Below are 72089 nucleotides of genomic sequence, written 5' to 3' on the forward strand. Positions count from 1 at the left end.
GTGGAAGGCCTGTTTCTGTCTCTGTGCCTGCAAATGTGAAAGACATCCATGACATGATCATGGAGGACTGCCGAGTATCAGCCAAAGGTATTGCTATATATCTGAGAATATCACGTGAGAGAGTTGGTGCCATTATCCACAATGATTTGGAAATGAGAAAGCCAGCAGCAAAGTGGATCCCCAAACTTTTGAGAACTGAACCAAAGAGGAAACATGTGGAGTCATCAGTGGCTGTTTTAGAACATTTTGCAAGAAGTGAGTCAGATTTCCTGGGCAAATTGGTAACTGGTGATGAGACATGGATCTGCTGTTATGATCCTGAGACAAAGGAACAGTCTAAGGAATGGAGGCACTGTGGTTACCCCCAGGCCAAAGAAGTGCTGAGTGCAAAGGTCAGTGCAGAAGGAAACAGCGACAGTTTTTTGGGATAAGAAGGGGGTTCTGCTGGTGGACTACCTCCAACTGTGCTTTATTGACAAAGTTGAGGCAAAACTTCAAGGAAAAATGTTAAGGAAAGCTCTCCAAAGGTGTCATCCTGTTGCATGACAACACCTCGTCACACACGGTAGGTGAAACAATGGCAAAACTGGCATCCTTAGGCTTTCAAGTGATGGCCCATCCACCCTATTCTCCCGACCTGGCTCCTTCTGACTATTATCTGTTCCCCAAACTCAAAAAACACCTAAAGCAACAATGATTTGGGAGTGTTCTGGAGGCAACTAATGCTGCAAATGAGTGGTTACACCAGCAGTCGGAAGCATTTTATTTGCAGGGACTTAAGAAACTGCAGGACAGATGTCGCAAGGGCATTGACTTCTTGGGGGAATATGTAGAATAGTGTCGCAGTTACAGCTTCCTAACTCAATTCTTTCTGGGAAAGGCTCAATACTTATCAGCACCCCCGCATAACATTATTTGAGAGCACCCAATGATACATGGAAAGGTGTTGTCTGATTTTTCAGTATTCCTGACAAAATCCCTATTCAGATGTTTACACAATATAAGTAGAAGAGACTGAGGGGGAAAGGGAACAGTCTTTAGGCCCTGCACATCCTTTGTGGCCTCACTTCCCCCAGTCACAGCTCACCATACATTGCAAGAGTAATGCCCTCACAGCATAGTTAGTCTAATCCAAACAGGAGCCTGACATGATAGAAACCTGACTTTCTCATGATTTTTTCACACAATGTTTTCATAGGATTTCTGGAATTTTCTGCTACAAGTCTGTTGTAGAGCCACTCAAAATTCTTCTAAAGAAATTTTTTTTTCTCCCTTGGTATCCTGGGTACTGTAGTTGGGTTGTTTGCTTTCACTGAAGAAGTAGGAGGAAGGCAATACAATGGAAGCACAAAAGGCTAGACCGAGCTAGATATAGCAAGGATTTCTTGTTAGGTTTCCTGCTTCTCTTCCCCTTCTGCCTTTTTAATGCTGGGAAAGAGGGAGATAAAGAGAATGTGACACAACAATCCAAATGTAATAATTAAACAAACTTTCTGAAATACTGTATGTAGCATTAAAACAAGATTAGTCTTCTTGCTAGTCTGAAGGACTAGGAGACCACCCTGTTGCCTGTCCTTCCTGTCAGTGTATTGCTTTCATTTCATTCTCACCTTAACAGAGAGAAAAAAAAGAAGATCTGATATCAATTCAAGACTCTCCTTCTTCAGAATAGCAATGCTGCTTGGAGATACACGTGTCATTGTGTCCATGCTATAGACATGAGATTAGAGTTCTGTACATCTTTTCCAGAACGCTGAGGAGTTCTTCTGCTTATCAGATTCCCATGTGTGAGGTGGATAAAATGAAGATCAGATCCAGCTTTTCCCTCTGTACTAGGTAAATTTATCATACAAGTATCAAATATACACTTTTTACAAACACAGAGAGAGAGGGGGGAGGGAGAGAGAAGATCCAGTTTTATTCTTTTTTTGAGCTCTCTGTGGGCAAATTGAAACAATAACAGGTGACTTCCCATCCATTCTGACTGGCATAACTGCTGGCTAAAGTGCAGCACATGTCTCACTCCTGTCAAAGGCAGACACTGGGGAACTGGACATGATGGCAGATGGAGAACCAGTCGTAGATTTTTGTTTTGTTTTGTTTTGTTGGCATCGTAATGGTTTTTGACTGTGAAGAGGTGCACTTTGCAAGAGGCAGCTGAACCTCTTTCTCTTTGCGAACTCTTTCTCATTGTTCATTTAATAGTATGAAAAGGGGGCTAGGCTGCCACCCTGTCACCACTTGCCAGGAAGAACTCTGTACTTAAATGAGGGGAGGTAAGTAGACATGTGCAGGCTTGCACTGTGATCTGATATGTTGCCTCATACATTGGATTAGCTGGAGTGGTGAACTTGAGGATGGGCTTCAGAGGAAAGGAGGAGGAGGAATGCAATGGTATGTGAAAGATTTGTACATCTGGTTAGGAAGCACGTAAGACAGAAGGGATTCCAGCTGCTTCCCAGAGGAGGGCAAGGAATGGGATAGAATAAGTGAATCCCTCCTGGAAGGGTTCTATGTCATCACATTCAGTTCTGTGCCATTCTAGTACATCAGGGGCACATTCAAAGAAAGGGTACAGTTTCTGGGCTGGTGCTGTAACAAATCCTGATTTCGGGTGGGGGTGTCTACTAGCAAAAAAGAGGAGGATCTGCCACTTTTTTGCTAGTGATTACTTCTCTATTCCACTAGGCTGGGGAGGGGGGGGGAGAGAGAGAACTGTTTTCCTCCAGAATGCTGTAGAAAATCCTCCATACATTTATTTATAACTTGAAACCCTGTTGTGTAGTGTAGTACGGGTGAATTATAGTAGACCCATTGAATTATTGGGAATTTGGTGAGTCAATCTTCTGTAAGTTCCATTGATACTACTGTAGCTATAGTTTACTACAGTAAATTACAACCAGAGTAGGTCCATTTGAATCAATGGAACATACAGAGGAAGTAACACATGATTCAATTGGCCCAGCCCAGAGAGTGTGGTTCTGACCTTGAGCCAAACATCCTGGAGAGTGAAGTCAAGTGGGCCTTAGAAAGCTTGGCTAACAACAAGTCCAGTGGAGGTGATGGCATTCCAGTCGAACTATTTAAAATCTTAAAAGATGATGCTGTTAAGGTGCTACATTCAATATACCAGCAAGTTTGGAAAACTCAACAGTGGCCAGAAGATTGGAAAAGATCAGTCTACATACATCCTAATTCCAAAGAAGGGCAGTGCCAAAGAATGCTCCAACTACCATACAATTACACTCATTTCACATGCTAGCAAGGTTATGCTCAAAATCCTACTAGGTAGGCTTCAGCAGTATGTGGACCAAGAACTGAATTTCGAAGGGGCAGAGGAACTCGAGACCAAACTGCTAACATGCACTGTATTATGGAGAAAGCCAGAGAGTTCCAGAAAAACATCTACTTCTGCTTCATGGACTACGCAAAAGCCTCTGACTGTATGTACCACAGCAAACTATGGCAAGTTCTTAAAGAAATTGGAGTGCCTGACCACCTTATCTATCTCCTGAGAAATCTATATGTGGGACAGGAAGCAATAGTTAGAACTGGATATGGAACAACTGATTGGTTCAGAATTGGGAAAGGAGTACAACAAAGCTGTATATTGTCTTCCTGCTTATTTAACTTATATGCAGAATACATCATGCGGAAGGCTGGACTGGAGGAATCCCAAGCTGGAATTAAGATTGCCAGAGGAAATATCAACAACCTCAGATATGCAGATGATATCACTGATGGCAGAAACTGAAGAGAAATGTAGCCTGTATAATTAAAATTGTAAACCGCCCGGAGAGTGCTTGTAGCGCTATGGGGCGGTATATAAGTCCAATAAATAAATAAATAATAAATGAAGGTGAAAGAGGAGAGCGCAAAAATGGTCTGAAGCTCAACATCAAAAAAACTAAGATCATGGCCACTGGTCCCATCACCTCCTGGGAAATAGAAGGGAAAGATATGGAGGCAGTGAGAGATTTTACTTTCTTGGGCTCCATGATCACTGCTGATGGTGACAGCACCTGCGAAATTAAAAGATTCTTGCTTCTTGGGAGGAAAGCGATCACTAACCTAGATAGCATCTTTAAAAGCAGAGATATCACCTTGCCGACAAAGGTCTGCATAGTCAAAGCTATTGTTTTTCCTATAGCAATGTATGGAAGTGAGAGCTGGACCATAAAGAAGGCTGACCGCCAAAGAATCCTTAAGGAAATCAATCCTGAGTGCTCACTGGAAGGACAGATCCTGAAGCTGAGGCTCCAATACTTTGACCATGTCATGAGAAGAGAAGACTCCCTGGAAAAGACCCCAATGTTGAGAAAGTGTGAAGGCAAGAGGAGAAGGGGACGAAAGAGGACGAGATGTTGGACAGTGTCATCAAAGCTATGAACATGAATTTGACCAAACTCCAGGAGGCAGTGGAAGACAGTAGGGCCTGGCGTGCTCTGGTCCATGGGGTCACGAAGAGTTGGATATGACTTAACAGCTAAACAACAACAACCAGTAATTTGTTCTGTGGAAACTTAAGAAGAAACAGATTTAGTGTAGCAAAAGCTTTCAAGGTCTAAAGCCTGCTTGATCAAAGTTTGCAATTTTATTCTCAGTTGGCAGATAGAGGTTTCCATGGCAGTAGATCAATGATGATATATTGGAGTGTTTACAATTATCTGAGCCTATGTATATCTAAATGTATCTGCATGTATCTAGTGAAAGAGCTGAAAGTTTAGGATATCAGTGATCTATACTCACATGCATTTATATCTGCCAACTGAAGACAGTACTCCATGCCCCTGATGAAGTGGCTTTTTGTCCATGCAAGATTGTGCCACAATAAATCTGTAAGACTTTAAGGCAACACACAGCTCCTTCTTGTTGTTTTCTCTTGCCCTAAGAGTTATACATTTATTAAAATATTTACACACTCTCTGCTTTTGGTGCAAGGTTTTAAATCACAATTTCATTTAAAAAGCATAAAACATCCACCTAAGAAATAAGAGTCAGTGGTTAAAACAAAACAGAAGCAAAATATAATAAAATCCTAAATCCAAATAAAAGCAATCGCTTTTAGATCAACTGTTAAATCACAAAATGTGGAAGTTTTTGCATTCACTGGGCTTCTTCAGGAAATTAGCCTGGAAAAAAAATTAGAGTTGCCAGAGGAATGAAAGTTGCAAAAACTGGTGAAGTGTTTTAAGCATGAACATCTGCAATCAAATTCCATTCCAGGAGTAATGGCTCAGTAAGGAAGGAAGACATGAAGGGCTTTCACAGGGTGAATTTGTTCCATAATCTGGCTATAGTTACTGAGAAAAGCCTCTCTGTGTCATCTCACTGAAAGGTGCTTCTATCCCAGATGGAACACAGAGAAGGGTCTCTCTAGGGAGCAGACAGGATTATCTGAATGCAAGCAGGTCTTAAGGGATTAAGCCATTTAGGGCTTTCAGAGTAATCACCAAGACTTTCAGTTGTGGTTGGAAGCAGATTATTAACAGCATAATATTTGACAGATCAACATAATGTGATTTCCTGAGGAAGTGCCCACCCATATCCTTGTAGGCGTATTCCAGACCAAGTAAAGCTTCCTCAAAGACAATCCCACAAAGAGCACAGTACAATCAACCATAATTAAGGCATGCGTTACTGTGGCCATTTCTGACTTCCTAAGAATTGACACATCTAGCACACCTGCCTCAAGGAACACCCTCAGACTGTGGACATAATTTTTCATTCACTGCCCATCCCTCAGAATCCCTCTTTTTCCAAAACACATAAAACCCTACCCCCATTCCATAATCTGGAGATGCTGCAGCACATGTTGCAAATTCATGCTTAAGTCCTTTGTATTATTGGGTATAGGTACCAGTACTAACAATTGCTCAATGTAAATAGCAAATGGTGATTCACTGAGTTGTACACCTGGTGGCTGGTGGCAATATGTACTATACCTACACATTCTCACAAGACAACCATATATATATATATATATATTACACACACACACCTCAAGGAAGCAGAGCTAGAGAATGAAGCCTGATTTTTCTGTGTGGTGGAGTTTTAAAGCCTGAAAGGCCCTTTCCATTCACTCCAAGCTAATACCAGGACTTCTGGCTCAGAGAAAAGCTACATTGTATAGCGATTTCGTTGTTTAACGAGGCAATCGTTAGGCGAGGCACCACTGTATATGTATTATGTTAGCACCTGTAGAAATACCAAAGAGCCAGGAACTAATCCTCTCTCTGTCACCCTGAAATCTCAGGATATGGAAGGTTGTTGACCTCCCAACCCTTGTGGGTGCAATTACAGTGTGGCATTACCACCTTCTCATAAACCTGCTTGGAATGCCTCACAAACCTGCCACCCACCCAGCACAACCGGATTTACACAAAGTGGAGTTCTATCCTAAGCATAGCCTTGGCCGAAACCCCAGATTCTGGCAGGGTGGAAGCATTTCTAAACTGCTCCTTTGTAAAAGTTTTACACATATTTTTAAAAAGCATGAAAGATGAGTCCGGCACTGCTTAGGGCAGTGGTTTTTGTCCTCCATAGCATCCCAAACAGTCTCTCAAAAGACAGTCTCTCACCATGGAAACTCACTGATGGTGTGGAATTGCTAAGACCACTCCTTAAATATCTCACTTACCTTGAGAGCCCTATTAGATCATTATAAGCCAGTTTTAACTTGATGGCACATGACATAACATAAATTGTTATTAATTGCAATGAAAATCTTGGGTTCATTCTTTTGTGGCAAACCATTATTTCTCATTTATTTTTCTCCCTTCGGGTTCCTAGCATTGATAGGTGACATCCACTGTGTGTTTGTTAACAGAAATATGTTTTCCACATTACTGCAGACTATTTTCTGGCTCTCAGATATAGATGGTGTGTATGTTATTCTTCATGTAAGATAAAGGGATATTTCTAAACGTAATACAAAGATAAGAAAAACAAAAACATAACACGTAGTTAAATGCTAGAAGGGATTTTACTGAAAATCACTATGATCAACAGATAATTACCTTCCAAAGTGTATCAAGTCTAGAAAAAGGGATCACAGGGAATACGGCAACCCCAAAGCAATGTCATATAGAAGTCAGAAAATAAATGAAAAGCTGCCATTTGCTCCCAAATCTGAGATTGTTTTTGCCTTTCTCATTTTGCCTGCTGCTTCTGTTTCTTATTTTCTTTTTACCTGGAGCATTGGGATCAACATAGAAATGACATACAAAGTGCAAGCTGCAGTCCTATGCTCCTTACCTAGAAGAAAACTTCTGTGAATAGAATTACACCTTTTTTCTGAGTATACATGGTTAGAATTACATTGAGAGAAGACATATTGTTGTGTTATCTACCTCATCCCAAGAACCTGAAGTTGTCTGTCATGGGCACGAACCACGCGTTCAGGAGTTCATGCTGGTTCATTTAGTGGCCATACAGGTGTTCGGGGCTTCAGAGCCCCTGCCTCCTCTGGGCACTGCTACAGAGTGGGTGCCTGGTGGAGGTTGTGGGGCTTTGAAGCACCAAACACCTGTATGGCTGCTAAATGAACCAGCAGAAACCTTTGAACTACCATTCATGCCTCCCTCTAGCCATAATATCATCTCTGAAATATGATTGCTAAGTGGGAATCATCATATGGATTACATAATTGCTGCTACAGCAGCTCCACTGGGTGCCGATCAATTTCTAGGCATTATTCAGAGTGCTGCTTCTAACCTACAAAGCCCTAAACAGCTTGGGTCCAAGTTATTTTAAGGACCACATCCCCCTGCATGGTTATTAACATCATCAGGAGAGGCCTTTCTCTCAGTCCCACCACCTTCACACAGGAAAGGGCCTTTTCTGTTGCTATTCCCAGGCTTTGGAACTCTCTTCCACAAGATGCCAAGCTGGCCCATCTTTACCATCCTTTCGCAAGCAAGCTTTCCCTTAATAACTGGCAGCCTGTTCGGGGTTTAAAATAGATTGTTGTACTTCACCCTTTGGAAGTATTTCTGATGTTGCTACTGTTTATCATCTTTTAGTGTGGTATTTGTTTGATCCTTTTAAGTATTTGTACAGTGGACCCTCGACTTACAGACTTTTTGAGTTACAGACGTCTCTGGCCGCAAAATTTAGGTTCGATTTGCAGCTGGAGAATTGACCTACAGACCAGAAAGAAACCAAAATGGAACAAAAATGGAATAAAAATGGCTGGTTACGGCATTAATTGGCTTTCAGTGCATGGTAGCTCAATGGAGACTCGACTTACAGACTTTTCGATCTGCAGCCACCGTTCCAATACGGATTAATTCCATAAGTAGAGGGTCCACTGTATACGTATTGTATAACGTACTGTCTTTTACTGAAGTAAGCCATTTTGGGTCTTTCATAAGAAGAAAGGTGGCTAAAAATATTTTAAATAAATAAATGAATGAATTACCTGATCTGAAAGTTCATATAGCTGGAAAAAACTAAAAAAATTATCATCACCTGCTTTTTCAGCAGTATAGTTTTATCTGAGCCACAGATGTCACTAAAATATGGAAGAAAACTCTAAAGGGTTCACCAAATGCTTAGGATTCCTACACTGGGTGTGTACCTTCCTTTGAGATGTCTCAGCAGAAATATATAATCCAAGATTTAAAACACACACAAGAAGGGAAAAGCTTGCCACACCTTAGACCATATTTTTAAAGACAAATGTGGACTTCATAAAGTACATTAATCAGTACTGAATAATAGAAAGTTCACACCTAAGTAAGATTCACAACTCACACAGCTTATAGAAAGTTAAACAAACCATATAAATATGATTGAAAGCTGATGCAAATGAAAGAACATCTCAAAACTGTAAAAAATAATTCTTGGGTAGGTTCATACTGAAGTTTTTAAGGTAGCTTAGTCTGAGGGCTGCATTAAATGAAATGCTGATCCTGTCGTTCCTGATTTTGAAGTCTTTTTTGTTGTTTAGTCCTTAAGTCGTGGCCGACTCTTTGTGACCCCATTGACCAGAGCACACCAGGCCTTCCTGTCCTCCACTACCTCTGATAATTGGGTCAAATTCATTTTGGTTGCTTCGATGACACTGTCCAACTATCTCATGCTCTGTCATCTCCTTCTCCTCTTGCCCTCACACTTTCCGAACATCAGGATCTTTTCCAGGGAGATTTCTCTTCCCATGAGATGGCCAAAGTATTGGAGCCTCAGCTTCAGGGTCTGTCCTTCCAGTGAGCAGTCAGGGTTGATTTCCTTCAGAATTGAAGTCTTTACTCAAATGCAATATGATCACCTTCATTAGACAAGTATCCACAGTTAGATGTGCAAAGGGAGTCTTTCTTTTCATTCCAATGGCCATTCCAATCACAGTAGACCTGCTGCTTTTAACATTTTTTTCACAATAACACCACTTCACCATTTGAGGGTGCAGTGCTTCCAAAAACATGTCCAGCAACTCATCTAGTGAGGTCCTTACTTTGCCAAATATGATTTAACAGTAACTTGAACTGAATCACAAATCAATCTGATGACCAGTGAAGGTAGAAAAAATCAGGAAAAAAAAACCACCACAGAAGTGGCTGTAGCTTTTTATTTTGAGGCTACAGAATTACTACACATTTTTCCCCTGAGGTACAAAAAAACTGTGAGTATGATGAACGTAGCAGAGTTACTACTGATTTTTTCCCTGAGGTACAAAAAATAGTGAGCATGATGAACGTAGTAGTGGTAATAATCATCCTCAAGAGTGTTGAAATTTGAACTATCTTCCCTCTTTTCCTTTTAGCTCTTGTGTCACTTGGGAAAGGACCTCTTCCTGTTCTTAGCATTCATTCAGCAGATTGCTCACAAGTTATGTCTCATAATCAACTGAATTTGTCCGATTCATTGGGGTTGCTTTTCTGTCTATTCTAGTGTCACCTAGCTCTTAACAGCGATCAAAGTATCACCCATAGCTAGCTTTTTCTTCTGATAGTAATAATGAAGTTTTAAAAGTCCTTCAGAACTTGCCTTCACACTCAATTCCTCACAATACCTTAAAAAGAAAAACTTTCAACACTGCTATCATTTTGAACCACACAATTTACAACACTGCTAGTTTTCTTAATGGCATTTTTATGCAGCAAATTATATTTTAGAAGCTAGCAAATGCAGGTGCTTGAGATTTTTTTTGTCTTATCTGTTAAAAAGAACTATCAAGTGGTGGCAACAGAAAAAAACATTTAAAATTTGCTTACAGCTGTGAAAAAAAATATTTGAATGTGTATCTACAATTCACATGTATATGTTGTTCACATCATGGCCACTTGCAATCTAAAAGAAGAGCAATGTTTCCAAACACTGTAAGAACTGATAACCATACCCAGCATTTGTAAACTTTTCCTTCTCCTCATAATTACATCATTGATGGTAAATTTCATGGATAATACTGTGTTTAACTGGCCCACCCCAATGGCAGTTTTTGCTAAGCTGATTCCATGGTATACAACAGAAATGTCCAATGGAGCAGCCCATGAAACAGATTTTTAATGGATCTATCTATCTATCTATCTATCTATCTATCTATCTATCTATCTATCTATCTATCTATCTATCTATCTATCTATCTATCTATCTATCTATCTATCTATCTATCTATCTATCTATCTATCTATCTATCTATCTATCTATCTATCTATCTATCCATCCATCCATCCATCCATCCATCCATCCATCCATCCATCCATCCATCCATCCATCCATCCATCCATCCATCCATCCATCCATCCATCCATCCTAAAGCAGATACTGCCTAACAAGTGACAGGAATGGGCCTTGTTTAGACCCTAGCATTGGTACCAGTTTTCTTCTTTATAAAAAGACTTTTTTGATATCGCTGCAAAAGTTTTTGTTACTACTATTTGACAATGACTATGACCTGAGAGAGAGAGAGAGAGAGAGAGAGAGAGAGAGAGAGCAATCTCAATTCTTCAGACAATCTTAGTAAAGGTCTTAGTAAATAACTCTAATTCTGTAAGAATGCTTTTTTCATTATTGGAAATCCATGCGGTAACAAATGAGTGTGAGTGAGAAACAGTAAAGATCTGGATTGGGTTGCTATGAATAAATAACTTGATTATCTACTTTACTGAAAACTGAGTTTCATTAAGAACATTTTAAATATGCTTACAGCATCTAATGGATGTTTCAGAAGTTATTCAACAGACATGCCTGGTTCATTCTTGTTTCCCAAGCCAAAGAACTCCCAGCTGTTGCATACTGTCTACTGAGCAGAACTTGCTAACCCTTTGTTATTTTCGAAGCTGTAGCTGTGTTGAGCTCTTTGATATTTGTTTGCTATGGATTTTGTCAGGACTTCCACACCCAGCCCATCAGCCAAGCTAACATCATTCTGGTCAGGAGTTAAAAACAAACCTCTGGCAGACAACCAACATTATTGCCAAACACAAAGACCAGAAAGTTTGGAGCTTTTGTAATCATTCCCAATCAGAAGAGAACACTGTACTTTCTGTGTAACGCAGCAGGACTGTCTATTATCTAGGCCCTGAAATAGCTTCACAAAAGCTTAGAGAGCACAGAATGAAGGGCACAGGAAGTAAGGTCATAATAAAAACCCTAGGAGAATGAAACATCTGTGTCATTTTTAACCAAGGATTTTAGAGGGTTGATTTCTGTTCCAAAATATGGTGTTCTGTTTAAGAGAAAAAAATATTATATTCGAAAAGCAAGCTCCCAACAGACAGTAAAATAATTCATTGAAGTCTTTTTCCCACAAAACACTTTCCATGGAGAAAATTTGCTTTGATGGGCTTCAGTTTTATGAGTACAAAATGTATGCTCTTATTTGGTGAACATATGAAGGCCAAAAGGGAAGATTCCGATCAGGTTTATTCAAGTATTATCAAGTAAATTTATCAAGTAAATTAAGACCGATCACAGATGGAAGTATTCACTATGCCAGAAATTTCTATTTATCTGCACATATTTACTTATAATAATGTGGGCATTTAATATAATCTGGATACACATTCTCTTCAAACAAATACATGATAAGCAAATGTTGCATTTGGAGAGGTAACCACTCCAGATGTCGAACACTGAAGAAAGAATGTTGTTTATATTGACATTCATTTAGATGACTGAACTGGTGCAATGTGGTGGATGGCATGTTAGACTTAGCCCAGAGAAATTGGAATAAACAAGTGGAATAAAAAACAATTAAAATATAACAACAATTTACAACAATAAACAACCATTCAAGATGGGGGGAAAAGAAAAAAAATAGATCAAGTGATCTATAACACCATAAATGGCATAGGCTCATAAGTGAAACAAAGAGGTGCTTTTTTATACTGAGGTACCTCATGATGATGCTGTCTGGAACATTATGTCCAATACAAAATGGCCTCCAGACCACTAACACAAAAGCTGTGCTGCTGCTGTCCTAGCTTGAAGAGGCAAAAATGACCTGTGCACATACACACACACACACACACACACACACACAGAGAGAGAGAGAGAGAGAGAGAGAGAGAGAGAGAGAGAGAGAGAGAGAGAGACTTACTAACATGTTGTTAATGATAGCCCACCCTTGTAGAACAGAACACTGGAGAAAAAAATTACAGGTATTTAGGAGAATATTTAATAACAAAGCAGTCCAACAAATATAACCAACTGCAAACAGGCTGGAGAATCTGGGGAGGTTATTTTAGTGAATTCTTCAGCAGAGGGACAGAATAGTCTCCTAATGTTCCCAAATGACCAGTATTATCTTGGGCTATGTAAAAGACGAAGCCAAAGTAAATGCCCCCTTTTGGAGACCTTTATCTATAAAGGTACATGGATCTATCATTTTGCACAAATTCAAAGAGAAGAGCACAAAGTGGATCGATATAACCATACCCACAATGCCAAAGAAATCCTTTGTTTAAGCCAGTTATCTAAAAACTGTCAAGTGAATCCCAAGGGATGATTTTAACTCTCCTGCCCTTCTTCAATAGTAAGAATAAGTCTATTTAAAAGCCATTTTACTTTTGAGACGCGGTCCATTTTCTAAAGGAAATGCGCACCCAGGGAGCATTTGAGTTAAAGAAAGGGAGCAGATAGATACCTAATAAATCAAACGTGTTCCTTTAATTATGAAATGTTTATTTTTTCTCCTCAGAGGCCTTAAATACAGGGCTGTTTTCAGAACGAAGAGGAGTTCCATGTCCTTCACTCTGACATCTTTTAGGAATGACAGGCAATTATATACCAAGGTTGCAGGATAAATGAGTGAGTGAATGATAAAAGAATTCCTGCAATGTTCATACAAACACTTATTTTGTTGTATTTGTCTCCAACCAAAGTACTTCAATATATTTTCCAGTGTTCTATGAGGAGTCATGGAATGATGCATTTTCCTAGCCCTTTAATGATTATTAAACATCTAAGGAATATTAAGCATGAATGTATTTCTGTCCCAATTAAAATCACAGTTTATGAAAGTGATATAGTTTCTTAATAAGGGAAAAACTCATTTATTTTTCCCCTCACAAATGGTACTGATTAGGCAGCAAAACCTGATAAATAGCTTCATGTTTCTCTCTCCTTTTTTGCTAGCATGTCTATTAGAAGAAATGGTTTCCATTGTTCCTCTTTAACTACAAAGGATTTATAATTTGATGATATGTGATAGAACCAAGCATCAGGAAAGCAAGGTTATTACAGATCAGGTTATCAGTACTGTATACAATGGAAAATAATATAAATTTCTTTGGTGGAAACCCACATTCACATAGCTTCCCTCACATATCAAGTGAAAGTTGGATGTTCTAGGGAAGATAATTCAAAAGCCTATTTTCTAACCCACAAAAGTGAGTTGTGTTGTTTATCTTTCGAGGCCAGGCTAAGACTGCAAGATTTGTTACAAGTAAAATATACTATTTTCCTCACAATTGTTAATACAGTGGTATTTTGAATTGTGTTTGAAATGGGGAGAAGTCAATTGCTTCTTTTTGAGAAAGCTACTTTAAAGGCTAAATGGGAGAGATACAAATGAACAAGTTTTTCCCAATTTAAAAATGCAGAAATAGAAAATGGTACATTTGCTGGTCCCCACCCACTCCTATTTTTACTCAACTGATAATGCCATAGAGACACTTCCAGAAAAAGAAAAGATATCCTGGCTATCCAGTAACACATATCTTCTCAGGAAATGATTGCAACTGCTGTAGTAGTAAGGATTATTTGCAGACTCCTAACAGAGCACAGTAGAGGAATATGGACCATGGAGGGGAGTAGTAGTAAGGAAAAGACAAAAGAAAAGGGAGACCAAGGAGACAAAGGCATAGAGTTATATACTAGTGGACTTTCCCAGCAACCTTCAAGGCAAAGAAGACAAAACAAAGGGCACTCATAGTACTTTAGGCATCCTTCAGTCTCGAGAGACTATGGTAATGTGCTCTGTATGGAGGACTTGAAACAGTGTCTAGTGTGGCTGAGAAAGCCAATTCAAGAGTGACAATCCCTTCCACACTGAAGACAAATACAATCTGTCCCCTGTCCAGCTCCCTGATTTTGCTCCTTTTGTGACTTCCTCTTTGCCTCGGACCACTGGAGAAGGGTCTCTTCAAAATGGGAGAGGCCATGATGCACCGCCTGCCTCCAGGCTGAACACTCAGATGTCAAGTTTTCCCATCTGTTGAGGTCCTAAGGCCTTCAGATCCCACTTGCAGATATCCTTGTATCACAGCTGTGGTCTCCCTCTGGGGTGATTTCCCTGCACTAATTCTCCATACAGGAGATGGTTAGATCTCCATACAGGAGATCCGACCATCAGCCATTCTCACAACATGCCCAAGCCAACGTAGACATCACTGTTTCAGTAATGTATACATGCTAAAAAATCCAGTTCGATCTAGGATTATATGGAACTTTGTCCTGCCAGGTGATACCAAAAATGTGTTGGAGACAATGCAAATGGAACCTGTTCAGCTTCCTCTCCTGCTGTGCACAAAGGGTCCAGGACTCACTGCAGTACAGGAGTGTGCTCAGGACACAGGCTCTATAGACCTGGATCTTGGCATTTATAGACAAACAGAAGAAAGTAAAAAGGTAACACGGATCATAGCTGGACCAGACACTTGGTGGTGGTGACCTGCAAAGTGTGTGCAATGTTTGTCTGAGAACAACAAAGAGTACACATGCAGCAAGGGCAAATTGCTTACACTGTTGGAAGAGGAAGTGAGAGAACTGGAGCAGTGAGTAGCCACACTTAAGGCTATAAGGGAAGATGGAGTACATAGACAGAACCCTCAAACAGCTGCCGCCAAGGGAGGCATTGGAAGTGGAAAAACAGCAAGACAAAGCAGAGGAGGAGAATGTTGAGGAGAAAATAATCATAGAGGAGAAAGCACCATGGGAAAGGGTAATGTTTAGGGGCAAAAGAAGGAAAAGACAATCTTCACTACAAAATCACCTTCAGACTCTCAAGGAAGAGACTGGCAGACAGCCTGCAGAGGAAGACATACAGGACACCCCACAGGAGGACATGAAAGAGGATGAAACTCAGCCAAGAAGAGTCACTGAATCCACACCCTACAAAAAGAAGGAGAAAAGTAATTGTAGTAGGAGACTCTCTACTGAGTGGGATTGAAACCTAAATATGCCTGGATGATTCATGGAGCCACCAAACATGCTATCTCCCTGGAGGACAGATTAGGGACATGCCAAAAGGATTGCTGCTGTTCATAAACAAACAAAAAATGTGCATATATCTTCCTTCTCATCCCTGTGGGAACAAACGACACAGCCAAGAGGCACTATGAAGAAACTACATCAGACTTTGAAGCTCTGGGAGGAAACTCAAGGACTTTGGGCCCCAGATAATCTTCTCATCCATTCCACAAGTACTCAGAAGAGAAATAAAAAGGGAAAGGGAAAGATTCTGGGTGAACAACTTGCTACAAAAGTGAAGCTGACATAAGGGACTTGGATTTTGGGATCATTTCGGGACTATATACTACACTTCCTGGAAATATTGGCAGATGATGAGTTGCACCTCATGTGGATTGGGTACAGCATGAAGAACTTCACCAAGACAGCTTTAGACTGAACTGGAAGAAGGAGACACATAGGATATGACTTTGAGAGTTCCACATATAAGCCAGAATTACATGACTGTTCTCTCTGTGTCACCATTCAAAGACAATCTGTAGCTCAGATAAGTACAAGAATCAATTGGGCTAAGTGAACGAATGGTTCAGCTCAGGTAAGGCAACTTTCTATGCTTTAAGAGAAGCAATTTTCCCAATTTCCACAAGAAGAAAAAATATTGGATGCATGATTATGGGCCCCATGTGGAAACTACTGATAATCGCTTGCCTTAATATATAGGAAGCCACCTTGTCTTGAGCTAAATAGTTGATCAGTCCTGTCCAGCAATATGCCAGACAGGAACTCCTGGGCATTTTCCCTACTCTCCATGTCCCTTGCTAACTGAGCCTTTCAGCTGGAGATACCAAGGACTGAATTTCAGATGTTATGTAGGCAAAGCATATTATCTATCTATAGTTTAGCTCAGCTGCAAATGTGGGCAGTCATTTTGACAGTGTTCTCAAGGAGTGGTGGTTCTTTTTTTCTGACTTTTTTCATGACCTTTTTTCTCTGTGTATACTTGCCCAGTCATTAAGCTCTGCTGGGACCTCCTCTGTGTCCCACCACTAAAAACGGCACATTGTGTGGAGACAAAGGGGAAGGGGAGACTTTCTCAGCCATAACACCTAAGCTGTGGAAATCTCTCCCTTTGAAGGCTTCACTGGCGCTGGCATAGATTTTATATAGGCATCAGTCAGAGCGGCTGATATCTGAGGATCTTGACTTGAGTAAGACTGTGTAGTTTCTTTGTAACATGTATGTCAGTTTCCCCTCCTTTTGTTGTTGTTGTTTTGTTGTTGATGACGATTTTATTTATTTTATGGGTTAGGTGTGGGGATAGGGGACAAGGGGACATGGGATAAACAGGGGGTTCAAATCAGCACGACCATTTTAAAATACTCATTATTATCTGTTACATTTCAATGATACATAAGTTCTCTGCATTACTTAGTTATGAAATGCATTCTGTTTCTAAATTAATCATAGGCTTTCAATTATCAAATACTAATTTACATTCTATTTCTGAGCCAGTCATAAAATTTATGCCAATAATCCTCATGTTCATCTTTCTTGTCGAGTCTAACCATTTCTGCCGTACCCAGAATTTTTGCTATTAACTCATCTTGAGATGGATTGTTTGAGTCTTTCCAATGTTTAACAAAGAGAATTCTTGCATCTGTCAAGATATGGATGGCTAAATATTTTTTCATTGGTTCTATTGATTCTGGAATTATGTTTAGAAGAAAGAATTCAGGGGTTACAGTTATTGAAATCTCTAGAACCTCTTGCAAAAGCATTTCAACCCTTTTCCAATTTTTTGGGCTTTCCCACATATCCACCATATATGGTAAAATATATAAAACATTATATATATATTTTTAAATGCTACTGACTTGATAAGTTTTATATTGTTTTTCCATATTTGTTCCCACTGAGCCAAGCTTATATTGTGCCCAATATTTTATGACCACCTTATCATGCATTCCTTGACCACCACCTCCTGGGTATCAAAATCTAATAGAAAATTATATAAGTATTAAATATGCTTATCTTTGGTATCCAGGATGATTCTGTCAAAGGGAGTATTATCCACATAAAAAGCTTATTGCTTATCTTTGCCATATCCTGAATTTAATTGAAAATGTGACCACCAATCCATATCAAATTCCTGCACTACCAGTTCATCTTTATTTTCAATGGCCTGTCTGGTTTTAGTACTTCTTTATATCTTAAGATTTTCTTGTTTTCTCTCATGTTCAGAAGAAAAAATGCCTCCACTGGTGTTACCCAACATGGTATTTTAACATACATCTATCTTTGAATTTTAGTCTAAGACCATAGTAAGTAAGGATTTTCTCAAGATATGATTATTTAATTTTTTAAAATCATTCGCTCAACTATACCAAAGAAAGGTGTGCCACCCCTATTTCAAATCATGACCTTCAAATTTAGCAGTCTTTGGTTTTCCAATAAGATCCAGTCTTTGATCCACATTAATGAGGCTGCCCTATAGTAAAGCAGCCAGTTTGGAAGACCCATTCCTCCTCTCTCTTTCATATCCTGAAGTGCCTTTAGTTTTATACTTGGTTTCTTTCCATGCCAGACAAACTTAGAAATAAGCTAGTTGAGTTCTTTAAATATTGATTGTCTCAATATCACTGGAATGTTCTGAAATAAGAAAATCGACTTTGGTAGGATATTCATTTTAACTGTTGCAGTCCTGCCCATCATTGTTAAATGTAGATTCCCCCATCTAGTCAAGTCTTTATTTATTTCTTCCATCAATTTCAGGTAGTTATCTTACACTAAGGTACTTGTCTTTTTTGTAAAATTTATTCAAAGATATTTTATTTTATTTTCCTCCTGGAAATTTGTAAAATTCAAGAAATCATCTATTTCTTTAGGTTGCATGTTTTTGGATAAGATGTTTGTCTTTCTATGATTTAGTAGCACCCCCAGACATGACTAGAGTGCCAGCCAACCCTCTCTTGGCACACTCGGAGCCTGTCCCAGCACCCCCGGACGTGGCAAGAGGGCCAGCCAGGCCTCTTGGCAGTTGGCAGACCCAAAGCTGGTCCTGGCATCCCGAACGTGCCAAGAGGTCCAGCCTGTCTCAGCCCCCCAAAACCTCTGAGGGCTATCTTTATCATATCTGGGTGGTCTCAACAGCCAAGTTGCAATCCCCCCCCCCAGCTTTCTAGTTCTAAACGAGCATCTTTGTTTGAACGTTGTCAGCAAGTCTAGTTAGACGTTGTTGGTGACTGTGACAGGTGAGTTTCCTAGGCCTGTCTCAGACCCATCCAAAGCTTGTCCAGGCATTGCCCCATTGCCTGGCTTCAGACTGCAGAGCATCTGTTTCTGACAGCCCTGTGGTCCAGTGGATTGACTGCCGTTAGTAGCACCTTGTACCCTTTTCTCCTGTTGATGCTATTGATTCCCCGAGAGTCAGGCTCTGCCCCCCAAGCCTGTCCAGGTGTTCCCCGTATCAAGATGGATAACAGCAGCAGCAGCAGCAAGAACAGCAGCACCTATAACAAGCCCAGTGGTTCAGCAGCACTGCAGTTTAACCTGCAGCACCACTGTCTACCTTGCTGCCAACTTCCTCAGTGCCTGATGGGTCCACTCCAAAAGTCTATGTTGCTGGCTACATGACAACTTTCTGAGTCCTGCAGCTCCTTCCACTTCCAAAAGGCCTGCGTGCTCATTCCAACTTCCTCAGGCTTGATTCTCAAATGCTACTTGCTGACTTCAGTGTCCTACCTTCCTTGGGCATTCCCGTGCCAAGAGGGCCAGGTTCAGCCCCACCCAAACCTGACCAATGTGCTCCCTCCTCCCTCAGATGTGCTGTGCGTGACATGTCCCTCCCTATCCACTGATTCATTTATTCTGAAATATCTCAGAAATTCATATTTATACGTATTTCATGATTCCCCCCTCCTTGGGCTTCATTCCAGTTATTCATGCCTGTTCATTCTGGCCTCCTAGCCTTCTCTACTGCCCCATAAGGCTGGCAGAAGCTGAGTGAAAAGCAACAAGACACAGCTCACCACGTCGGACGGATTCAAACTGCAGTGCTGTCTTCTGATGGACAAGTCCAGTGGCTCAGTGGTTTAACCCACAGTGCCATAGTCTATGTTGTTGCTATGTGCAACCGGTGTGGGCACCCCCCCCCCCATCTCACCAGGCATCAATTCCAGCTTCCTTGGGCCATGTTGGACCCAAATCCTGCATTCGTCTCCAGCTGTCTTGGGCTTGCCTGCTGCTGATTCTGTGCCAAGAATCGGGCCAAGGGCCTTCCAAATCTTGACTGCTGGGTGAAGATGCCTCATTGGGCCAAGTCCTTTCCGGCCTGCCTGCCTATTCAAAGGGCTCCAAAGTCCACTCAGGCTTCTTTCCTAATTCCTGGCTGTTCCCGTAGATAGGCAGAACCTGGAACAAACTACAGGAGCTCAGCTCACCCCATTGCATGAATTTGATCTTCCACTCGAGAAGCCCAGCACCCCATGGATTAACCAGCGTTATGTTTAGTAGCACCACCCTGTTCATGTGTTTTTGCACCTCAGTGGCCTCCTGTGGACAAACTTAACTATACAGGCAAATGTGATGTTCCCAAAGAAGGCAAGAGTCTGCTTTCAAGCCTGTCTGGGCATCCAAGCACCAACCAGGCCCCATCGGACACAGACCTTCCAATCAACAAACCTAGGGGCTCAGCAGCAGTTTAACTCAGTAGGTAGGCAGAAGCAGGAACAAGGGACAAGAGCTCAGGTAACCCCATTGCATGGATTCAAACTGCTGATCTTCCACTGCCACCCTGATTAACAGCCATTAGTAGCACCTTGTAGTCGGACCCTATTCTCCTGCTGTTGCTGTTGCTTTGACAACCTCCTGAGGACAAATTTTGCAGGCAAATGTATTGTTGCGGAAGAAGAAGACCAGAGTCTCCTGCGGCTGCCTTTTGCCTCAGTGCCCCGATGGGGCCCAAAAGCCTGCTTTCTGGCTGCCGTGTGCCTGAGTGCCCGATGGGGCAACACACTCTGCTGCTGCCAACTTACCTCAGTGCCATGAAGGGACCCAAACGCCTGTCCAGGCTTCACTCGATTGCACGGCTTGAGACTACAGAGTTTATCCTGTGCCAGCAACAACCACCATCCCTTTTCTTCATCAATAACAAAACAGACAACACCATCGCACAGCTTCAGACTGCACAGCTGATCATCTGGTTTTCCAAAGCTGTCATCCTAGCTTTCCCTTGCCAAGAGGGCTAGGCCAACTCAAACCCTTCCTGGTAGTCAAAAACAGAATGCTTGACTAAATAATTAATTCTTTCTGGAGGCTTGTGTTCATCGATGTTGAAGATTTCTGGCACTACACACCCTACTCTGCTGCCAATTGCCTCAGTGCCTGATGACTATTAAGACATGCTTTCCCACCTACTTTGGAGCCAACTACCTCAGTGCTTGATGTGGCAACACACTCTACGTTGCTGCTGACAACTTCCTCAGTGCCTGATGGGGCGACACTCTCTCCTTTCAGTCCCATACCAACTCAGTAGGTAGGCAGAAGTTGGAACAAACTACCCAAACAAATTAACTCAGCCGGGCTCTGCCCCACCCACCCAAAGCCTGTCTGAGTGTCACCCGAATGTGTCACGAGGGCCATCTAAGCCTTTTGGCTGGCACGCCCAGAGCCGGTTCCAGCATGCCCGAAAGAGTGAAGAGAGCCATCCAGCTCTCTTGGCAGACCCAGACTGAGCAGTAAGAAAAAGGAATAAATAGTTGCTCTTGTACAACTAAAGTGTACAAGAGCAAAGTGTTGGGTGACGCCCATAGTTGTGCCAAGACAGAGGGCTCTCCAGCCATGTTGGCACACCCAAAGCCGGGCTTTGCCCCATCCAAGCATCACCCCATCACCCAGCTTCAGACAGCAAAGCTTGTCTGGTTTTCAACTCGTGCCAAGGGGGCCGGCCTGTCTAACCCCCTCCCCCCAAAAAACTTCAGAGGGCTATCTTTATCATATCTGGGTGGTCTTGTGAGTGAGCCAAGATGAAACCTTATTTTAACAAGCAATATTATGCTTTGTTCTTTTATGCTTTATGCTTTATTCATAGTTAATGCTTGATGTATATTTTCTATGATAGATTTTTCTGAAATGAGTTTTAAGCACTGTATGGGTTATGTAGTCTGTAATCAAAATACCTTGTAAACTTTGTAACAGAACTCGTGTAACTTTCCATGTTATAAGATTACATTTCCTGCCCTTGTAGTCTTAGAACATCTTCCCACATTTCTGCACCACAATTACCTTGATTCTTGTCAGACCAGCAATAAGAGAAATCAACATTATAATGAGATAAGAGGGAAAAGGAAAATATTTCTTCAGACATTCAGGCAATATTTTTGTACACCCTGGGTACATTCTGACTTTAGGTCAAGGGAACACGGGGGCACAATGCATATTTACGCATAACCAATGCTTGGAGTTAATTGGCACTGTTAATCCAATTAGAAGCAGGATCCAAACTTGGGGTTCAGGGAACCAATAAGGGAATGTTTTGCTTTATTGCTTTTTGTGTAAAACCCTATAAAATGCCTATGCAATTTCTAATCGGGACTCTTCTCTGCTTTTAAGATGAAGAGTCCAGCTGTACTTTTTAAATAAAAATTGGCTTCAGTATCAGCTGTGTGTGTCTTAGCCTGTTGTTCTTGCCGGAGATTCCGAACTTTAATTTCAAAGGTAACAGTCTCAGTAACCACGTTGCAAGCAACCCCTAGATTTCCAGTTGTAAATGAGCATCTGTGTCTCCCCATTGCCCAGCTTCAGATTGCAGAGCTGATCTGTTTCCTACAGCCTGTTTTCCTGCTGTCAACTTCCTCAGTGCCCGATGGGGCAACACACTCTACTTTGCTGCTGCCAATTTACCTCAGTGCACCGATGGGGCCAAAAAGTCTGCTTTCCTGCTGCCTTTTCCCTCAGTGTCCAATGGGGCCAGAAGAGCCTGTTTTCCTGCTGCTGACTTCCTCAGTGCCCGACAGAGCCAAAAAGCCTGCTGTGTTGCCAAATACCTCCTTGCCTCCAGTCCTCCTGAGGGCAAACTCTACTTTACTGGCAAATGTAATGTTGTGCTGAGCTGAAGACAAACTTGATGCCTCATGCATGCCTCTGCCAAAGGGGCCTCTCATTCTGCTGGGGCTAAATATAACCCTCAATGCCATGGGCTTCTGTGCCGTGTGGTAAACTCTCCTGGGGGGACTCAATTTGTGGGTGAATAACTTGGACATCTGATATCCAATCTTCACCAAAGTTGGCAGCCTTGTTGGGGAAAGACATAGGAAGCTCCGTTGTGATACTGGAGTCTCTAAGTACCTGGGGGGAGCTTTCCTGGACGGTCCTCTTTGTAACGATATAACTCTGGGTTTCATGCTCCAATGTTCACCAATCTTTCAGGATTTGTAGAAAAGGAGCTGTGGAAGCTTTCCTGCAAATATTGTGTTTCCAGGTTTTCGGGGGCCAGTGTTATAGCTGTTTAAATTGCAGATGAATTGACAGATCAATTCATCAATTCATCGAAGAATCGTATTCATTGTTGTGGGTTTTTTGGGCTCTTTGGCCGTGTTCTGAAGTTTGTTCTTCCTAACGTTTCGCCAGTCTCTGTGGCCGGCGTCTTCAGAGGACAGCACAGAGTACTGTCCTCTGAAGACAGAGCACAGAGTGCTGTCTTCTGAAGTTGATCCAGGCCGTGAAAGCCTTCGCGAATATTTGTATTTGCTGATTCGTTAACCTTGATAAATAATGGATCAAAATGAATTGGCGAAGGCTTTGTATTCGCAAAGGCTTTCACTTCCTGGATCTAATGGTTGTTGTGGGTTTTTTGGGGTCTTTGGCTGGGTTCTGAAGGTTGTTCTTCCTAATGTTTCACCAGTCTCTGTGACCGGCATCTTCAGAGGACAGGAGGAGCACTCTGTGCTCTGGTGCAGTTTGTTTGGGATTTGAGTATTTATAGTTGCGGGATCAGCTTTTGTCTTTTTCAGGAAATGTGTGATTATGCTGATCAGTGTGTTTTTGTTGTGGTTGTATTGTTGTGATGAGGAGGAGAGATTATCTGTCACTATGATTGATGGGTGTCGTTAGCTGCTCTTTTGTGTGTGGTGATCACCGGTGCTTGTGGCTGGGTAGAGTTTGTTGACCTTTTGCAGGCTGTATTTTTCAGTGCTGGGAGCCAAATGAATCACCATTTTAAAAATTCATCCCCATCTCTAGTCCTGTCACTTGTGAGGCGCATGTGTATCATACCATCCACCAAGAGGCAAGAAGAACTTGAAATGTAATGTATTTTCAGCAGCAAGTTCAGACCTTTTTATTTACCTAGACTTCTTGACACGTTAGCTAGCTGGTTTTAAGTGGCAGATCTGATGGATTTTACTGCTTCCGTACTCCCTGATCTGTTTGCCTTTTATTTTTACTCTTTATTTTTCTTATTTTATATGGAGTTTTTGCTTACTGGGTGTTACATGTCTTGGGGCTTTTTAACAAAGAATAAATATTTGCATCCAAATGCTTTAAAAGACAAATGTACACTTCTTTGCCCTCAGATTTAAAGAATATGAAAGTTGTTATAGCTCAGGAACAGTCCTTTTCCTTTAAATAGTTGTGTCTCTGTTCAAGCTTTTTTTTTTTTGCCTCATTTCAATTATTTTTAAACACATTACTCTTTCACCAGTGCTTGTAATTCAGCAACGTAGATGCTTTATTATTAGCCCGGGACAAAGGAAGTGGGAAAAACACAATATTTACTTGTAAATGTATTTATTTTCCTGTTTATTTATTTAGTATTTTATAATTTGCCTATAGAACATGTCACTAACAAAATATCTAGACAGTGTAAAATAAAAACTGTAATATAAATGTACACCATTGCTAAACTAAAGTACAACAATAATCATTGGGCTATAAAGTGAAAATCTTAACGAGTCCTCAAAATACATACTGCGTAAAGTTTTAGAGCAAGGTAGCCTGGTGAGTCTGTTGTGGTAGTATCTTGCAGTAGTTTAAAGTAAAAGGCTTTATTTGGGAGTAATCTTTTGTTAATTGTAATCTATTTCTTTGTATGCATATGGTACATAGTTCAACACACATCTAAACTGGAAATAAACCTGGTAGGAGTTTTATTTATGGCTTCCAGAGAGTAAATGGCACCACACACAAAAAAAGAAATACTTTTTCTTTAAGAAACCAGCATATTTTAAAGAAACAGTTGAAAAATATGTTGAAAAGCACTAAAATGCTTTTAAAGTGCTTTAAAATTTCTGTGCTATATTTTTAAAGTAGATTAGTACTAGCACAGAGAGCTAATGGCAAACCTTTGTGCAGTGGTTTACTGATAATCCGCTTCAATAATTAGCTGTCTTTCACAAGAAACTTTCATTTTTCTTTTTAAATATTTTTTATTTTCTATCACTATAACATAAACAAAAACATATAACACAAACTAAAATACAATTAAACTGTGTTCACCACCACCGTATGCAGGACATCTTGCCATAATCATCATCATTTTCATCTTCATCATCATCTTCTATTGACCTCTTCTCCAGAACTGCATTGATTCTTGATTTGGAGCTTTCCCTTTTCCTCTTATTAACACATATTCCAAAAATCTACCCTATATTTCATAAAAATTATTTATTTATTTATTTATTTATTTATTTATTTATTTATTTATTTATTTATTTTTATTGAGCTTATATGCCGCCCATCTAGACATAGTCTACTCTGGGCGGCTCACAAAACGTGCAATAAAAACAATTACTATAAAATAACAGTTTCCAACATTAGCAAAAACAGAATGGATAAAGATAAAGAGAGAGAATTACATAGTGTCCGGAGGGAAGGCCTTTTTATATAACCAGGTCTTGAGTTCGTTTTTGAAAATGCCCAGCAAGGGGGCCAGACGAATCTCGGGGGCGAGAGTGTTCCAGAGCCTGGGAACCACTGCCGAGAAGGCCCGGTGTCTTGTTTTTTCTTTCCGGGCCTCCCTCAGCGTTAGGCTCCCCAGTCACCCCTCCTGGCTAGATCAGGTGATATGAGTAGATCTGGGTGGGAGGAGGCATTCTGCCAAGTATTGAGGTCCTAAACCATTTAGGGCTTTGTATGTGATCATTAGAACTTTGAAATCAATGCGGAATCAAATGGGGAGCCAATGCAATGCAGCCAGAGTGGGAGTAATATGTTGCTGTTTCTTACCCCACTAGGAAGTCTGGCTGCTGCATTCTGCACCATTTGTAGTTTCTGCATTAATCTCAAAGATAGCCCACGTAGAGCGCATTGCAGTGGTCTAATCCCGAAATTACGAGTGCATGGACTAAGGTGGTGAGTGCACCAACATCAAGAAAAGGACGCAGCTGGGCAATCTGCCAAAGATGGAAATAGGCGGTGCGGACCACTGACGCCACCTGAGTTTCCATGGTGAGCACCAGGTCCAGATGTATCCCCAAGCTGCGAACCTCATTCTTAGCAGTGAGAGTCACCCCTCCAAAAGAGAGGGAGTTTCCCAAACCACTGACAGTGGGTCCACCCACCCTTAGGACCTCCGTCTTGTCTGGGTTCAGCCTCAGCCCATTTTCCTGCATCCATTGCAGTACAGACCTCAGACAGCGCTGCAGGGACAGAACAGCATCCTCTGTAGTTGGAAAAAAGGAGATGTAGAGCTGAGTGTCATCAGCATACTGATGGCACATTGCTCCACAACCCCTGATGACCCCACCCAGCAGCCTCATATAGATGTTAAACAGCATTGGGGAGAGGGTTGAGCCCTGCAGAACTTCTTTTTAACTCTCATTTCTTAACCTTTAAATTATAAGTTAATTTATCATTTATTGCTATATCCCATATTTCTTTGTACCATTCTTTGATTTGCAATTCAACTTTTAATTTCCATTACCTAGCTATAATCAGTCTAGCAACTGCTGTTAATAAATTGGTTATCAATTCTTTAGTCATTTTATCATATTCCACATTCTCATATATTGATAACAAAGCAATCTCAGCATTAAATTCTATATCTTTTTCACATATATAGCTTAATTCTTTAAAAATTTGTTTCCAAAATCTTTGCACTTTTTCACATTACCACCACATATGAAAGTATGTACCAATTTCCTTTTTCACATTTCCAGCAGACATTTGGATAACTGGCATTAATTTTATTTAATTTTGACGGTGTTAAATACCATCTTAAACTGAGTTTTTTTAAAAAAAAATTCCCTTATTCTCACTGACATAAACTTTAAAACCCTCATTTTACATATCTTCCTCCATTCTTCTTCATTTATTCTTTTTCCAATGTCTTGTTCCCACACTATTTTCAATCCTTCTTTCTCACTTTCTTCTTCCTCTAAATTAAGAAGTAAGTAAATTTTATTCACAGTACCTTTTACTGAGTCAGTCATCTGAAAGTCCTCATAAGTATGGACAATAAAAATTGTCCATACTTTGTATATTCTCTACCTTTATTATATTTCTTTACCCATTCATTAGTCCATCTTTCTAGCTGTATACAATTCAACCATCACACGAACCTTTCCAAAATTGTTCCGGAACTCCTTTAAAAATTATCTTTGTGCGACGTCACTTCCTCCGGGATGGGATGCACAGCTGAATCTTCATCTCCTCATCCTGCTGAATGTAAATAAGGTGTTAAATACTATTTTCCCTTCTTGAAATATGAGTAAATCTGCTTAAATTCTTTGTGAAAAGTTCAAGTAGAGGTAGAAGTGCTTTTTAAACTGTAAAAGTCAGGCTGTTTATCTAGGGAATGCACTTTCATTTTCGCTCGGAAGAACACTAGTGAAAAGTTGAACAGCTAATGAGTTGTTAAGAACTACTTTGTCTTCCTGTGCTATGAATATTTTGCTTTGCTTATGAGAAAAAATAGAGATAAGAGTTGGACACGAGAGCTCTAAGAGAAAAAAAACATGAGATCGTAGTCTCAAACGCTTAAGATGAATAGAGGTGGAATCCCCCACTCCTAAAGAAATTTCTAAAGAGCCTCGGGAAGATGCTGGAAAGGAGGGGGGCTACCTCTCTGAGTAGTCTTACTGAAACCAGCATGGAAAAAGAATTCCAAATTAACTATCTGTATAAAAGATCTGGCTAAAGATATACCATGCCAGATTGATAAAAAAACTGGAATAGGTTCATTCCAAAATAGACTCTTTAGTGAAAGAATGTCAACAGATGGGAAAGGACATGAAAGCAATCCAGGGAGAAGTACAGAGGACAAAGGCAAGCACAGTAAAAATGGAGGACAGAGTAAAGCAAATGGAAGATTGATTAAAACAGAATGAAGGGAAAACAAAGGCACAATAATAGAAGACAGACGATTTGCAAAAGAAAGTGATTTATCTGGAAAATAGCTCAAGATGTAACAATATCAAAATAATGAATTTTGAGCTGCAAAAAGAAGCTGACCTTAAGCAGAAAGTGGTGATCTGGATAAATTCTATTATGAACTCCCAACATGTGGCTGAAGAGGATATAGAAAGAATTCATTTTGTTGGGAACCCCAGAAGCAAGAGGCCAAGACCTATAATATTGAAATTTTACAACTATGTTAAAAAAGAGGAATTTCTTAAGGTCACTAAAGAAAAAACGGAACTATTAGTTTATAGGTCAAACCCAATACAGATTTATCAGGATTTAAGCAATGAATCTATACAGTGGAGAAAAACGATGAAACCCATTACATCAATTCTAATCAAGAATGAACAGAGATACAACTGGGGCCATCCAGTCTTTTTAAAAATATGGAAAGATGGAGTCCTCTTCAGAATCTTCTGTTTTGAAGAAGGCAAGGACTTGTTGGTGGTATGGGGCCTATCGCAAGAAGATCAAGATGACCAAGGTGCAAGCAAGTGGGCCTGCAAGGAGTGGAAACACGAAAGAGAAGATATCCGAACTGAGATAAACCATTTGGTGTTTGAAGCCTCCCGTTCCCCCCTTTTTTATTGTCCATTTCCCCCCAATTTTTTAAAAAGGTTTTTTACATGGTCCCTCCTCCCCCTTTGGTTTTTTTTGTTCTGTTTGTTTGTTTGTTTGTTTGGTGGGGTTGGAGAAGAGAGAGGAAAAATTAAGGGATAAGGACGTTAAGAGAAATAAACATGTCAAATGAAAGAAGGGAAGGTATTAAGGGGAAAAACAGAGTAGGGTGACATAAGAATGAGGATTTGACTAGGGCCCAGACTGGTGTGCGGGGTGTCTCCCTCCCTCCCAGAGTTCGCCTCAAACCTTAATGAGGCGCAGGGAAGTTGGGGGGGAGGAAAAGAGGTTACATGTAGAGTGGGAAGTTAGGGATAGGGGATTAGATAGGGAACAATGTGATTTTGGTTTTTTAGGTGTTTTTGTTTTGTGGAATGCACAAGGGGACAAAAAAAGATAGATATAGAACGGATATGGGGGAAAACGTAAGAGTAGCCACTTTAAATGTGAAAGGCCTAGGGTCTATAACAAAGTGGAAGAGAATAGAAACATTATTGAAGAATAATAAGGTGGATATCATTTATCTACAAGAGACTCATCAATCAAATCAATCAACTGAAATTACAAAATACACACATTTATGAAGAAGGATTTTGAACTTCCATATCCAAAGGTGTAGTGATATTGATTTCTAAACATTGTGAATTTGTGGTAAAAGTAGTAGTAAAAGATAGTAATGGTAGATATTTGACAGTACAGGGTCTAACGGGGGAAGAAGATTATACGTTAGTAAATATTTATGCACCAAATTTGAATCAAGGAGGATTTTATAAAACTGTCATTAAAGAGATGGAGAAGGTTAGAAAGGGATATGCGATTATGGCAGGAGATTTTAATATGGTTTTGGATAAGGTAAAGGATGAATCTGTATGTAAAAAAGATGAGCTGAATAAAAGAAGTACCCTCTTGAGTAAGACATTGAAAACTGCGCATTTAAAAGATATATGGAGAGAAATGAAGGGAGATGAAAGAAGGTTTGCGCTTTATTCCTCTCTACATAATAGTTATTTAAGAACATATTTCATATTTATATATCAAAATTTAATTTCTAAAGTAGTAGATACAAATATTAATGTGATAAAAATAATGGATCATGCAATGATGATGCTGGAGATGAAAGTGAAGAAACATTACAGAGAAGCTAGAAGATGGAAAATAGATTCCAATATTTTTCATTATACAGATGTAATGGATAGAGCTAAGAAAGAATGGATGGAAATATGGTCAATAAATGAAGCAGGTGAAAGTAAAATAGGAGTGTTATGGGACATTATGAAAGTAATTATGAGAGAAATTGCTATAAGAGAATCATGTAGAATAAAAAACGTGAAAAAATATATTAAAAAGAAAAATCATTAAAAGATTTAGAAAGTAAATTTAATGGTATTGTCTCTAAGTAGCCTTTAGTAGGTGCTCACTTGTTGCTCGTCCACACAAGTGGTAATTCTTATACTTGACTACCGAATATCCACCATTTTTATACATTACTTTATTTAAGTCCTCCACTCTTCCCCAACAGAAGTTAATGAGGGTCATGACTGTTATGTGAGGCAAGGCAAAGTGCACTGTAGACCTGCTCCTTGCAAAGGATGTGTTCAACTACACCTGTTTCTTGGCCCATGAAGTGTTTCCGCCACCCCCACCCCCATGTATCTATTACAACTGCAGAACTGGGAAAAAATACTTTGCTGAATTACATCCCAGAATCCCCCCAAGCCAAGCCATGCTTGGGAGTTATAATCCTAACAAGTTACTTTTTCATGCTCTGCATTTTTATCTCTTTTCTCCAGGCTACATACATGTCTTTGTGCCTCCACATATTATTCACCTGATGAGGCATGTCAGGCTAAGGAACAATGACTACTTGAAGGGTCTCCAGTGAATTCCAGGGCCCGGTGCATAGCACCTCAGATCTTCCAAGTACCAGCCTAAAACTATCCATGACATCACATTAGCTCCAACATCTAATGTTGGGACACAGACTATTCTGATTAAATGATGTGAAATGATGATTGCAAAAAGCATTTGACAGTTCCATTTGAAAATCATTCATGCCATTAACTGTACTGTATGCAAAAGAGGTGACACATTGAACTGCTCATCCTCCGTCTGTTATGGATGGAGAAAGACCAAGACTGAATTACATTTGGTATTTTAAAAGTGATGGAAGCCTAAATCTCCTGTTGTTTATTCAAGGGGTGGGGGGAAATGGGAGGGAGGAAAAGTTAATGGATTATTTAGATTAAATCTGAACAAAAGCTGTTATTGCCACTGGCTATTGTTAGGAAACTGAACACAGGGGACCTGTAAAAATGAAATGAAATACACAACACAAATTTCAACAGATAACCAAATCCAAAGCTAAGATCTAGTCAGATAATGACACTTTATGATAACAAAACTGCTGTTTGCCCAGTTTTTCTGTCCCCGACCCTTTAAAATGAAGTACAGATCTATGTTTACTACAAAGAGCAAAAGCGAGACATAATTTATCATAATATGACCAACTGAAATCAGTGTTGTCATTCTTAATGTTCCCATTTTGCTTTTAAAATATTTTGCTTTTTAAAGAATGGAAAACAAAATCAAGTTTTATTTTATTTTATTTTATTTTATTTATTAGATTTTTACTCCGCCCCTCTAGACAATGTCTACTCAGGGCAGCTTACATGGATAAAAACACAACAGTATAACATGTATAAAATCATTCGAAATACACTTATAACAATTACAGTGGTGACTCGCTTAACGAGCACACCGTTTAATGATGAATCCGCATAGCGATCTAATTTTTTAGATCGCTAATGCGATCGCATTGCGATGTTTTAATGGGTAAAACATCGCATTGCGATGATCAGTAAGCGTTTCGCTTACCGATCTTCACATTGCGATGTTTTTTTAAACAGCTGATTGGCGGTTCCAAAATGGCTGCTGGGTGCCCAAAATGGCTGCCACAAGTGTTTTTGCACCCTGCCCTCGCTTACCGAGGGCGCGAAAATGGCGGCGCTGTGGAGGAACTTCGCTGAACTGTGAGTTTGGGCCCCATAGGAACGCATTAAACCAAGTTTTATGCGTTCCTACGGGTTTTTTCGATCCGTTTAGTGATGTTTTCACATAGCGACGATTAATCCGGAACGGATTAATCGTCACTATGCGGGGCACCACTGTAGTTCCAAACAACACAGTACCAAGATAGCATAACTCAAGAAGAAAACAAAAAAAGAAAATACATCTGAGGCTCAGCCCACCCTGACAGTTGTTTGTACAGTTCCTTCCCTGAATTTCTCCCTGCTCCCTATTGAGATGTCATTGGATTCTTTCCTGGTTTCAAAAACAAAGCAGAATCACTTTCCTCCTTTCCAGTGTTAAATAAAAGGCAAGGTGGGAAATTACCGTATTTTTCTCTTTATAAGACAACCCAGTGTATAAGATGACCCCCTTTTCTAACCCCAAATTAGAAAATTTGATCCCTGCTTTTTCCTTCCTTTTGCTAAACCACAGAATTTAGCAAAAGGAAGGGAAAAGCAGGGATCAAAGGGCTCCCTTTGACCACTACTTTTCCTTGCCTTTTGTGAAGTCATGGGGCTTAACAAAAAGGAAGGGAAGGCTCCCTTCGGGTAAAGGCTGCACGATCGCAGCCCTTTGATCCTGAAGCCCTTTCATGGCTGTTTTACCCACTTCCTAAGCCCCACAGGGCTTCAGGATCAAAGGGATGTGATCGTGCAGTCCTTTCACAGCTCCTTTACCCAAAGGGAGCCTTCCTTTCCTTTTTGCTAAGTCCCATGGCTTCGCAAAGGGCAGGGAAAAGCAGCTGTCTTCTGTGTATACAACAACCCTCATTTTTTTGGCTAATTTTAAAGGGAAAAGTGTTATTTTATACACAGAAAACAGCTATTCCCAAGCAAAGAGACCACAGAAAGAAATTGCTGCTTTAAATTTATTTTAGTTCCTCCAACCCTTCTGTTCACTAAATACTTGATTACTTAAGAGGCATTTAATGTGAAGGAGAAAGGATGGGAGGAGAGATTTGTAAAATGATTTCAGCATCTCTGGGTTTCATAAGAGGCTTCTTGCAGGACAGATAAGGTATAATAATGTTGTGTTGTCAAGTCAATTCTGATTTATGCCAACCCTTCCCAGGATTTTTTAGGCAGAGAGAACTCAGAAGTGGTTTGCCATTCCCTTCTTCCCAGAGGTGGGCACCCTGGAATTGTGCAGCTTGCCCAAGACAACACAAGATGGCTCTTCTGCAATCCACAGTGGGAAATGGAATTCCCAACTTATGGCTTTGCAGCTAAAAACCTAACTCTGAGCTATCTAGTCAGCCCATAGAGGAATAGCTTGAAAAATTCAGTGTTCCCAAAAGGAGAGAATCAGTTAATTGGTAAATAAATTAGGGACAAAACCACCCGAGGAGTCATCTTGTACAAATCTTGCTGAAAGCCAGATCTCATTTATTCCTATTTGTTGGAATGGGGAGAACTTCTGGACCGTAAACTCATGACAAGGGGTTAGATCTACTTGGGCCAAATGACATGTTGCAATGCTCAAACAAATGCTGCCACCCCAAACCATGCTATGAAAAATTGCTGTGAACTTGGATTACCCTGCTAGCCCATCCCCAAGCCCCTGGTTCTGATGGCAGTTTGGTGCCTGGCACTGTAATGACCCAATAAAGAGGTGGCTGTATGTCACGGAAGCCAGCTTCTCGTGATTTATTTATTTTTTTAATTACATTTTTTTAAATCCCACCTTTCTCTGTAAAAGGACCCAAGGCAGGTGTGTGGCTGTTGTAGATTCCTCCTCCTTCAAGGCTGGGGAAGCAGCAGGCATCCAGAGCATCACCAGCAGCAACATCTCTCTACAAGACTCTGGTGACTGTGGAGAGATCTGCAGAGCAGCAAGTGCTCTCCCTGTGCAGGGTGAGGAGTAGTTGGGCCTTTTTTCATTTTTTTTTATTAAGCTGACCACTTTTATTTTGATGAAAAAGCAACCCAAACAGGACTGGTAAATTTGCTGGAACCATTTGCACATGAAAATGTGGTCACATGACTGTCATGTGTTTGGCCATGTGTCCAAAACAAGCAATATGTGATATAACATCATTGGCTATCAAAACAAATGGCTTGCGTGCCTCTAACCTTGAACATGAAGGCAAAGTGCAGCTTCAGCTGAGCTGTTATGCACAAACTTACAAGTTTGCAGGCTAGGGAATTGTGTGTTTTTTCCTAAATGTTTTTTTGGGCCAAAGTGGATAGCAGTGATAGCAGTGATTTAAAGCTCAAAACACAATGTTTAAAATGCCAGTTTTCTTGTAGCAGGGCACACTTAACCACTGCCAAAGTACTGTGTGGATTTCAAAGGCTGAAATGCCAGCAAACCCTGAAGCTTCTGTGACCACATGAAAACCCATGAGCTTCAAAGGCTAACAGCCGTTCATGTCACAGTACAATCAAAGAAAAATACACCACATTGTGGACACTTCTTCTGTGACACACACATATATATCCTGACATGCCGCCAGTGCCAACATTACGTTCAGAAAAACAAAACTAACTGGACAGTGCCTTGCATCAGCCGTTAACTCCCCAAAGCCTTGTTGTGCCTGTGGTGAAGAGGAGAGCCTCACCAAAACACCGCTTGCTACCCACCAAGAACCTTCTTTTCTTTAATATTAGCTGTCTGGAAAGGATAGTACTTAGAACACTATGTCATCATCCTCCCCTATGGATAACCGTAATATCAAGATATATTCTTCAAAGGTGGATCTGTGCAGTACTCTGCATAAGATTTGCTAGGTTGTCCAAGAGATCAGAGGTGCCCAGCAGCCCACTTTGCCTTTTAGACCCCCCACCACCATCTAAGCATAACTGAACATGTGGAGCTCCACACTTTTTTTATATAGAATATCCTTTCTTGACTGTTCTTTACCTGAAAGTGATCTATGATGCAAATAACAATTCCAGAGGCAAATAGCTGGTAGATGATATATAAATTTCACTAGGAAACCAGTAGAGGGCCATGGATTTGGATCAGAAACATAGTCTGGTTCAGGGATCCAAATTTTTGCTTTTCCTTAAAAATAGAAGTGTCTACCTGAAGTGTCTGTTTTAGAACAGAAATGAGAAAACTCTCGTCTTCCTTATATATTGCACTTCAACTCCAAGAAGCCCCAGTGTGGCTAGTGTTAGAAGGCTATGGAAGTTTTAATTTCAAATCATCTGGAAGGCCAGAAATTCATCACTTCTTCAAAAAAAAAGGGCTTAATTTAACCTGTACCTTGGCCCGTGTCTCAGTTTTTGAGATCTGTTATCTCCTTGAGCCAAAAACATATGAAATTGTGTTCTAGGAAGTAGGCTTTCAAGGAAACACATCTCTTGGACAGCATATAGCACACATTTTATCAAAAACTTCATTGCATAAATGTTTCTGCATTTTGCAAAAGGAAACAATAACAATATTATTTTAAAAGTCCCTTGATGCATCCAAGTTATTTTCAGTTGTCTTAAGCTTAGTCGGCAGCAGTAAGAGGGTGAAGCAGACAAATCTTATATGCTAGTTAACATAACGATATTATTCTATTTGGTGATTTCTAATTGGACTGAATTATCCAGGTGATTAATCTAGGATGGAGGAAGATGTCACCAGGGAGAACAACAACAAGATAACCACATTCAACAGAAGAATTAGAAGCCATGCAAAAATGCATAAACGTGTTTTAGGGTTGATATGGAATCATCGGTAGTATAAGATTAATGTATTTTACCTATATCCTTTCAGCCTCCTCTGCACCATTTCCTCTGACAAATCAATGCTACTTTCCACCCACCATTTGGCAAGGGAAGCTGTTGTCTTCAAGTGACATTTAAAAAAGAACAGGTTTCTTTCTTGGTCAATTCTTTGCCAAAGAAGCAAGTGCCAGTGGAAATAATGGTACAGAATAGAACTGAAAACACACACATACCAACCCTACTAAATCTTTGAGAAATTTCTGTGGTACTGAGACTACTAGTTTTGCCCTAAATATAGAAAGCAGATTATATTTGGCAGAGCAGTATTTCATAAATCTATTGATTTGCAGAATCAATCATTATATTTGCTTCTTCCCACAGATGTAGCCTGGACAGTATCCAGATACAGGCTACAGTAGGATTTAGGTTGTTTCTTGTGCCCAGATATATGTAAATTAATGAAACACTTCAGGGAATGAACACATTCTGGGAGATTTAAAGGATTTGCTGGAAGGCTTCCATTTTCCCTTCTGTGTGAGAGAGATCAGAATCTTGGCCCGCGAGTTGTAAACTGTCTGCAAGGCTTTGTTTCCTAATGTGATGAAAGCTGTCAGGTATGGAAGAAGATTTGTCAATTCCCAGGATGACAACTCTGCTGGTTGGATAACATCGGAACTTCTTTTCTTCAATTATCCTCAGTATTTCCCCCCCCCTCCTATTTTGATCTTCAGAGAGGAAATATAATTCTTGTCTTTTTGATAAGAAGCAATGGAACATCAAAAGAATGCCAGCTATATTTTTCCTATTGTTTGCATTTTGCTGCCATGCCAAATAAAAGCTTTTGGGTGATTTGAGAGAAAAGTTGTTGTTGCTACCTCAAAAACCTTATATAGTTTGCAGCTTGAAAATGTAAGTAGGTTAAAACCAAGGTCCTGCAAAGCTTAGTTTGCACCTCTTCAGAAATGTTAACTAGAGCCACAGAGACTTATCACAACTTTGTTGTATTTATTTCAAGCGTTGAAGCTGGTAGAGTTATAGTTACTAATTTTTTGGTGCCTGAGACTTCATCACCTATTAATTAAGCTTAGTTGCATGAGACTTGGAGGCATGGCAAGAGAATGAAGAAATTGGGGGGGGGGGGACTGGACCTGAGCATGGAGTGGTCATATCAGATCTGCACGGAGCCTGTCTGTTTTGTGTTTTGTTCTGCCTGAGAAGGTCAGGCTGATGACAGCATATGTGTGTGAGGAAGGCAGGTTCGTACCTTTCCATCAGGAAATATTAATTGGTGGGTTCATGCCCACCCAGCAGCAAAACTCTGTGCCCTTTGTAGTTATCAGCACCCTGGGGCAAAGGCCCAGTCACCCTGCCTTAGTTATTGGCTTTGAAAGTTGATATCCTTTCTAATTGTTTGGTGAGTCATCCTGCTTCGTGAGTCATTAAAAGTTGACAACTCACAAAGCACGAAGTTTCCCCCATGAAGTGATGAATAACAACATTATTCATTGATTCATGGGGGCATTATTTAAAAAACCACCCCCACCTCCCCCATTCCTATTACCAAAAAAAAAAAAAAAAGGAAAAACACCATTCTGCCTACCAGCCGCCAATCAGCCGATCGGCAACAGATAGGCAACTACACCCCCCCCACAGCCAGCCACCCCAACAGCCTACCCCCCAAGCGCTCTTCCTCTCCCTACCTTAACCCCCACTGACACCCCCTTACCTTAATCACTGCTGCTGAGGTCTCCTTCTGGCCTCCCAGCCACACATGTAAAAAGGGAGACTGGCTGCCCTTTGCAAAGATGGTGACTGCAGCTTCATTCAGGGTAGGGAAGCTGCAGCTGCCATCTTTGCAAAGGGCACCCTGGATTCCCTTAAGGCAAGCTTTAAAAAATAATACAAAGGATGAATAAAAATGGGTAAATATTCATCCCTTCATATTTGTGGAGGTCCCTGGAACCCACGAATATGAAGGGACGACTATTTAAAGAATCAGCTCTTTTCATCGAAAAAGCCGATCCGTTTTTATATTTGTCCCCATCTCTAGTTTGGTTAATAGGTCTAAACGTATCACCTCTTCTTTGACTCCTATTAAACAAGTCCAAAGGACCACATATATCTGTGGATCAGTTCGCTGCAAACATTCTTTTTCAAAGTGAAGTGTTTAGTTTGTAAAGAATTCAGATACAAATTCATTTGCACCTCATGACAGGCTTTTGGATATCTTTCAGAAATGTTTCATGGCATCCACCCCCTGTTTTTGGTAGAGAGTGAACTGAGTACCCGGCAAACTGATGCTGCTATATTTTCTTTTTTTATTGAGCAAACATATATATTAAGTAGAAAATAAAAACCGTTCCAAGAGTATAAATAATATTATTCCAAATATAGCAAGAGAACCAAATAAAATAGCATCAGTTTGCCTGCTTCTCAATTCATTCTGTAGCAAAAAAAAGAGGGGGGGTAGATTTTATGAAACATTTATGAAATTTTAGCCACATTTTATATTCAGACTATGTTGATCATTTTGTTAATATTGTGTAAACGATTTTAAAGACACATCATATAATAGTATTCTTGTAACATATCTTTCTTTTAGCAAATAATAGATAAATATCCACCCAGCAAGTAAAGTTCTATTTCTTATGAGTGATGTTGCTCATGTATTGTTTCTTCTTCTTATGAATCTCATCTAATTTTGTCCTATATTTTACTCTCTTAGCTTGTAAAAAAATGGAAGTTATCCCTCCTTCATCCAAAAGCATTTTGCCAATATTTGGCTGAGGTTTTAGCTACTTGCAGTAAACAGTTTGGACAATATTTATTAAGTCTTTGGTGCTTGCTATAAAAGGTCTGTACTAGAGATGGGCACAAAATTAATCACAAAGCAAAAAATCCATGAACCAGGCCAGTTTGTGGTTCATTTCATGGGCAGATTGGGGAACTGTGCTTTCACAAAGCAAAATGAAACACTGAATTTTAATCTCTCCCATTCACCTGTGGGTTGTTCAGATATACTTTTAGTTCATACTCTGATTAACTGTCCATTGCCTGTTGATAAACATTCCATTATCTAATGCCATGTCAGAGCATACTTGGAAGACTCTTCTTCAAAAATTCCTTGAAATAATTTTATGTACACTTAAAAAAAACCCACACAACTAACTGAGATAACAAGGTCTTCTCTCCCATTATAAACACTTTGTAGTTCATTAAAAATGTGTTTTGCCTAACTTCGCACCTGGCCTAACCCCAATTGGGCACTGGAAAGATTTAATTTATACTAATTAAATGCTATTCCCCATTTAGCTGTCTGGATAACTCAATGGTTTAGGTATCTGGCTGCAGAGCGAGAAGATGGGAGTTCAATTCCCTGCTGTGTCTCCTGTCAGTAGAAACAGCCTGTGTGGCCTTGCACAAAACAGCACAATCTCAGGATGCCTCCAGAAGGGAATGGTAAACTACCTCTGAGTATTCTCTACCTGGAAATCCAGAAATGGGTTGCCATGAGTCAGAATTGACTTGATGGCATACCGTTATTACTATTATACCCTGTTTTAGGTTCCAAGGCTCCCTAGGACACTCTCTTTTGCCTTGGGGAAGGCTACAGGTCACAAATTGCTGCCAGATCACTGCTGTGGGATCAGGACTACTGGTGGTGATCCACCTTTTGCAATTTCAGTCACAAAGTTAGGTGACAAAAGATTGCATTGTGAAATAGACTAAGGGAGATAGTCTGGATTCCCAGAATAGTTTAAAAAAGACAGATGAAACAAGCATCATTTAAAAAAAAAAAAGATGGAACAAGCATGTGAAGGCATCCACTTTAAAAGTTCATATTTCAGAAATGTCATTCAAAACAGCATCTATTCCTTAGGTTCTTCCACTTGTCCCTAGGAGTTTGCTACAAATTTCCCATTTATATTCTTCAGTACTGGTTTCTGGAAGCGCTGATGATTTTCCTGGAGCTATTCTCAAGGTGCATTCTGCAGCTCCACACCCTCGATGTTGCGGCAAAGGATTCCATGTGGCTTCCATGCATGAATTATGTTAAGTTATAAAAAGTATGAAAGTAACAGCTCCTTCCGTGCAGTTTTTTTTCTATCTCTAGCAAGGACCCTGTGAACTGTCTGTTGGCATGGTGCCCTTCTCACCAGCAAGGTCAGGCTGCTCTCCGCCCCTTCCGGTTCTTTGCCCACCTTGCTGTAACTGCCTAGCCATCTGGCAAACATGTTCAGGGAGAAGCTGTCAGCGGCAGCTGTTTGCACAAAAGATGGGCGCCTGCTGTTAATCTTGCTAGAACATTAAAATAACAGCAAAAGTTTTTCCTTTGAGTTTTAAATCTGTACTTGGCCCTCTCAAGACAGGAAGTGCTATTTCCTTTTTCTCTTAGAGTACCAGAGAAGAAAGCCATCATAGAGCATCTCTCTCTGCTTGAATGGATGGATGCGAAAGAAACAGGGACTATGCATGTAAATGCATAGCCAGAGACAGGAAACTAGTGATAACAACATGACATTTAGCTCCTGTCAAGCTTTGCTAAATGGCTTCTACTAGGGCTAAAGGCAGTCTGGTGACCAGGTCTGACAACTATGTAATCGAATGTCAGTAGCCCTATTCAATACATCTAGAAAATCTTAATTTGAATGGGTTAGGATTCTGGTCTTGCTCTCTGTTTATCACTGTCTCCATGGGAAAAGGGCCTGTCTAAAGAAGATAACTTCTGCTACACATGGAGGCACTCCATGCAATTAGGGATCTTGAAGAATCAATTGTTCTTGATTATATGAAGAGGATCCATGTGTAGCAAAGACTTTCCTCTTAATACCATCCTTCTTCAGTGAAGACAAAGACAGACAAGGGCACAGCTAAATCTCTGTCTCTCCCCTTACTTTTAAATGGACTCTTTTCTGATTGCCTGAAGAGTAAGTGACAAAAAATTTAGTTTTATGTAAAGATCACAAGCTGATCATTACATAAAACATCAGACTGGATGGGTAGTCTTTGGTTACACAGCTAAGAATATATTCTCCTAGAGAAGACTCTGTCTCTGTTGCTAATTCACATGCTGCAGACTTGGGATAATTTTGTATGGCTCTCCAAATGCTGCTGGACTCCCACCTCCCAGCATCATTCACTGTTCACTGAGGTAGATGAGCTGATAGTGGCATCTTTGGGAGCCACGTGTCCCCCACTCCTCCTTCAGGCAGACATATCCAGGAACCATTCTCTCCCTTGGAAATGGATGATGATCAAATTTCGTATTTAATATTTTTCTTTCTTTCTTTTTTTGACTTCTTTGGTAGAATGTGGTTTGAGTTACTTCTAATAGTTGAGAGTGTTTAACCATTTCCCCCCATCTTTACTTCTGATCTGGGTATTTCCATCCTGGAGTACCCTATTTAATTCTGCTTCCTAATTATGAGGACGTCCATATCAAAAAAATAATGTGAGTGAATAATGGAGAGCCATACAAAATAAGGTTATAATGTGAGTGAATTCATGATGTGTGATGCTTCAGGGAAAAACTTGCTCTAGAAGGCAGAATGGGAGGAGGAGAACATTGAGTCAAAGAAGATGTAAATAAATTCTGTGTGGCTAGAATTTAAAAATGCAAATCAACAGCTGCAAATGAAGAAAGCATAAAACTCTCTTAAATGTTTGGTTATCCAGAGCATTATTTTCTAGCACAGCCTTGTTTTAAAATGCACATGGACTAAACTGAGAAAAATGAAGCACTTGCATTTATTTTGACTTTCAAGGAAAGTTATGCTGCCAATATTCTTTGTTCCTTAGCTAAATCTCTATCCTCCTAAACTGATTATTTTTAAATGGATTTTGTAGTGTTCTGGCTAAACCTAAACTATCATTTTTGATGGTGCATCTTCTCTGGGTGTTGAAAATGCTTGCACAGCAGTATAGCGTTTCCCACAGGAGCATGTCCTCACAATAATTCATAGTGGTGTTTGAATATAAATCCTGGTTTCTTATCATGCAACCCTCTGTTTTTGCCCCCCCAGCCCCGGAATAAAAACGCGAGACAGTGATATGGATTAAGTACGGGCCACACTTTATTAAATCAAATCACATCGATCTATATCTTCAAACATTATCAAAAGAGGGGAGCCTGTAATCGCACGATCCGCAGAGCCGGGAGGTCGGATTCGCTGTTGGCTTACCTGAATTACAAATGGGACACACCAAGACTACCTGTTTTTCCGCACTACCCGCCACAGCATAAGTGTGACCAAATCAACCACCAAAAATGCCAAAATCCCCACATCCAAAAGCCAATCAGGATGAAGGTCAAAAATTCCTATCTGGCCCCTAAAAGGCGACCATAAAAATCACACTAGAAATAGGGAGGGCAGGTGGGTGCCCGAACAGGAAAGAGGGCGAATGAAGGGGAGTGCTTGCTTAAATAACCGGACTCCCTCACCCAAACTAGTCATGTGACCCGGCACAGTCCCGCGCCATCCAGGACGGTGAGGCAAACCCAGCTATGCTGTTCCAGGGTGGCAAACCGTCCATTCAGCAGCTGAGACCTTCTCACTGTTGTGACTGAAGCTCACATTTAGCACAGAACTAGGCTACCTAATGTTGCTACATTTTTTGTTAGACTGATCTTGTACAACATGGGATGAAGAAATTAAAGCTAAGGCTCTCTCTTGGTTTAGAGAGAAGTGTTGGAAGAAGTTTCAACAATTAAATTTCTCAGAATAACAAAGCTGTTAAAGGCACAGTAAAAAGAAGATGGACTGTGAAATAAGGATAAAAAAGTAAAGGTAGGAACATAGGGTTGTTATCTGCCTAAAATATAATCCTCCAGGGTACTAAACCTGCTCTTTGCCCTTCTTCCATTGTTTCCCTCTTGTGCATCAGAAATCCTCACAGATTGTCCTTTTTTTATGTGTTTAATCTCATGGTGAACTATGCAGTCCTGCTCTAATTCGAATCAGATAATAGGTAGGGCTGAGATGTAATCATATTTTGTGCTGCTCAAAATGGACAGAGGCAACAGAGGGATATGCAAAAAAAAATCATGTGGCAGCCACAATGACTGTAGTTCAAGGTTAACTAAGGATGACCCTGAACACATTCTTGAATCTTGTCAAAGTTTAGCAGGAAAAATTGTTAAGCACAAGGCAGCACAGCTTGAATCATGTGAAAGCAACACTGGTTGGCACTGACACTGGTTTCCAGATGTTTTCAGCAGCTGCAGGTCATCTGGTGGTTAAATTAACTCCAGCTGAGTATTGACCTATGTTAGAGAAAGATCTTACTACAGGCAAACCTTCATGTTTTTTTCATACAACACAAATAAAACTTCTCCCAGCTGTTTTTCCTTTTTTAAACAGGCTGTTCTGTTCTGTTATTTACTTAAGACACAACATGTATTAGAATTTTAGTCATATTTATAGTAGTTCTTATGACTGTTAGATATTTGCCATGCACCAGATTTAGATTTAACAGAACCTTATTGAGCTTGCTATTTTGTAAAATTTTTGTAGAAATTTAACTAATATCAGAGATAGTTGTGAGGAGCTGTGCTTATTAAGACAATCTCTGTTTTCTGTATTTGTTGTTTCCCTACATATATATCATGCACCGTGTCTTGCTGCAGTGGAAACTAAAACCAGGAAGTGCAAGATAAATATCCACCCAGAGAAAGCTGGTGTTGTTTATGTTATCTAGCACCTCATATACGTTGCAAAATGAATTTTGCCTACATTTCCCTTCCCAAGTGCTTTCTAAAGGCCAGAACTAATATCATCTGGCAGAAAAGATGAAAATAAAAAGCAGCCTAGGAGACTTAGATATTGTGTATGCAGGGAAAGAAAAGATGAGTTCTACATTCTAGTATGACAGTGTAGCACTTTACATGTCCCTGTTTTGGCTTGACAGTAATTTGGGAGAACTGTAGTTTCACAAAAGAGGAGCAGCTCTGTGTAAGTCTAATTTAGTGCAAATACTCATAGGAGTGCAGCCTCAGTCTTAGGTGGGATAGGATTCAGTACTGATGATGTACTTTGCATGGAGTATAGTTAAAACTTGGTCTTCATTCTTGTTAAGATGTGATGGTGACCACCAACGTAACACTCTTCCAAATGGGTAGATGTTTCACTCCTACCTCTCCCAGTTTGTTATGAAGGAGCACGGCTGGGGCTTACCAAGATCAGAGCCCAAATTTTTTTTTTTGAAAAGCCACTTCACTAAAAGCACTTTTCCAGGAAATCTGAAGAAATCCTTCGATAGATGTTTGAAAATTAGGTTCCTTTCTGGAGTATCTCCTCTAAAGCTGTTTTTTTTTGGGGGGGGGGGTGAAGCAAATTGGCAGTCTAATTCATAGCTTGCAACTGGAGATTTTGATTGTGGGAAAGCCATAGCACTAAACTCTGTCCCTGGAACAAACCAAAATAAAATATAAATCATGCCTAAGGAAGGGAGGGGAAAAAACCCTCCCTAATTCATGGATTGTGGCACTATTAGAATTAAGCCTATAGATAGTGAGAAAAAATATTGATAACATCTGCCATAAATCATTAGGTAAAACAAGCTTTAATTTTAGAAGACGTAGCCACGTTAGTCTGTGCAAGCATATCAGGTAAAATCCAAAGAAACACAAGCAAAAACAAAACAAACAGGACAATCTCTATGTGAAAGATCTACGGATGCAAATTGGACATCAGAAACCACAATACACAAACCCTGTATCCAGCCACTTCAATCAACCAGGACATTCCTCAGAAGATATAAAAATTGTTATTTTGGAAATGAAGCACTACAGATCAAGAATACAAAGGGAAACAGATGAGATAAAGTTTATATGCATGATGGACACCCGTAAAAATGGATTGAATACAAGCCTAGATTTCTTAAGCCATTACCAAATGACTTAAGCTTTTACCTAGTGTAATTTTCCTTCACAACTACCAGACCAATTTTTCTTTACAAAACTCAAAGACAAAAACTGTTAGTATTCCCCATACTAACACACATGACTCTTCTGCTATCTTCTTTTATGTTTATTTATATATTTTCTCCCCCTCATTTCCCCACCCCTTGGGTTTTTGACAGATACCCATTATTCCTGTTACTGCTCACAGTTGGTCTTCATTATACCACCAACCCCTCTTCCTCCCTATTTTGCTCTTGCCTGGTTATCTGCATTCTGTCTCCTGTGGGAATGTCTACAATAGAACCTAGCATCAAACATAGGCCATATATTACTTCACATGAGATGTAACCACACACCCAACATTCTTAAAGCCAATGACCGTTTTGAATGTTTTACTTGTGATTTCTATATTTAATTCTGTATTTCATTTTTTTCCATATGTCTGAAGAAGTGGAAGTGATTCACGAAAGCTCATATTAAAATATAATAGTATTTAAGGTGCCACATGTTTTGTCGTTTTTGTATATTTACATTTTGTCTGATAGGTAGAATGAACATTCCATTTTGAAGAGCTGTCAGACGGCTTTAAAAGGGGAATAGGAAAAATCATGGAGCGTATGTTAGGTAATGTTAGTTTTTTCTTTTTAAAAACACCCTTTTAAAATTATTATGTAGTGATGGAGAAGTGCAAAGAATAAGCAGCAAGGGTCCTGTTGGCATCTCTTGCATATAAATCTGAAATACCACTGTAGCTGACATCATGTTCATTAACAAATAGCTCACATTTCTCTCATAAATTCCCTGAATACTGTGATCTGTGACTCTGTCCCAGTCAGTACTATTTAAAAAGGTTGTGTGCCAAGTTTTTTTCCATCTTTAACTTGTTCAGGAACCTTATGCCATTTCTCCAAAAGGCTAGTTTCCAGCCATGATGTCTCTGTGAAGCCAAGATTCTGTCTGTAGTAGGCAAACTTCATTATGGAAGCAGTTTGTTATCTCTAGAATCTCTGTGTGGGCTTCCTGTAAATGGCTGGTTGCAATCCAAGCAATGTTTTCACGTACTGTTGATGTTACACTTCAGGATAGATGAGATGGGTTTTGCTTGGCAAAGTTGTCTACTAAGTACTTACGTCAGGTGTTGCATACCCCACTTGTCTAACTTATTGCAAGCTTGAACAGAAAGATGACTTTAAATTTATGGACTGGCAACCTATTTGCTACCTTTTGGGGCTGGAATTGAATCACTATTCCTTCCACACTGCCAGTTATAAATTCTCTTTCCATTTTCTTGTCAAAAGGAAACAATAGCTTCAAAATGAAAACAACCCAGCCAAATAACAGTTGGAGATCTAACATGCCACATGGAACAAACACACTGTCAAAGTAGCTAGGCCGTGTCAGATCAATATGAGCTGCATTTGAAATACCACTGATTTTATGCCATATGATCAAATAACCTAGCAGTTTTGTGTTCAGAAGGTGGTTGTGACTGCAAATCTTAACCTATTTTCCTGGAGGAGGGAAAAGCCTCTTTTGAATCAAAAGGAATTCCTTTTTAAATATATCTTCAGTATCTCCCTGTAAATCTTAAAAATATAGACCCGTCCCCTGTCTTACAACTGAACAGCAAATTATCATGGTGTAATACTCTCCTATTCCTGCCTTCTCATGCTTATTTAGCTCTTTTTCATTTCTTCATCATAAGTTTTGGTTCCAAATATCTAATTCTGTCCAATAATACATGGATTTGTATTGTTGGACAGAATTATAAATTTGGAACCAAAACTTCCATTTAGATTCAATTCTTTTTTTAAAAAATCCTCTGGTTTTGCAATATTATGCTTCCATAACCATGATTTAAATTGCCAGGAAATGGCCCGATATTGCTGCACAACAATGGGCCTATGTTGCCAGCTGGAAGAAGGATGCCAAGCTTTACATAGCAAAGCACAGTCTGAATATTGATGACAACAATGTCAACAGATAAGATGGTCTAGGATAGTCTCTTGTGCTCAATTCATTTCACCAAGAGACACGAACCAGGGAAAAATCTCAGAACCTCACTCCTTTTTCCCCATCAGTTAACCACTTCTCATGCAAACACAAAACAATTGTCAAAGTTGTTTAGTGTGAATTTGCTTGAACTTTTCGGAGGGAAGTTTAAATTAGGGCATCTGATTGGCTATGTCTCTTGGATTGAAAAATTTATGTTAAACCAAGTTCGAAACCACCCACCTTTCTGTATTTGCTGATTTGCTACACTACATAAAGATGAATGGAGCAGGAAATATTTTGAAGTATTCTCTCAACCTCTCCTTAATACAGAAATTTATGAATCATCCCCTTGTGTTTGAAATATTGGCAGCGTCAGATTCAAAAACAAGACCAGCAGCAAAGGTCACATTCAGCTGGTACCTTGTTTCAGCAAAGAAAAGGAAGGTTCTTGGTGCAGATGAGAAAAATGTGAAAATACAGATTCCATTCTTCATATGTGCAAAATCCAAGATCTGAAATGCGAAGTCAAAGGAACACTCTCCATACACATTTGCAATCAGTTCAAGGGCCAGTTCACTTATGAGTGTGACCAATCATCTAGATGTATAAGGCCCTGCCAATTGCCTCCCTCTACCACAAAGCAGAAATTTCATCATAATGACTGATTGATTTAGATTTAGATTTATCCTGCCCATCTAGTGGCCTGGCCACTGCTCTCGGCAGCTTACAATCAGAACATAAGCAAACATAAACTAAATTTCAGTGATAGTGATAAATAAAACATTAGACAAAAACCCACACAGCCTAAATATATGCTAAATTCTATACTAAGATACAAAATGGCAGCAAACCAAACAATCAACCTATAAAAAGGGACGTCATCAAAAGTTGGAGACACGAGGAAGAATGAAACAGGGGCAAGAGAATAGAAAGCCTGAGCAAAGAGCTAGGTCTTTCCTGAAGCTGGGGAGGAATGGGACCTGATACACTTTCACAGGAAAAGAGTGCCACTGAGAAGGCCCAATTCCTAGTAGGCCCAATTCACCTGGGTTACTCAAGGTTGTGAACTACAGCTGTAGACAATCTTGACTGCTGACATGGGTGTTCATTTCCTAGGTAAAGTTTGGCATTCCTTTTCCTGCTGGCAATGCAGGGATAATATTGTGCAGCAATATTGGACCATTTCCTGGCATTTTAAATCATGGCTGCAGAAACACAATATCTCACATTCATAAACCAGAATTTTCTTGGCTTTTCAAAATAGAAATACAGTGGTGCCTCGCAAAACGAATGCCTCGTGGGACGAAAAAACTGCAAGACAAATGTTTTTTTCGATTGCTATGGTGCCTCACAAGACGGCTTCTTCTATGGCCGTGCTTCACAAGATGATTTCTTTTCGAGACCGATGCCTTGCAAGACGAAAAAAATTAATTCATCTTGCGAGGTTCCCATAGGAATGCATTTCAATGCATTCCTGTGGGAAGCCGCTTTTTGCAAAACGATTTTTTTGCAAGACAGCGCTTCTCGCAGAACAAATTACATTCGCCTTGCAAGGCACCACTGTATAAGTATATATACACTACATACATATTCCAACAGAAACTTCCCTTGTGTAGAATTTCTCAGCGCTAGAGGATTCCAGAAGATGATCACATGATCTGTACTCTGGTTTCTGGGACAGGACAGAAGCAAGAACAGCTAGAATGTGGCTGTAGTTCCTCTGTGCCAAAATATTTTGAAGAACTGTTTTGGTCTTAATGAAATTGTGAAACAAAGGCATGAGTAGGTACAACACATACAATGGCAAAACATACATATCCTTTAACCTCCTGGGTAAACTAATGTTGCCATGCCCACTCCACAGACTTCAGACTAGAAAGCTATGTTCCAATTTTCAAACCCTTGCTCTACAAATTTGTAGAAAGAAGAAATTACATTTGGCCACTCCTTTGCTGCTCTCCATGTGGGTAGAGATGAGTTTGAGAGGAGAGATTTCTGCTTGTGTGAAGCCTACATATGAGTAGGAACGTCTCTTCCTTGGATTCATCCCTGCTCCTATGGAGAAGGACCAGTTGGGGGGGGGAGCACAGTTAGCTGCTCCTCTCTAACCATGCTGATGAAGTTGGATTAAAGAATGCTAACACAGGGTAACAGTGGGTAAAAATAGCATTCTCTGCCCTACTTCCTGATTGATATAGAGAAATAACATTTTAAATCTTTAGGGTTTTTCTTTCCTCTACCCAAAGAATGTGTGTCTGAAAGAGAGAAAGAGAAGCAATAAAGAGGTAAGAAACCTGAACATTGTAGTTTATTTATGGAAAGAACAGTGTGAAAAAGCATGGCCATAAGCAACTAGGGACAGCAGCTGCTTGCTTCAGGTATTCTCCCTGTGCTCCACATTCCTAGAAGACATGATAATGAGTAGATCTTTCAGTTTTCCTTTTTTATTTTTCTTTACCTAAGAATAGTTGTGTGCTTGAGAGGGAAGCTGTCCTGAAGGAACCACAAAAGATAGAACATGAGGGATTTCACTCTGCATCTGATCTAAGTCCGATCCAGACTGAGTTTCCCATAGCTGTCACTTGCCCTAGAAGGATGGCTGATAGCAGATTTCCTTCGGGGACATACAGCACCTTTGGGGGACAAATACATAAGTTCCTTCTCTACAGGTCTGGATTAGTAAATGAAAACCAAACATGAAAGGACATCCCTTTGCACCTGAGGGGAGAGAAATAGCCCAGGCTTCTCCACTTGCCTCTTCTAGATCTATGTGCAGATTATAATTTTTGGCTGACTTTGTGGTTTTTCTTCCGTTAGCCAGAAAGACGATGTCACCCATGGAATTTCCATAATGGCTACCTAAGCAGGTCTGGAAACATGGTAACTAACTCCACTGGCATCTCTAAGCAGGTGTACAGATCTTTTCTTTCTGCGCTACTCATAAGTGGAGCCTCTAGAACTTCCCCTTTTTCTTTTTTTGGTCTAATACCAATTTTCACATTATTTGAATGTGAAATTATTGTACGGTTGCAACCTGAGCACCAGGCTGACGCACTATATAAATATTAAATAATTCTAAATGTCCAAGCATTGCTATGGAGTTATACCAATAAGATACATCATTAAAATAAGTATATTGAGGGTGATGGTATGTCAGCTGTGTGTGTGTGTGTGTGTATGTCTGCAACAGGTTGAAAAATCAAAGATCAATAAAGAATCTAGATAGGAAATGTGACCTCTTTTATGGAAGTTGACATTATAAAACTGATAGATAAATACTTTGATTATTACTTGTGATTTATTTTTCTTCATTTAAATACCTTCCTTCCATTTAAAAAAAAAATCTCCTCTTACAGTGGAGGTTGTTTTGTGGTCAATTGTGCTGTATTCCAAATGCCCAGTGGGCTGGAGAAAAGAAGGAAGATAAACAAGGTAAATCAAATAAATAAAGCAAACAGACAGTGAAGCTATTTATATCCTTTGAAGGTTAAACAGTCCTTCTGTCTTTCACAGTGTTTTGACATATGGTACTAGGTAGGTAACATACATAATCTGAGATATTAAGAAGCTGACTGATCCTCGCTGAAAGGCAGAAGATAATAAACGGTTGCCAAAAATTTCCATTTTCATTGCTAAGGCCACTCCAGAAAACAGCAGTTTTTATAGAAATATATGACGGTTGAAGCAACATGAAGTCCATTTCAAAAACAAACAATAACCCTTAGATTATGTTTTGAAGCTTTGGGAATCTTTAAGCTTGTTGTCATAAATATTAATAGTCAGATGATATGAGTATTTGATGACATTGATTGCTTTAAAACTCAGATCTAAGCATTTGTTTTCTTCCCAGAGTTTTGGGATTCACATTTTCATCCAGGAGGACCTTGAGTTGATGTAATTTATATTGAGAACTTTGGCCAAAATTCAAACATTTTGCTCCCTGTTGTATTGTTGTATAATGGTGTACCACAGACAACCAGTCGTAAGTTACTGAATTGTGAATTTATAAATGCCAAAAGCTGACTTATCAATGTGCAAGTAGGAACATGCCCATGGATTCTGAATGTGAAAAAATGTCTGTAGAATTATAGCCTTGTGTTTTTAGCATGTAGGAGCATTTGAGTTTACAAAACTGGGGCTCATCTGGTGAGAAAAGCAGTAGGCTGATTCGGACCTTGTTAACTCATGTTATAATTCTACACTGAGGAACTGGGTCTTGATGGGGAGTTATCAGATGTTTTGAAGAAGTTGTCATGTACTGTGAAGGTGATGACAGGGGAGTTATCAAAGATCTCCCCCACCCCATGGTTTATTACAATCTAAATGACTCACTCTAGGGCAAACTATTTTCCAATATTGACACAAACCAAAAATAGGCCATGGCTAAAAGAGCAAATTTCATAACACAGATCTGAGTACCACAACACAAGTTTCTCTCACCTTTGGACTTTTCCGGATCAGCTTGTTTTGTTCTGTCTGCTCTTTGCAACATTAACATGCTTTCAGCTCTAATTATGAGTTATCTCCAACATCTGGTTTTGACCTCATCTTTAGGTTTCACTGAATTAAGGGTTAAGTGGTTTACTTGGAGTAAAAGCTTGGAAGTAACACATTACAACTAATGTGTTTGCTAGCATGACACTTTCACAGTAACAAAAGTGTTGCTGTGTTACTTCTGAGCCTGTTCACGACCATATTGTAATTCACTGCTTTTTCAGCAGTAACAAAGGCTGTGATCAAACTGGCAATAAGAACCAGCTTCGAGCATCATTTAATTGATTTAGATTTTATTGTTCATACAATCCATTGCCCCCCCAACCCCGGAATAAAGCGCGAGACAATAGTATGGGTTTAAATATGGGCCACACTTTATTAATCACACAATCATATACCAAGATTTTATTCTGAAGGAGGGGCCTGCTGTAGTGCGGAAACATTTAAAGAGGGTTATCATAAGGGCGAGTCCCCGGCCGCCCGGGATCCCGCGACCATAAAGGATCGCAGGGACCCGGCCGGCCGCTAACCCAAACCCCCAGACCTTTATCCCCCTTTGTTTGAGGGTTGTTAGTCTGGAGTGGCCCAGCGCATCCTTCCGCCACAGGCACTGTAATCGCACGATCCGCAGTGCCGTGCGGCAGGATGTACTGTTGGCTTACTTGAATTTACTGCGGGACCCACCGTAGATGCCTATTTTTCCGCACTACCCGCCGTAGTGTGACCAGAGCTAGTTCCACTGGCATGCCACCGAAACCCCTTCCAGTGTGGGATAGGCGAAAATTCCCCCATCCATAGGCCAATCAGGATGGGGGCCAAAATTCCTATCCGGCCCCATAACGGCAACCAGAATAACTCACACTGGAGTATGGGAGGGCGGGTGGGTGCCTGAAAAGAAGATGGCATTCCGGAAGGGGAAGGCCCTTTAAATACCAGGGCTTTCCCCTCCCACCCGGAAGTCGCGTTGGCCCTCTCGCGCTATCCCGGGTGGAGGGCAAGGCCAGCCTCGCTGTTCGAGGTCAGGGACCCTCCAGCGGCTGGATCAAAGGTGAAACCTGTTTATATAGTCTGCAAAGCAATTTTTTTCAACTGGCTAGTTTTTTATGCGTCACTTCTAAAATCAATTTCATTCAATATGGCTTCATGGATGTGAATGCTGCTGTCATTTTAATTTGTGCCTATGTGAATTGTGGGTGGCAGGGGCACCACTGGTTTCCTTTTTAATTTTTTAAATTATTTCTTAAAATATTTCTTAATATTTCTTAAAATCTTTCTTAAAATACTTTCAGCATTACAACCACTTATCCTGTTCTCTCCATTCAGCTGATGAAGAAACCAGTGGAGCAGCAGAAAACCAGTGGGCAAAGAGCAGGTGCACACCGGGAGCATTGTCTGCACACACCGAGAGCATAGCTTTGCAAAGGAGATGGAAGTCTACCTTCTCTGGCATTTCACCCATGGTTTCTAGTGAGTATTATGATACCAGGAGGCACCTCCTAGAATCTAAGACCTAGATGCTCAATCTGTTGATGTATCATTTACTTTTTAAAATAAAATAAAATAAAATAAAAACTTTTAAAAGCCGTGAAAGCCTTCGAGAATATTTTAAAAACAGCTTGCTCCTAAAATAGGAAGGAAAATAGTTGATTTCAACAGTGTCAATGCCAAAATCAGTAAAACCACCAGAAATAGATTTCCCTTTAGTGCATGTGAACACTAGTTTAAACACCTTGTGACTTGAACCTGGATTCTTAAAAAGTCTGAACAGAAATAAATTCAACCTGACAGTATGACTTCCACCTTAGGAAGGGGCCTTTCTGTACTATTTGCTGAGCAGGAAGGGAGAGGGCAGGCATTTAAATTATGTTTACTCATTGGCTGGGCACACAACAAAACATACCCACACAGCTTTCCACCCAGCTAATATCATTTAAAAAGGGCCCCCGGACCAGTTTTGGTTTGTTATCTAAAAAGCTGAGAGGGAGGTACTTACTTGGACTGAATGATAGAAATCATAACTGTGATATGTGGAGCCATCTAAAAACATATTCCATATCAGTGCCTAGAGTATATGACTGCCTTGTTGTTGTTTAGTCTTGTCCAACTCTTCATCACCCCATGGACCAGAGCACGCCAGGCTCTCCTGCCTCCCAGAGTTGTGTCAAATTCATGTTGGTTGCTTGAATGACACTGTCCAACCATCTCACTGCCTAGCAATGGTTTAATGTCAGGGTCTGGGTTGCGCACAGTTGCCTTCAATAGCAGGGGCCAGGGCACCAGAACCCAGCCAACAGCACAGAGGGCCAAACCCAAACTCACATACTGACCAAATAGCCAGTGTAGGAGCACAGGAGCAGAAAATGGGCCACAAGAGTGGGAGCACTGAGCTGGAGAAGGGAGCAGGAATGCAGAGTCAAGAATACCAAAGTTTAGAGCAGAAGCACAACTACAAACCTATGTTGCTCAGACATTTTCTGGGAGGGAGAGTCCTTCCTTAAGTAGGCCTTCCCTCAGTGCTCCCAGGTAGACCTCATGAGAGCCTGAGCAGCTGCTGCCCCAGTACGGCTTGATCCTGCAAATGCTGGGCTCTTCCTGGGACCATGCTGGCCCTGATCCTGCAGCTGCCAGGGTGGAGGTGTGGGGAAGCCCTGCCACCACCCAGATCCTGACATTTAGTAAGTCGTTAGGAGGATCCCTAAGTAGAGATGGGGGTATTCATAGATGAATATGAATATCTCCCCGCAGGTGGAAATAACAAGGGTCCGGCCCATGGAGCTGGACCATCCATTCACTGTTCAGCCACTGCCCTGTGCACAGTGGCATCTTCCTATCACACTCTGCTCTGCAATGGGTTAGCCACTCCTAGCTGGAGGCGGGATGACATGCCTCTCTGCCAGGACACACAGTGGCTAATCCATTGCAGAGCACAGCGCAATAGGAAGATGCTGCTGCGCCCACATCAGTGGCTGAACGGTGGAGTGGATGATCTGGCTCCATGGGGCCGGACCCTCATTATATCCATCTACAGAGAAATATTTGTATTCGTCTAGGAATACGAATACCCCCATCCTATCCCTAAGCAAGAGTCTCCCATATTGCTGCCTCTAGTTCATTCAGGAAGACCTCTTATACTTCTGCCTGTCAACCAGGCACCTTGTCCAGCATGGCTATAATTCAATTCTTCAAAAAACATCAGGTTTACGAATCCATGATTCAAAAAGCCAGGAAATGGCCTGCTATAGCTGCACTATATTGTGCCCACATTGCCAGCAGGAAAAAGGATGCCAAGTTTTACATAGCAAAGGCACCCTGAATGTTGACAACACCAATGGCAGCAACCAAGCTGGTCTACTGGATACCCTCTTCTGGTTGCTACCATTCACAAAGTGACACCATGCAAGGGAAGATCCTAGAAGATGACCACTTTTTTCTTCTGTTAACTACTTCTCACCTAAACATAAAGCAGTTGTCAGGGTGTTCTTCAACACATGTGAATGGTGCTCGAGTGTAAATTAGCATTTCCATATGATCATGGAAACCCACTTTTACATTGTCAGAAGCTCTCTCTAGACATTACTGTAGATAGCATCATCCACTGTATCCATGCAAGCAGAAACTTCTCCTCTCCAGACCCTTTGCTGATAACGTGGATAAAGCAATGATGAGGGGGCAGGGCAAGGCACTCCTCTTTCATCAGGCTGGTGGTTCTGGGTACAGTAGTGCCTGAATAGGGTTTGTGCATGCATCTTAGGGTCTACATGCATCCCTGTACAGAATTTTGAGATTACATTTTCAAGGATATGGATGAAAAAGACCCATTTTCTGAGGATTTTATTTAAATGTGATTATAGATACAATCTTTTACCTAAGCAAGTAACATTACAATTCTGTAGCATTTTCTGTTCTAATCCCTCAACCACAATGAAAACCAGTTCCTGAGTAACTTTCATTCATCTATTTTTATTTACTTGCCATGAGTTATGAACCCTACTGAGGTGTTTGTTTTCAAAACCATTTTATAAGTCTCTTGTCTCAAGTTAAACAGCAGGGCCATAAACCTCTGTGGACAGCGCAATAAATCGTGTGATGGCATTTTAACCTGAAGCCAGGGAGCCTACTGTGTTTGCTTTGGTGGCTTTTTAAATGAAAATTCATGGTGCATATAGATGATAGACCACTGTTCAAGCACCATATATGCATAACATGGGCAGATGCTTAAATCAATATTTACAACTTCTGTTGTCATGGATGGTAGTGAGAGGCTGTCTGATCTTACTGGTGTGTTTGAGGTGAGGTACCAAAAGGCTGAGTCTTGCTGCAGAGTGATTAAAGTAGAATCCCAAGGTGGGCAGGTGGAACAGATATATGTCTTACCTAAAATGGCTATCATGGATACATCAGAGTATCATGGAAGCTACCAGGATACCATGGACCCATGAAGTTATGTCCAGGGCATTATGGGAAAAATCTATAAAGCCCTAGATTGATGGGCTCCAGGCTGTCTGAAGGACTGCATTACCTCATATTACCCTTTGAGATCTTTTGGGCAAACTTATATCTTAGACCCATTACCCTCATGGGCATGTTTGGTGAGAATGTGAGACAGGACCTTTTCAGTGTCTGTTCCCAAGCTGTAGAATGCAATCCTCTGGGAAACGAAGTTGCTCCCTCCTTCTTGTTCCTCCACCTTCCTTTTGTGGTGGGCTTTTAATTGACAAGGAGGGGACATCATGGGGCACTATACATTACTGGATTGAGGTGGATATGTTTTAAGGTTTTTTTTTAATGGTAGCTTTCAATATTGCTATTCATTTTTTTAAAAGAAGATACTATAGCTTATTCTGTTCTTAACTGTGTTTATTACAGTGGTGCCTCGCATAGCGAGGTTAATCCGTTCTGGATTAACCTTCGCTATGTGAAAACTTCGCTAAACGGAAAGCAAAAAGCCATTGGAACGCATTAAACTTAGTTTAATGCGTTCCAATGGCTTCCGTACTCACCGTTCATCGAAGTTCCTCCATACCGCCGCCATTTTCGTGCCCTCGGTAAGCGGGGCGCGAAACTGGCAGCCATTTTGGAACCGCCGATCAGCTGGGAGGCGGGCTGTTTCAAGGAGGGAGCCACCTCCCTCCTCTGCAAGAGCCCACTGCCCAGGTGAAACGCCGGCCGGCTCTTGTGAAGGAGGGAGGTGGAGATCCCTGCTCTCCTTCGCAAGAGCCTTTCTACCCAGCTGGGAGGCGGGCTCTTGCAAGGAGGGAGCCACCTTCCTCCTCTGCAAGAGCCCGCTGCCCAGCTGGGTAGAAACGCCAGCCGGCTCTTGTGACGGAGAGCAGGGACCTCCACCTCCCTCTTTCGCAAGAGCCGGCCGGTGTTTCTACCCATCCTGGGCTTGGATCCGCCCCGTGCTCGGCTGAGCGCAGGGCGGATCCAAGCGGTGGTGGCGGCGGCAGGGTGGGGGGTGTCAGGACCCCCCTACCCTGCCCCAGCCGCTGGGAGCTGACCCGCGCCGCCTATCCCAGTCATGCTAGCATGACTGGGATAGGCAGCGCGGGGCGACTTCAAGCGGCGGCGGCGGCAGGGTGTGTGTGTTCCGGACGGCTTCCAGTGCTTTGCCTGGAAGCCTTCCGGATCCACCCTACCCTGCCCCCGCTGCCGCTGAGAGCCTTCTGAGCTCTCAAAGGGGTTCTCTCCAATGTCGGAGGGGGGCCCTTTGAGAGCTGGGAAGGCAAAATGTCGGCAGTCCGGCGGTGGCTTCGGGGTCCTTCTGAGGCCGCCGCCCACTGCCGACATTTTCCCCCAGCTGAGCTGCGGGAGCGGTCCTTCAGAGGCTCCCGCCGGTCAGATGGGGGAAAATGGTTGCCTATGGGGACAAATCGCAAAGCGATTTGTCCCCATAGGCAACATCGTAATGTGATCGCAAATGCGATCGCAAAATCCGTGTCGGTATGCGGATTAATCGTTAAACGGTGCACTCGTTAAGCGAGACACCACTGTATAATGTTTTACTTCATTGTGAACTTCCTTGGGGCCCTTAAAAGCAAGTTAGCAAGGATAGTGAAATGGTGGCCACAAGTCAACAGCTGGCAAAAGATCTGCTGCCACCACCATCAGTGCCTCAACATAGTAATAAATGAACAAACCTGCCATGACTTCTGTTGCCCACCAATGGCAAGCCCTCTTAAAAATTTCTTAAACATGATGATAAATTAACTTGCAATTTAAAGATTAAGAAAGGAGAGTTGAAAAAGAATAATTTTTATGAAATATGGGGCAAATTTTTGGAATATGTGGTAATAAGGGGGAAAAGGAAAGCTCCAAATCAAGAATCTATGCAGTTTTGGAGAAGAGGGCAATAGAAGAAGAAGAAGAAGAAGAAGAAGAAGAAGAAGAAGAAGAAGAAGAAGAAGAAGAAGAAGAAGAAGAAGAAGAAGAAGAAGAAGAAGAAGAAGAAGAAGAAGAAGAAGAAGAAGAAGAAGAAGAAGAAGAAGAAGAAGAAGAAGAAGAAGAAGAAGAAGAAGAAGAAGAAGAAGAAGAATATGGCAAGAGGTCCCGTACATGGTGGTGGGGAACACAGTTATTGTATTTGAGTTTATATGTTTTATGTATATGTTTCTGTTATAGTTATAGCAAATAACAAGATATTTTTTAAAAATTTCTTAAACAATGTGACTTCTTTCTAATGGCTTTCTAAATTTGGTGTCTGCAAATGGCATGGCAAAAGTAGAGGATGGGCAGTATAATAAGCCTTCTTTAGAATGTTTGGGCCAGTAACTTGTTGCCTAGACATGGAGTGGAAAGGCAATCACATAAGCAGCCCATGCTTTTGCAGGCTTTCCAGCATATAACCAACTGCATAGCCGATTTCACAACAAGTGTGAGAATGTGCACATAATGGAATCAGAGACTACTTAGGTGGTTGCATTTCCATTCTACATTCATGCCATAAGAAAAGACTCCCTAATATTTAGTTACAATCCCCTTTCTTATCATTTAACCCATTCGTTTTGGTCCATTCACAACCATGGAAAACAAATTTGTTCATAATCTATGCATCATCCCTTCTAATATTGTACAGTACTTCTATCTTTGTCTGTTTAGCTTGTTTACTCCTGCTGCGGCACAGATAGCACAAGTGCCTGCTATATTCTTTCATGTAGGTGACCTTCTGATTTTTGGAGCACTCTGAGTGTTCCAATGGCATCTTTGAAGGAAGGTAGATTACTTAGAGAAGCTCTATGTAGTCAGCAAAAACAAGACCTGGAGCTGATTGTGGCTCTGATCACCAGCTTCTTATAGCAAAATACAAGCTTAAACTGAAGAGAGTAGGAAAAACTACTGGGCTAGTCAGATAGAATCTAAACCAGATCCTTTATGAATACACAGTGGAAGTGAAGAACAGATTTAAGGAACTAGATTTGGTGGACAGAGTGCCTGAAGGAGGCTCGTAACACTGTACAGAAGACAGCAACAAAAAGCATCCCAAAGAAAAGGAAATGCAAGAAAGCAAAGTGGCTGTCCAATGAGGCCTTACAAATAACAGAGAAGAGAAGGGAAACAGAATGCAAGGGAGATAGGGAAAGTTACAGAAAATGGAATGCAGACTTCCACAGAATAGCAAGTAGAGACAAGAGGCCCCTCTTAAATGAACAGGGCAAAACAACAGAGGAAAATAATAGAAAGGGAAAAACCAAATATCTGATCAAGAAAATTAGAGATATTAAACGAACATTTTGTGCGAAGATGAACATGGTAAAGGACAAATATTGTAGGGATCTAACATAAGCAGAAGACATCAAGAAGAGGTGGCAAGAATACACAGAGGAATTATACCAGAAAGAACTGGATGTCCTGGACAACCCAGATAGTGTGGTTGCTGACCTTGAGCCAGACATCCTGGAGAGTGAAATCAAGTGGGCCTTAGAAAGCATGGCTAACAAGGCCAGTGGAGGTGCTGGCATTTCAGTTGAACTATTTAAAATCTTAAAAAAGATGCTGCTAAGGTGCAACATTCAATATGCCAGCAAGTTTGGAAAACTCAACAGTGGCCAGAGGATTGGAAAAGATCAGTCTACATCCCAATCCCAAAAAGGGCAGTGCCAAAGAATGCTCCAACTACCATACAATAGCAGTAATTTCACGAGTTAACAAGGTTGTACTCAAAATCCTACAAGGTAGGCTTCAGCAGTATGTGGACTGAGAACTCCCAGAAGTATAAGCTGGATTTCAAAGGGGCAGAGGAACTCAAGACCAAATTGCTAACATGCACTAGATTATGGAGAAAGCCAGAGAGTTCCAGAAAAACATTTACTTCTACTTCATGGACTACACAAAAGCTTTTGAATGTGTGGACCACAACAAACTATGGCAAGTTCTTAATGAAATGGGAGTGCCTGACCACCTTATCTATCTCCTGAGAAATCTATATGTGGGACAGGAAGCAACAGCTAGAACTGGATATGGAACAATTGATTTTTTTATTCAGAATTGGGAAAGGAGTACGACAAGGCTGTATATTGTCCCCCAGCTTATTTAACTTATATGCAGAATACATCATGTGAAAGGCAGGATGATGAATCCCAAGCCAGAATTAAGAATGCCAGAAGAAATAACAACCTCAGATATGCAGATGACATCACCCTGATGACAGAAAGTGAGGAGAAATTAAAGAACCTCTTAATGAGGGTGAAAGAGGAGAGTGTAAAAAATGGTCTGAAGCGCAACATCAAAAAAAAAAAAACAACCTAAGATCATGGCCACTGGTCCCATCACCTCCCAGCAAATAGAAAGGGAAGATATGGAGGCAGTGACAGATTTTACTTTCTTGGGCTCCATGATCATTGCAGATGGTGACAGCAGCCACGAAATTAAAATACACCTGCCTCTTGGGAGGAAAGCGATTACAAACCTAGACAGCATCTTAAAAAGCAGAGACATCACCTTGCCGACCAAGGTCCGCATAATCAGAGCTATGGTTTTTCCAGTAGCGATGTATGGAAGAGAGAGCTGACCACCAAAGAATTGATGCTTTTGAATTGTGGTGCTGGAGGAGACTCTTGAGAGTCCCCTGGACTGTAAAGAGAACAAACCTATCCATTTTGAAGGAAATCAACCCTGAGTGCTCACCATCTCATGAGAAAAGAACACTCCCTGATGTTGGGAAAGTGTGAAGGCAAGAGGAGAAGGGGATGACACCATCATGCATAATTTGGCATGAAAGAAAATAGCTGTCTATTGTTACATTGTGGTGTTGAAGCTACATAGTATTTTTACCCATAGGTTTTGTAGGACAGAAAGATATGAAGAGCAATTCCTTATTATGGGAGTGATTTTCCACATTTTGCACAAATAAGAAAAGAGCTACTTCTTATCAGTGGCCACCAGCATGAGTAAGGGTACAGATTCTATAGTGTGAACTATGATGTGTGTTCTTTTTAAAAAAATGCTTATGATCAATCCAACCCTTTGCCTTTTTCCTTTCTGTAAATATATAGCCAAAATGGCTGAAAATAAAAATCTGTCTCTATGTGCAATTCTGGCTGACTGTACCTTCAGGAATGACTTGAATGATCAGGACCTCCAAGGCTACTGACTGGGCAGTTCGAACTGTCTTCTCTTGGAAGTAACACATTACGTACAACTACTGTGTTTGCAAGCATGATAGCCACCCCCAACACCTTCAGTAGCAGTAAGAATTGGATATGGGTAGAGAAAAGGCAAGGCCAACTAGAAGTTAAGCTAGGGAAGCCTAGCACCTTCTTTTGAATACAAGAATAGAATTACACACAGATGTCTTCACCTAACATTTTTCATTAAACATTTAATTTTCATTAAATTTTAAATTAGACAAAGAACTTAACTGAATAGGTTTAAGATTACCCTGTTCTCTGATGAGTTGATGCAAGACGTAACTGCTCCTTCTAGCTGCGGGAACCACTTGAAGTATTTCTTCAGTTTCTCCCACAAGTTCCTACACCTCTTAAAGAGTAAATATGTCGTTCCTATTAAAACTGCTTTGAGAGTTAATCTGAGGTTCCTGATAATTAATTAATTACGCCTTATTTGTTTTTAAAATAATATAAGCAATCCATTGACCATTTCTGAAATACCATATGCTTGGTTCTTTAACAAGTGTACTGAATTGGGAATTGGAGTTGATATGACTCCCTTAAGTAATTGAGGTTTTCTTTCTCACATGCATGCTGGACGTAGCAACCTGAATTGCAAGGAGTTTGAAGAAAACTTTTAAAAAGGGCTTGGAAGGTTATTTTTTTATCAAGAATAAATCTAATGAAATGCTGAATCCATCCATTAATGAGCAGTGACAGGATGGAACTTTAAATCCAAATTCTACTTCCTTCTTAAGTGCTTAAGTATGGATTCCAATATATTTATGGTTTGTTATGTGTTGTCAAGTTGTAAATTACTTAAAGTGACCCTAATTAGGTTTTCAAGGTGACGTTTAAGGGAGCAGTTCTCTCCCCCCCACCCCCCATGAGTTTCATGGCTGAGCAGGGATTCAGAACCTTTGCCTCCGACTCCTAGTCTATTGCTCTTTCCATTAAGAAAATCCAGGCCATAACATTATTAAAAACATATGAGCAAGGTTGCATTACCTCTGAAGAACAGACAAAGGGTGCCCTCCAACTTGACTTAGTTGATCACTAATCAGTTTGGTGTTGATCACCTGGAACTTCCCAGGTATTTAAATGTTCACTGCAGATCTGTGTTTTACTCCTTCATTCAAATGAAGTATCTGCCTTTTCATCCCAACCAGCCTAGTGGCAGCTTTGTTCTCATAGGACAATTAAGAAACTTTGTGAGATCAGCTACTTCAAGCCGTCTTTTCTTCCATTTATTTAATGTTGTGTTGCATTGAGGAGTTGCTAGTTCTAAATCCCTAATCAGCAAACTGCCATAATTCTTTTCATTTTTTTTAAAGAAAACTGTAGGTGACATATGGAGGTGACAGCATAGCTATTTATATGCCCATGGTACTAACCACCTGTGTGTCTCCTTTCCCTATTTCTTAGTATGATTTTGTAGCAGATTTTAGATTTAATTGATGTAGTGGGTATAGCTGATGCAAACTTTCTCGCATAGATAACACGCTTTGTTCCATACTTTTCATCTTCAGAGTATTCTAGTTCAAGAAGTTGTAGCTTGAGGAGTACAGCAGTAGCATCTTAGCTAATTTGGCAAAGCAAGCTTGTTCAAGTGCTAGCAAAGGAACTGGAGAATATGTATAAAACAGGCACTATTTAATTTATTTCTCCCAACTCCGTAAGTTTTAAAACAAAAAACAAAATATGTAGCTTAATTAACTACATCTGAACACTATTTCAGAACATACGTTTGTGAGGGGCTCAGTGTATTTACCCTTTTGCATCCCAATTAGAATTCAAAAAAATTGCTAGAAAACCACTTTTAGCCCTGGAAAGCTGTTGAGTTGAACCTATAAATTCTTCACCTGTTGTGCATCAGCTTTTGTTCATGCAAGTATCAGAGGAGTATGTCAATTAATTGTATTGACTTAAAGAGCAAAGGTGTTCATGCATGAAGTGAAATACTGCAGATAACATTAAAGCTTATTTTCTTTTTATAACTTAACATACTTTCAGAAGGCTGCATCTCAGAAGCAATAGAAACATCACCTAATCTAGATAACAAACTGTCTATATCCTCTAATGAATTCCAGGTCATTAAAGGTGAACCCCAAGGTCAAAGCACTGAACTGATAATATAATTTCTGCAGTATGCCTTCCCTAAAGAGCTCTGTGGAGATGTAGCCTTGCTACATTTTTACATTTTATGCAAAAAAAATAATGACTGCTCAATGGGCCTGCAGCAGGATGTACAGACATGCTGGGAACAATGCCACAAATTCCCATAGTTTCATTCCTGGAACATCACAGGCCCCCATCTGAAAGCATCTGGCAATCAGGGTACTGTCAAACAGACAGTGGGGCTTTGTAGAATTAAGAAATGCAAACAAAAATGATGTGGATCATTTCCTAAGTAACTGCAGCTTAGCACTATCACACTACCCACACAACGCCCTCCCCCATTCAAATGGCTATAAGCCTTATTCAAGTGGACTTTCCCTCAAACCTCTGATATTTTGCTGGGCTGAATGGTCTGTCCAATTTAATCTACATGTCTGGCTAAAACAGTAGCATATGCTCCAAATAGTGGTTGATATAATGTGCCTTCAACTTACATTTAGCTTATAGTAACCTTATGAATATGCTATCAAGTTGCTTCCCTATTTGATGATCTGAGCCAACGTGGGTATTAAAGTCACCAAGGATGTTCTTGCCACACTACCAAAGGTGGAGCGAAGATCATTGTGAAAGTCTGTCTTTGATACTATGATTACTGGCCATCCAGAAAGTGAGAGTCAAAGAATTTTCAGGCAGTCATTGATGCCTTTTGAGACATGTCTAAATTTACTGACAATCTGGTTCTGAATAGGAAAGCCAACTCCTCGTTCATGACAAGCTTTCTGTGAATTCATGCCACAAAATGTGGGATCCTCACCAGCTGCATCTAACTGCCCAGAGTATGGTGAAGCAGACAATGTTGAGGACGTTTTTCTTAGCTCCTTCCTCAACATGGAAGTGAACAGAATGATCCTAAAAAGGACTTCTAAGTTCCTTAGGGGGCTGTTGAACTCTATGGCTCCTTCAGTTCAGCTGAGCATGACTGTACTTCAAGCCATCCTGTGTGCAGCTTTGCAACTATAGCTTCCAGTGTATTTGGACCTGCTGCTCCACCACTTGCTTATTGCAATGAGGCTTTAAAAAGTAACAGGTAGTAATGATGGAGATGATTTGTGTGAGAGTTGTGTGTTTTTTAAGTGAGGAAGACTTATGTAATATCAGCCTCATTGTCCCCCTTCCGGTGGCCACCATCATCCGTAGGATCATCAAATAATGAAGTTGGAAGGGGCCTATAAGGCGATCGAGTCCAACCCCCTGCTGAATTCAGGAATACAAATCAAAGGATATCTCCCAGGTGGTTGTCTAAATTTCTCTTGAATGCCTCCAGGGTTAGAGCACTCAACACTTCTCCAGGTAATTGATTCCATTTCTGTCCTGCTCTAACTGTTGGGAAGTTTTTCCTGATATTCAACTGAAATCTGGCTTCCTTTAACTTCAGCCCATTGTTGTGTGTCCTGCACTCTTGCATGATCGAGAACAGATCCTGCCCCTCCTTTATATGACAGCTTTTCAATTATTTAAAAAGTACTATCAGTTTCTTTTCTCAAGGCTAAACATGCCCAATTCTTTCAGTCTTTCCTCACAAGGCCTGGTTTCCAGCCCTGATTATCCTTGTTGACCTTCTCTGAACTTGTTCCAGTTTGTCAGCATTCTTCTTGAAGTGCAGTGTCCCGAACTGGACACAGTACTCAAGATGAGTCCTATCCAGTGCCAAATAGAGGGCAAATAGTACCTGACAGGATTTGGAGACTATACTTCTGTTAATATAGCCTAAAATAGCATTTGTCTTTTTTTTTTTTTTTTTTGGTAGCCACATCACACCATTGCCTCATATTCAGCTTGTGATCTACAGTGTTTCCAAGATCCTTCTCGCTCATAGTATTGTTGAGCCAGAAATCCCCCATCTTGTAGCTGTGTGTTTTCTTTCTTTTTCCTAGATGTAGTACTTTGCACTTATCCCTGTTGGATTTCATTCTGTTGTTTTCAGCTCAGTGCTCCAGCCTATCTGGATCATTTTGAATTTTGTTTCTGTCTTCCAGAGTGTTAGCTCGACCATCCAATTTTGTGTCATCCACAGATTTGATTAGCATTCCCTGTATCCCATGATCCAGGTCATTATTAAAAATATTGAAGAGCACTGGGCCCAGGACTCAGCCCTGGGGTACCCCACGTTACCTCCACCCAGTCTGAGAGAAAGCCATTAATCATCAGTTTCTCTGAGTATGATCCTGTAGTCAACTATCTACAGTGGCAAGACTAAGTCAAGATGAGTAAAAATGAGGCTAGGTGCAGTGGTTGACCATGATTTCCTATGTGCCTCATACTGCTCTACATGTACGAAAACATATTGGTGGTTTGGTTGACATTCTGTTGGATCCATAATGGATTCCTCAATTTTGTCATCTGTGCCAGACTTTATACACTGGGACAGGCATATGCCATAACACTACCAAGGGCTGAGCCCATTGGCTTACTCTCATCTGGTTTAGCCAACCTATCATGTGGTTTACTGGAGTGTGGCCACTGCACATGCTACAGCTACTTAGAGAGCTGGAAAGAGGCTGTAAATGGAAGGAAAGCCCATATGGAATTTTACAGTCCAGTCATTAGAGCCATTCTTTCCACATAGGCACTCCACTCAATCCTACTGCTTACTACACAGTTGAAGAAACACTAAATATAGATAAATCTGTAACATTTAGACAGCATATATAAACACTGAATTTGTTTTACTTTACTGTTTAAATGGCCACAACCATCAAACCTTACTCAGATACACTGATGGAGAAGACTGTATGAAGAACGACGTGAATAGTCTTAAACCTTGAGATGTATTGCTTGAAAAACTGTAATACTGCAATTGGAGTTTCTACAAACAGCTAAAAGAGCCTCTTTGCATGGCTAAAGGTAACCTTAGAGTTCATTCCCACACTCCACCCCTTTCTTAACATTTTTGTTTTAAAAAGAACACTTTCCCAAGATGTCTCTGGCAGATGCACTGCAGGCATTCAAAGGATTTTGAAGATTATTTTATGATGTAGTGTTCTTTAGGGATTAGTCTGTGCAAATAACATCTAAATTCCAAAACAGTTGAATATATGGGACTGTTTGCTTAGTAGATTTATGCTAGGTTACCATAACCCAAGATAAGGTTTGTCTACTGTGAGAAGAAAATTAGGAATTGCACAAGTTTTAGTAGTCCATATCTTGTAGTGGGCTCAGTATGCTAGAATCATGAGCAGTTCCAGGCCACTTTTAAAACCTGGCTATTATGGTCTGCTTGGACAGCTGGACGAGATTATGGTAGGCTTCACTGTACATTTCTCCAAGTACCAGACTTGTTTAATAGAACCAGACATTTTGAACAGTTCTCTGTATCTTCAGTGAAGAATCTTACAAGGAAGGCAATCCTTCCCTACCTTCAAGACTATTTGTAGGATCATACAGTGCTGTTAAATGCCAGGCTGATCTACAGGGAATGACTTTTCCCCTCTGGCATCCCCCAGCAGTCCTTGACCTATCATGTCAAGATGATGGACATTTTGCTAGTGAAGAATAATAACTAGTCAAGCAACTGCCTGATGACTGAGCCAGGTGGGTGGAGGGAATGGCAGCTTCATTGAACTTCTTATCTTACACTTGGTCTGGCTCTTGAACAAGGACAAACTAAGTATGAACTAACAGCACATTCTGACATGGAGACTGCTTGCTGACACATTTCAGAGGTTCAGGAATGTAGTGTTGATTCGGAAAGAGTTACATGAAAATGTTTATTTTTATTGTGAGCTAGTTTTAGCACATCAGAATAGCTAACTCACAATGTGATATGTGATTTGATGTAACCATTCAGAGTCAGATCTCACACTAAAGCAAATGTGTTTTCAGAGATATAATGTTACACACTTCTTTTCCCTCAGCCCACTCCAATAGAGTTCAGTTCTGCATGATGAGAGTATGCTGTCACTTTTATATCCTTTGTTTATTTTCAGATATCTAAGCAGAGAAAGGGTTGTCCCTAGTTCCAGTATTCAAATTCAAATTAAAAATTCTCTCTTTTGCAGGCTACATTCCAAACCAAACCGGTGATTGCTACGCAACCAGGTGAGATTTATTGATCACTTATTAGCTGCCAGCTATCAAAAATTACCAAGGATCATTAGTATCATTAAACTGTACCAAAAAAGAACAAACAAACCTTGAGAGCAGTTTTTTTGCATATGTATAAATGCCTGTCAACAATTTAAGGATGACTCCCCTACTGCTAAGAGGAACATAAAAACTGCCTTGAATGTGGTGCCCACATCTAGCAGAGCTACCCCTAGGGAAAAATCTTTTGCTACACACAGTAAGCTAGCCATGTGGTGTCTCTGAATCAAGGACATAAACTCTAACAGCTAATCAGTTTAAATTTTTGCAGACAGTCAACTCAGATGAAAGTATATCACTGTGCCCGATTTATGGTTGGTTTTCCATACATCATTGTGAATGCAGCTGGAAATAAAGAGGTGAGGTGTGGGTAAATGCATTGATGCCATTATGTGTGGCTAGGTGGGCAGATAAATTCTACAGGAGTCTTTCAGGTTTTTTAGGTATGGGTGATCTGCTCACCACTCCTTCTGTTTAGTCTGTGTGAGTTGGGAAGCCCTCCTGAGCTATCCCCACCCTGGGCCCCACCTCTTCAGTTTGATGAGACAGATTAGTTGTCATTATATGCCACCAAGTCATCTCCAATTTCCAGTAACCCTATGAACGGGCAATGTCCAAAATGTCCTGTCCTTAACAGCTGTGCTTAGTTTCTGTAAACCCAAGGCTGTGGCCTTCTCTACAGAGTCAATCCATTGGTCAGATCGGGCTGATAATGAATCATACCTAGATGCCCTGGAGTCTTCTCCAGTTACCAGCCTTGCCCAAGAGACCCCTGCCCCCAAATATCCTAACATCGGAAACTAAATTTGCTAAATGCTTCTATCCTGTGCTTAAACCTGTCATTTCAGTATCGGGCACAGGGAAGACAAAGATAAAAATGCCAGTCAGCACAATATGTAGACAGTATGTTTTAAAAACATGCCCTCTCAGTCTCAGCTAATCATGGCCTGACATGAAAGGAGAGTAGATGGGTATCAGAAATGAAGTGAGGAGAAGGCCAAGGCAGGGCTTAAACAACCCAGCAACCCAGATATGACATACCATCACAGTGTAGCATGCTCTTCCTCTCTTTTTCAGACCAGAACAGCTTTCTAATTTACTTGCTCTTTCAGAATAAAGCTGTAGAACATGGGAATTATCAGTGCTTGTGTTGATGGATCAATAGATCTAGACCTAGATCCAAACACATAATCAAGATTCAGGCATATAATCAAGCTTGTATGCATGATACTATATATGCACATTTATTTTACATGTAAAACCGATATTTCAGGATATAGTAGATATGTGATATATGAGGAAAAACAAGGGAATCAGAACCGTGCCAGAATATAAATGTTTTAATCATCTGGACATGTTCCCAAAACATCTTCAGCAGATGATGCTCAGTAATAATGAGCAAATGAATTAACAACCTCTGCACTGCCTGAGCTACATGTTGTTGTTTTTTTCCATTTCAGCATTTGGTCACCAATACTAGCCAATTAAATATCCATTGAATGCTGCTAAGCAAAACAACATAGAGGCTACTGTCCCCCAGTGTTTGTCCTCATCAGGAGGTCACATTTGTCAATTAACTGCAATTTAACAAATGCAAACCACATTGGGTCCACAGCATAAGCATTCAGATGCAGCCATGTGACTCCTTTTCTTTTCACATGTTCTGAAACGTATTGATTTAAAAGAATAGAAAAGAGTACCCTTTGAGTCAAGTAGGACATTTCACAGCCTTTAAGACTCTTCACATCTTCGTGCATGTGCATGGTGCAGGTGGAACCATACCCAGGACCAGCTCCAACTGTGAGAAGTATTTGGCATGGCCTATGGAACAGCCTTTATGTGAAAGTGCTTAAATGCTACATGTTTATTTGAAGGTCATCATTTTTCAAATACAGAACCTATATGTCTGTACATACACAAAACCAGTCAAATAGGCACATTCTAAAATGGAAAGCTTTCTTTACGGCAGGTTTTGGACCTTGCCTCCTTTCAATACATGGTTGTAGATGTTGCTGGAAATAAAGAGATGAGATGCAGGGAAACAGGTTGAACCAAAGCCACTGCCATTTAAGAGTACAGCAGGGTCTGTTGGCATGGTTCATGCCAAAAAGTACACCTTGCCAACTTCTCACATGTGTTAAGCCTGTGTGCTTACTCTGATCTCAGCACAAGTAACACTGTGCAATGGGTGGGTATTTCTTAATATAAAGGTTCCAGGCTCTAAGGATATCTACACATTATAAATCATCAATATGTTTCTTTAGACAATTAATGAATAGCAAATGTCTGTCCAATTTAGCATTTATATAGCTGCATGAAGTTTTAGTTGAAACAAGTTTCCAAGCAAGGGTGTAATAACATACAATCACAATACTCAGTACTTACATTTGTTAAAACTAGAAAATGCCATATATTATCATTTGGACCGTGGCACAGTGGTTAAACCACTGTACTGCAGCCAAAGCTGTGCTCACGACCTGGGATTCAAATCCCAGGTAGCCGGCTCAAGGTTGACTCAGCCTTCTATCCTTCCAAAGTCGGTAAAATGAGTACCCAGCTTGCTGGGGGGCGGGCGGGCAATGTGTAGCCTGCATAACTAACTTGTAAACTGCCCAGAGAATGCTTGAAGCACTATGGGGTGGTATATAACCAGCACGCTTTGCTTTGCTTTGCTTTGCTTTAAAATGTTGAAGTGGGGAAAATGTGACTGCCTTCATATTGCAGGTGGCAGAGGCAGCCAGATTAGAAAAAAATTGACTTCCCTGAGATCAAGGGAGAACTAAGATTCAAAGCAAAGACATGCCGGCTGGAATCCTGTTGAGTAACCCTATGCCCATAAAGGTTGATGAAGACATCAACAGAAAACATCAATCTTTAAGTTAAAGTTTTCTATCTTTCCCTTATATTAAAAAGCCAGCAACGTTAATTGAAAATCCTGATATTCACTCCCTTCAATTCAAGCAGTGACTGGTATAAGGCCCAACTGAGTGGGTGACTAGGCCCAACATTTAGATGCAACCCAATACCATACCAATCAGCCATAATGAGCCGCAGCAAGTTGTAAAAGCCTGATGTGATTGGCCAACAGGATTCTGGCCAATAAAAACAAATGAAAGAGCTTTTATGAAGCCTTAAGGCCAAGATCCAGAATGCTTGCACGAGCAGCTGGACATTCTCACCCCTTGCACACTGAGGCACCCAAAACTGTTGAACAAGCCAAAGTCAACTCTTTTCAGTTGTGGTAACTTCTTGTGCAACAGAGAGGAGTGATGATCCTGTGTTAATATCTCAGCAGGCAGGATTGCCATATTGATAGCTTTCTGTTCTTTGAGATTCCATGGCTGATACCCTATAAGAGAGCAAGAGAGCAAGCGAGAGCATTTTCGTGATGTCATACAAGGCAGGCCCTTGTCATATCACAAGATGAGTCTTCATGATGTCACAGGGACAAGGCATGGAAGATTTTGAATAAGAGCCAGGATTTCTTCTGGACTAGGTGGATCTGGAAATGGGCATGAGAGGAGTTTCAATAAGCTCAATAAAACCCAAATAAATGAGCAATGTGGCGGGGGAAAGAGAGGGGAAGACCTTGGGGGTGGTCTGGAAGTAAAATGCATTGAACAGCTGGGAAAATTCTGGGAGCTAAAGTGTAGAAAAGTAACTTCTACAAGTTTTGGGCCAGACTTTTGAAATAAAGTGGAATAATTCCACCTGGAAAGTAATGGTGTGGCATTCCTGCTCATCCAAACCCACCTAACTAGTTTTATGTCAACAAATTACTTAATACAATTATTTTAATATATTTTCAAATATATCATGTATAGGTTTTTACAGGACTACACAATAGCATTGCTTGAAGTGAACTTTGACCACAGCTAGGAAAGTAATTTTTTTTAAAAAAAATGAATATAAAATGCCATGCTGAAGCTATCTGTGAGCAGGATTACTTATGCTACAAAGTTAAATAGAAAATAATTTTTCCAAGCTTTGCTTTTGGCCCTGTTCCTCCTGTTAAAGGTGTGAACTAAAGCAACGAGGTGTGCATACAAAGGACAGGATTGATGTCATGGCTGATTATAAAGCTACATAAAACCTACAGTCCAGAAATAATTTAGTCTATGTGGCTGTTCTCATTATGGAATAATTTCTCATTATGGACAGTCTTCTGGAAATGACTCATTAGTGTAGCATAATGATAATCTCATGCATGAGTGCCATGTGGAACTGTCTGGGTTGGGTATTGTTTTTTTTTAAAAGTATAACAATGCACAATTACACTTTCACTTCCTCTGTCAGTCAGTTTATATAGTTTAATCATACTGTTCTTCTCAAGATACATAGAAATACAGTAGCTGTCTGCTCAATCATTGACAGTGGGCAGAGGATCACTTGAGGTCACAACTATTTCCTTGTGAAGATTTACATTCTCATTTGTCATAAAACCTACTAAGTGCCATATGCACCATGAGTGTGATCATACACAGGGGGCAGAAAGAACTAAGCAGAATCTGGTTCTGTCAGTCACTGGCAAGAAAATGGAGGGTCCCTTGCCTGACTGCATCGTGGTTTTGGATTGTCCCCGAAGCCAGGTGGTGGTGCTGATGGTCTTTCAGGTAACAGGACCTAAGGGCAGAATTACAAGGGAAGCTTTTCTCTCTGATCTGAAACAAAACTATCAGAAAGAGTCCCAAATCTCAGCTTCAGTTTAAAAGCTTTCCATTTTTATTAATATCTGCTAATTCTCAAACCTCCTTCCATTTCTTTTTCCCTTTCAAGTCCTCTGATTTACAGTAAGATCTTCTTTCATAATAGGAACTATAGTCCATTGACTGATCAACTTCAGAAACTGACAGTCCTCTCTATAGCTTGCAGCTCTGTTTACTTTACAGAAATTTCTCCTGTAGCGTACCAGAGGTGAGAAAATACAGAAAGAAACAAAACATAAAACACAAAAAAATGAAGCAACAAATCAACTGGGAATTAGAAGATCCAAGTCCATACAGTGAACTATGAAACTCACTGAGTGACCTTCAGTCTGTCATTCCATGACCTACTATTGCACAGATCTGTTGTGAGGATAAAATGGGAAAGAGGGAAACTATGTGTTACATACAGCACTGATGGTACCTGTCTGTCATGGGTTTGGAGGGAAAGTTCCATCCTATGGGGAGTGGAAGGCGGGACATCAGGGGGAGGAGCTGTACTGTATATATATGTGGAGCTTGTGTGGAGAAGTTTAGAAGCTGGAGTGGGAGTCTGTGTGTCAGACTGGGTACAACTGTGTGTCAGTTAGTACCTACCTGATAGGTTCAGGTTTCTTTAGAGGTAGCCAGAACTGATAGGTTCAGGGTCTGTGCTTTACTTTAAAGTGTTCTGTGTGAACCAAACTGTTGTATGTATGATTGAGACTAAGCCACGTTACAGTATCTTATTTACTTGATCATTTTATTTTCC

General features: G+C 40.6%; 1 long non-coding RNA gene across 1 annotated transcript; it reads left to right on the top strand.

Moving 5' to 3' along the window:
* The first annotated feature begins 4291 nt into the window (after positions 1 to 4291).
* On the top strand, positions 4292 to 52239 carry LOC144586148 (uncharacterized). The gene is made up of 2 exons (XR_013540900.1): positions 4292 to 16228; positions 52093 to 52239. It is a non-coding gene; the product is annotated as an uncharacterized LOC144586148 (long non-coding RNA).
* Positions 52240 to 72089: the final 19850 nt, after the last annotated feature.

This window comes from Pogona vitticeps, chromosome 1 (assembly GCF_051106095.1).
Source record: "Pogona vitticeps strain Pit_001003342236 chromosome 1, PviZW2.1, whole genome shotgun sequence".
NCBI classification, from domain to species: Eukaryota; Metazoa; Chordata; class Lepidosauria; order Squamata; family Agamidae; genus Pogona; species Pogona vitticeps.